The sequence below is a fragment of the Acinonyx jubatus genome, chromosome B2 (assembly GCF_027475565.1).
Source record: "Acinonyx jubatus isolate Ajub_Pintada_27869175 chromosome B2, VMU_Ajub_asm_v1.0, whole genome shotgun sequence".
In the NCBI taxonomy this organism is placed as follows: Eukaryota; Metazoa; Chordata; class Mammalia; order Carnivora; family Felidae; genus Acinonyx; species Acinonyx jubatus.
The window spans coordinates 143,235,529-143,307,617 of record NC_069385.1 but is presented as its reverse complement, the minus strand read 5'-3'; the positions used below and the strand labels follow the sequence as shown (position 1 = coordinate 143,307,617).

Here is a 72,089-nt window from a genome sequence, read left to right as displayed (position 1 = left end):
TCACAAAAGGTATACATTTCACACCACTACATGTGACACCACACGCTGATCAACTACAAGGCAACTACAAAGGGGTGGAAGCCTTTTCAAAGATATTTAAAGAGCATTTCCTTTTCATTTACATGGGGTCTGGGTGGGAATCCTGAGGAATCGCCCGTGAAACAAACAAGAAAATCACAATGTGAAAATAGATCAGCTGTTTTTATGCCCACCAAAAATATTTATTTCTTTATAGTTCTCTTCCCATGAATCAAGTTTTTGGTCATTTGCTCACACAAAGACTACCTCTTTAGTGACATTGCCTAGTACTTTAATTACACGCAGATGCCTTTCTTCTTGATTTCTTTGCATTTCTGAGCATGTCCTGTAAAACAATTCAGTGATACGCTTGCTCTTTAACCTCACGTATAAAAGATCCATAGCATGTTGAATAACACAGAAGTATTTCCCTTTTACAATGAGATTACATGTTGGCAATTTCTTCCATACCCTCCATATCCCCCACATCATCTTTCTAGTGAATTTTAAAGTCAGTCAAGAAAAGGAAAAAACAGTGTTCACAAAAGGGTCCTCTTTAGGATGTGTATAAATTTCCTCTTTTCCTTCACTTTGGGTATATCATTCAGAGAATGACCGTGAGGTGAGGGGCCTCATGGCTAAAATGCAAGTCAGCAGCCCTCGTTTTGATGCAAAGAAAGTTTTACAGAAAAGAGCCCTTATTTTATCTAAAGTTGAGGCAAAGGGGAGTCTCCAAGTTTCTCTGTAGGTACCGTGATTCAATTTCCTGCATGAGTGTGTATGTGTGTGCGCAATGGCCATTTTGACTGTGGTAGGTGGAATACCGCCCTTCTTCCCCCTAACCAAAGGGAACCACTGTTTCCCTGAACCCAAGAATATGTTAGGCCACATTACAGAGTGCTTTTAGGATTTCAAACAGAATTATGATTTCTAATCACCATCCATGAGATGATAGGTTATCCTGTACTTATCCAGGTGGGGTGAAAGCAATCGTAAGAGTAGTGTGGTGATAAACAGTGGAATAGGGAGTCAGAAAGAAAGTCAGAGTAAGACGATGTGAGAAGAACCCAGCCCACCATGGCTGGCTTGGGAAGGGGTCATAAGCCAAGGAATGCGGGCAGGCTCTCAAAGGTGGAAAAAGCCAGAAAACGGATTCTTCCCAGAGCCTCCAGAAAAGAATGCACCCTTGGTGCACCTTGATTTTAACCCTGTGAGACTGATTTCAGACTTCTGACTTCCAAAACTGTAAGCCAAGAAATCCATCACGATTTAAGCTAAGCTAGTAAGGTTGTGGTGATTTCTTACAGCAACAACAGGAGAGTGACACACATTTCCTGTAGTTCCGTTCTGTAATATTGTTGCATAATTGTGTCCTACTCTATTGGAAGGGGGTGTTGGACAGATTGGGGTAGTGGTGTCATGGTGGGAGAGGAGAGAGAGGAAACAAAGTACTAAGTTAGCTTAGAAAAGCTTCATATCATCAAAGAACTGTGTCCTTGAAGATCTTCTACTTCTATGCCCCTTTGCAGTATTAACTATGGCAACAGATTGATATCCTATAAAATATGATCTAACTTTATTTTAATCTAAAAAAATTAGAATCTCATTCCATAGTTCTTATTTGAATAAGTTTTTCCTTTTGCAAAGTAGAAAAATGTACCTCAGTATCCCATTTAACTAAAATAAGATTAAATGCCACCCCAAACGCTTTCTTTGTTACAAATCTATCTCCTGAATGTGTGCATGTGTGCGTCTCATACGAATCTGCATTTATTTGTCATAAGTCATTTTCCTTGTAACTATCTCTCACGTAAATTCCTTTCCGTTTTTGTTTCAACCAATTTATGAAACAGTGGAGATCACTCTGTTTCTATTTTTGAGTTAAATGATTTTGTATAGGATTCTACATATGATTTATTGCTCCTGGCTTAAATATGTAAAGTCTCAACAGAGATGTGTTTAGCCTGGAGATTTTGCATTTTTAGTCACTGGTAATCTGAATTCTAGGACCGGAAAGGAATTCTGAATTCACAAACCTCTCTTTAGGTAGACATCTACATTAATGGTCTAGACAGATATTGCCTTTTTCTCCTTTTGTGTCTTCCAATTCTCCTGGGAAGACATTTTTCATACCAATGTGAAGCTGTGTAGCAATCCCTTACACTGTGCTTTGTTACGTCTAACCTAAATGCCTCTGATCCACTCAAACCCAGTTCTTGCTATGGTCTTAATAGTGATACGTCACACTCTCACTTCTGAATCATCTTGCTTTTTACACATGAAATTTTCTTAAGTAATCACTATCCCCCAACAATACTTTTGTCCTCTCCGGGCTTAATAGAGTCAAAAGTGTTTTCCTAAAAGAGGAGAAAAAATTCAGCAATTAATCACATTCATTCTTCTCTCTTGGGGTCACTCCATTGGTCAATTGTGGAACCCAAGCAAAGTACCATATCCTAATTCAACTGTCATCATTAGGGATTGAATGATATTACGGCATTTTGGTTAATGTTGTCTGTGTCATTGTCGGATATCTTACAGTATTAATACACTAAAAACTCATCTTTAATTCATGGCTTCCATAGCCTGGGTTTTTAATCACAATTAAAATCAAGGTTTATTTCTACCCAGAAATTCTGTAGTTTATTTCTCTTCTTCCATTAAAGGAGAAATACAGGTATAGTCCAAAAACTGTGGGGCTGAGAATAAGGAAACAAACGCTCTGGAAGACCCTTCTCTTAACTGGGTCTCAAGGTACTCTGTAAAATTAGACACAAAAATTAGTGATTATGACACAGAGTTATTGTACTCTCTTCCTCCAGGTCCTACCCCTAGATATGTTAAATTAATTGATGTGCATTTATGGAACTCATGAACAAAAATATCCCACTGCTTACTGTGAAGAGTCACTTGATTTTTTTTGTCACACAGATAATTTCTCTAGTCTGTTAAAACTAGTATAAAAGATGAATCCAAAATGCAATTATCTTCTAAACTATCATCTTCTAAGGATTTGACAAATTTTTCCAATATTTTCTTAGGGGTGGCAGTTGAGGTAGGAAGCCTCTAATTTATAAGGTTAAGGCTCTCCTAACTTACAATTAGATTACATATATATATATATATATGTGTGTGTATATATATATATGCACACACATATATATATGTGTGTATATATATACATATATATGTGTATATATATATATATATATTTTAATTTTTTAAATTTATTTTCAGAGAGACAGAGAGAGAGAGAGAGAGAGAGACACAGTGTGAGTGGGGGAGGGGCAGAGAGGGAAGGAGAAAGAGAGACAATCCCAAGCAGGATCCATGCTGTCAGCACAGAGCCCAATGTGGAGCTCGAACCCATGAACTGTGAGATCATGACCTGAGCCCAAATCAAGAGTCAGATGTTTAACGACTGAGCCACCATGGTGCCCCTTAAATCTTAGTTCTTATATGGGGATATTTATATTCTTCTTTGGGGAAATTCCATAAGTCACTCAATAAAATATGTAACACCCAAGAAAAATCATCTATACTTATGAAAAAATGAAAATTAACTTACGATCAGACAAAGTAAAATGCCAGGCTAGGTACTCCTTTCAATAATTGTGAGGAGCCCTTCAGAATAAGAAAAATGTCTTTATCCATGCTATGTATCTGAAATCATTATAGCTCATATCCTGGAGACACCTCAACAAATTTCTGAAGGAGAATAATTGGAAAATATTACATGACATGAACTTGAGAAACTTAGTGTATTTAGCTGGGCACAGATAGCTATGTCCCATTCAGAATGCTCTATCCTCGTTGTACTATTTTAGTCATTGGAATACTGCTAAGTTTGGGGTTAATGATTGTGTCTTGAAATGATTCAAGTTCTATCCCTTTAATGTTTTTGATTGTAATACTTTCTTCCTTTTACATATAGTTTGCTGTCATTATAGATGGGTATAGAAGGGTAGTTTTCAAACGGGAGTTAATATTGGCCATAGTTACAACACAGAACGTGATTCCCTTCAAGGGAAGTTGCTTCTCTTGGCAACAGTAGTCTTTCAAAGAGAAGGCCCTGAGGCTGAGTAGATGTAATTGAAGAAGAATAAAATGTTTTTTAGCTATTAACATTTACTTCTGGCTTAAATGTTTTTGCACCTCTGCAATTATTTATATCCAACATTGAGATTGTTAGCATTTTATCCTATTAACAATCAGCAGCCCAACTCGCCTAAAGAGGAGGGACAACTTGTTTATTCTTCTCCATATTGGAGAAATCGAAACACAAAGAGAACATATCCACAAGCACAATGCTTTGCTCCCTTTGACCAGTGGTGGCTGTATATCTTTTATTCTCTTCTACTACCTGACATATTAAGAGTTTCTTGGGTTTTTTTTTTTTTTTTTTTTGTTCTCAAAGCGCATTTTCACAGAAAATTGGCCACTACAATATATTAAATTCCCAGGGATGAGGCAACTACTGACAGACTCAGAAGACTTTCTTCCAGGAGATACAGTTGAGTAACTGAACGATGTGATTATCTTTTCTCACTCCCAGTTTGCATGAAAACTATTCCAGGAAAAATGGGTTCGGCTGTAACAGTGCCTGTCAGACCCCTTCCCATGGGAAGTACGAATTCTCAGCGACATTCTGATACGTGGAGAGACATGAGGTGGAGCGCAGTCAGACCTTGAACTTCAAATTAGTGGACAATGGCACTGTGGAGATACCAACTAATTTTCTCCCTATAGGAATACTGGGCAGCCTGACAGGCCAATAGCATCCGTTATTTTTAATTGGAGAGAAAAATGACACGGTTAGAGTGACATACCACATATCCGTGGCCTAACTTTGTGATGGGTAAAAAATTTGCTAGCAAAGTGGACTTTCGTTTTGTATTCAGTTCCTTTTCACACCAACGGGAAGAGTTGAGGGGAGAAATGTCTAAATGTCAGACAGTCAGTGAGGAGACTGCTGTTTCTCAGCAGAGGTAATTAGGTGGACCTTTCTCAACCCGGGACGAGGGAGTGAAGGCTCCTTCCAGGTAACGGTGCCCTTTATTCTGTTTTCAAGAGCCATAGTCCAATGTATGTTCTCAAAAAGGCACTTTCCCCTCTGTGATTAAATATTTATCACAGCAAGAAGCTAGCAGTGGGACCAAGTGCTTCCAATTAGCCACAACAGAGGGTGATAAGTGACTTCAGAACAAGTATCAATATTTTAAAAGGGAGGAGTGGGTCAGAGCAGCAAGGTTGCCAATCTTTATTTCTCCCCACAAGCCCATTACAAAGCTTGCTGTATGTTGGTAAACCTCAGCCCTCCCCAACCTGCTCTAGTAGCAAGGCTTTGGTGGCCAATGTCAACTACAATACAGAGTCTCTAGGCTTCCAGGTGGTCTTATGAGTAAAGAGCTAGAAGCAGCTTTCTAAAATGAAAGGGGTCAATTCTAGGTCTACATTGTTTAGCCTCAACTGTTGCTCACCCAGAAAAAAAAGTTGGCTTTTTTTGGAAATTATTCCAGGCAAACGTAAGCTCCTTGAAGGCAGGTGCTCCACACTCTGAGTTCTATCATGTCCTCGGTGCCTAGATGGGCACGGGGTTTCCGTGTAGCCATGATGGCAAGCTTACACTCAGCCATCCTGGGTCAAAGAAAAGGGAATACCCATTTTCACAAGCACACCATTTCAGTAGTCTCCAAGGAGACAAAAATAATGTAAACATGACAAAATAACCAGATGGTGCCTAGGAAAGAAAAAAAAAAAAGGCACAGCAAAACTTCTAGGAAAAGAACTGGCAATTTGGCGACATTTCAACCGTTTCAGAGTTGGGGAGCAATTACACTTATATGATGTAAAGTGAAAAAAAAGTCGTGTTTTAGGGAAGAAACCCAGATGTTTCACACCCCAATGTCAAAAGTTTTTGAACTTAGTTTTGCCATACAATCGGTTGATACTTACAAGTAGCTCTGTCAACCATGAGTCATGATGACTCATCATCCATCAACATGACAATAATTACTCCCCACCAAGTGATGAAGGAGAGGGTGTAATGTGAGTACAGTTAATACTGTGCCTGAAACAGCCATTCAGTGAATGTTTGCTCCCTGTCCTCTCCCTTAGTCCAGAGCTGTTTGCTTGGGTGGTTAGTTTATTACAACTATGCTTCCATAAAAATAGGTTCACATACATGATCCATTTACCTACCTTCTAACTGCCAAAAATCTGGCAGGTCAGTTTATACTTATGCAAGTATTTTTTTTTCTCAAATTTCCGGAACTTCGTATACGATTCGTATACAATTCCAAATAATGGCTGGCACTAGAATCTTGTCCTACCTTCCACTTTCCCATGTTGTCATTTAGGGTTAATTTTGTTTAGTCTCACAAAACGGAATGGTAAGCTGCGTTCCCACTGTCACACAGAAAAAAATGTGAAGACATTCACAGTCTTGAAGAAGTTCACTTCTGCTTCTTTTTATTTTAGAATACTTCTCACAATGTAGGTGGTGACTTCTGGCTAAGTTGTTATTCCCCCAAATGAAACTTTTCAGTTTGAAAGCATTATATCTATGTGGTAATTTTTTGTTAAGAGACTTGAGTATGAAACATGTCACTATCAACATATATCAAATACAAGTGTTAAATATATGTGCTAGTTAACACAAACCTATGTCAGTCAGTTATTAGTTATCTTTAATTGTTTGCATTGTGTCTGAAGAATGGCCATTCATTCCAGGCGCTGAGGGCAAAGGGTTTGCCCAAAGTACAGACCAGTTTGAATGACTATTCTGTACTTGCTTGCTAATACATGTTACCGCATTGGGTAAAATTTGTTATGAGAGCTCATTTTTTTAAAAATGTACTTTTGGGGGCCTGGGTGGCTCAGTCGGTTAAGCGTCTGACTTTGGCTCAGGTCATGATCTCGCGGTCCGTGAGTTCGAGCCCTGCGTCGGGCTCTGTGCTGACAGCTCAGAGCCTGGAGCCTGTTTCAGATTCTGTGTCTCCCTCTCTCTCTGCCCCTCCCCCATTCATGCTCTGTCTCTCCCTGTCTCAAAAATAAATAAATGTTAAAAAAATAATGTACTTTCTTCCTTCTTTTAACCCTGGATTTACCAACTTCTACAAAAATAAAAACCTGATATGCTGAACGGTCAAATTGACTTAGGTTAATGTGAGACAAAGATCTATTTCCTACTTCTTCTCCTCTGCTTCCTCACCAACATTTTCTCCCCTGAGTATTTTGTGTAAACAGCGACACAGTTATCACGAGGATGAAGCCAAGATCCTATTTGTCCATTTTTAATTGGCACCAGAAAGGTTAACATGGTGGCACCCAGCATCTCTGTAAATGTGCATTTGGCCGCCTTGCTCATCACCCAGTCAGGCCGTGATAAAAGGAAGGGGCAATGTGGCTTCAGTGCCGTATTCAGTACACAACCAAAGAACAGTGGATGCATTGTAGAATCTGAAATGGCTCTTGTTACCAGGCCTGTGTTCATGTGATTCTTGGAACAGCACGTGAGGCTGAAGTTGAGATGCCTTTCCGCAAAGAATGTACCATTTAAATAAATTTAAATAAAAATAGCCTTCTTGGAGTCACAATACATTCCACTTAACTAACAAGTCACTACTGATAAAACATAGACATATATATTTCATAGAGTATGTAAATGGAAACTGAACGGGAAATGTTTATCATCTCGAAATGCTGCAGGTTGGAATAAACCTGTAATATTTCACACATTTCCTGGTTATTTGAAAATGTGAAGGATTTGTCTGAGTTACAAGATGAGCTCTCAGCACTTCACTTAGGAACAAACCACAGTGACTGTCAGAGGATCATTTATATGGCTGCTCTCTTATGCTGTTACTGCACGGGTCTGTCCAGAAGTTCTTTACAGTCATTGTATCTGAAAAAAAATGTCTAAGGCAAGTAACAATGCTTGAATTTAGGACCATGGTATCGAAGTTCTATGAACAAAAGAATAGTTGAAAGACGCTGATAGAATGCAAAATGTGGTCTTTTTTTGTATATCTATGCATTGTCTGAGTGGGTGGCTCTATAATAAGCCATGCAAGACTGGTGTAAGCCTGTTCCCAAAGATCAATGCCATGACTGCGGTCATCCATCATCTCTACCACAGGCAGGATGCAATCAATGATAATCCATCTCTTTCCCATTGGATAATTGATTTTTAAAAAAATTTGTGGGATTGATCTTTTTTCATTTTAAGAAACTGTCATTGCATAATACAGTAGTTTTAAGGATTGAGGGAAAAAGGCTTCAGTTGTTTCAATAAAATTCGAATGTCGCTAGATTTAATCATATTCTTTCATGATTAGCCCTGGGAAAAAATTTTAAAGCTTCTCTATTAGGTATTTTCCTGTGTTCCCAGTTTGGCTATGTTTCCCTCTGCTGGGATCACACATAACCCCTTTTAGCTGCTTGCCAAATTTTCTGTTTGTGTTGATTAACTCACATTAAATTATTTGCTGTTAAAGATGTTCCCAGTCCTGAGGACTTTTGACTTTCACAGAGGTCTTTTAAAAAATAAAAAAAAACTTTTGTTACCCTTCAAGGACTTTACCTTGGAGACAATGATAACTAATAAACATTTTTTTTGAGTGAAGGTTTTTTAAAAGACTCAAGTATTACCCTACCTAACCAGACTTCTAATTTTCTCTTTCAACTTTATATTTCCAAACTTTATGTTTCAACTTATATTTCCAGCAGGTTTCACTTCCATGCATTCAGTCATTTAGGAGGTATTAATTTTGGATCTACAATGTTCAAGACATTCTTCAATCCACTGGGTATACATTAATTAAAGAGAAAAAAAAATACCCAAGTCTCTCTCTCAAAGAACTTACATTGCAATAACAAGGGAAACAAACAAACAAACAAAAAATACATAAATACCTTTTAATCTTGGTAGGTTCTACAGAATATGAAGTAGTCTGATCTCAGAGTGACTGAAGACCTCCCTTGGAAGGGTCATGTTGGGAGGACTCTCGGTAGAGGTGACATTCTCTATAGAAATAAAACATTCTAAAGTTCTATAAAAAGAAAAATAGAAATAGCAACTTGAAAGAGGGTATGCTGGGATGAGAAGCCATGGCTCCAGGCAGGGTGTCAGGAGAGCATGTCTGCAGTGATGATGGGTAGCTGACAGCTGAGTGATGGATAAGGAGCAGGTCACACGGAACTGTGTGAGTACAACATCCCTTCGGAGTGGCTCGCTAGTTCAGAGATGTTAGGATGGGGTGAGTCAGGCATGTTCTGAAAGACGTTAGTGTATGTGTCAGAAAGCAAGCCAGTGTCACCTGTGTGCAGTGAATTCCATCTGGCACCGTACCCCCAACCCACAAATGCCACTGTCACCTACATGAGGAACTGAGCCCTACATTCATGAAGCCATGCTCAGAGAACGTTCCCAGCCAGATATCTCTGTTCCAGCCTTAGTTTAAACTTCTGACAACAAACAATAACTACCATAATATTCATTTGTCAGAGTGTTAATTTTCACCAAGCACTAAACGTGAACTTTCACAAGACAATCTCAAATTCAGAAAGAGTCCTAAGGTCCTTGTAAGAGTAGTAACTATATTGATTGACTTTATCCTTCAAACATGGAAGAGGAGTTTCAAGGTAACCTCTTCAAATATATTAATAGAGAGAGAGATATTTGTAATTTTTCTTTTTCTTACATTGTCTTGATCAGGTTTTGGTATTGGGGTATGCTGATCTCATGAAATGATATGGGAAATATTTTTTGTTTTTATTTTTTCTCCTTCGTTTTGTGCAACTCTTTGGGTATGTTCCATCTTATTTCTTCCTTAACTGTTTGCTGGAATTTACCCATAAAAATGAGTTCGGGATTTTCTTCCTGGGAACCTCTTTGATAATTTCAATTCAATTTCCTTAATAGATACAGGGTTATTAGGACTTTCTATTTCTTACAGTGTCAGTTTCACCAAGTTGCATTTTCCAAGGAATTTCTTAATTTTAATTAAATTGTCATATTTAGTTTAATTTTTTTTAATATTTATTTATTTTTGAGAGAGAGACAGAGAGACAGAGTGCAAGTGGGAGAGGGTCAGAGAGAGAGAGGGAGACAGAATCCTAAGAAGGCTCCAGGCTCTGAGCTGTCAGCACAGAGCCTGACACAAACCTTGAACTCATGATCAGTGAGATCATCACCTGAGTGGAAGTAAGATGCTTAACCAACTGAGCCACCCAGGCACCCTGTCATATTTAGTTTTAAATGGGTGTTCCTAATAGTACCTTATTATTCTGTAACAACTATAAAATCGGAAGCCAGATATTCTCTCTTTTAATCTTGACACTGGTAATTTGTTCTTTCATGCCATTTTTTAAAATAAAAACTATTGTTTGATGTTTATAGCAGCATTATCAATAATAGCCAAATTACGGAAAGAGCCCAAATGTCCACGAGCTCATGAATCAATAAAGAAGATGTGGCATGCATATATATATATATATATATATACACACACATATATATATGTGTGTGTATATATATATATATATATAAAATGGGATATTACTCAGCCATCAAAAAGAATGAAATCTTGCCATTTGCAATGACATGGATGGAGCTGGAGAATATAATGCTGAGCAAAATGTTCAGTCAGAGAAAAATACATGATCTCACTCGTATGTGGAATTGAAGAAACAAAACAAATGATCATGGGGGAAAAAAGAGAGAGGCAAACCAAGAAACTGCCTTTTAACTATAGAGAACACACTTATGGTTACAGAGGGAAGGTGGGTGGGGGGACGGGGGAAACAGGTGACAGTGATTAAGGGATGCACTTGTTATGATGAGCACTGGATGTTGTATGTATTGTATACCAGAAACTAACATTATAGTGTATGTTAACTACCTGGAATTTAAATAAAAACTTAAAGAAACTATTGCTTGGAGTTATCCCTTTTATTACTCTTTTTGGAAAGACTTTTAAAAGACTGCCTGTAGTATTTCGTTCAGTGCCATCTTATCGGTGATAATTTCCTTCAGCTTTTGTGCATCAGAAAATGTATATATAGAATTCAGGATTGAAAAACTCTGGCTTCATTATTTTTTCTCTATTATTTTTCTGTCTTCTATTTCATTGGCTTCTACTCTGTATTATTTCTTTTCATCTACATATTTTGGACTAAATTTGCTTTCCTTTAGGTAGCTTTCCAAGATAAAAATATTATATCATTTTTGTGAACTTTTCTTCTTTTCGAATACAGATATTTAAACCTATAAATTTCTCTGTAAGCATTACTATAATGTCATCCCACTAATTTTGATGTGAAAGCATTTTCTTTACCATCCAGTGTGAAATATTGTATAAGGTCCTGTGTGATTTCTCCATTTACTCATGAGTTATTTAGACTTGTGTTGTCTAATTTCCCAGTATTGGGGTTTTTCCAGATGTCTTATTTCTATTTTTTTTATTGATTTCTATTATTTTAAGTTTATTTATTTTGAGAAAGAGAGACGGCATGCGTGTAAGTGGGGAGGGGCAGAGAGAGAGAGGAGAGAGGGAGAGAGAGAGAATCCCAAGCAGGCCTAGCACTGTCAGCACAGAGCACAGCCTGACACGGTTCTCATGAACCATGAGATCATGACCTTGGCTGAAACCTAGAGTTGGACGCTTAACTGACTGAGCCACCCAGGCACCCCTGATTTCTATTTTAATTCTGTAAAGGTAAGAGAACATGTTTTGTAAGATTGAAATATTTTGAAAATTATTGACAGCTATTTTATGAACCAGCATATTTTTTATCATGTTAAATGTTCCACAAGGAAGCAAATGCATATTTGAGTGTTACTGGGTACAATATTCTATAAATGTAAATTAGGTCAACTTAGTTTATAGTACCATTTGTATAGTATAGTATCATCATTTAAATCTTTATATATTTTTATCTATAAATTACTTTTTCTGTAAATTATTGAAGTAGGGTCTTAAAATCTCCATCTACGATTACAGATTTATTTCACCCTTTACCTCTGCTTTTTCTTTATATATTTAAATTCTATGGTTAGCTGCATACATATTTATGGTTGCTTTGGCTCATTAATAAATTAGTCCTTTTATCATTATGAATTATTCCACTTTACTTCTGATTATATTCTTTCTACTGATGTTTACTTCATCTGAAAGTAATATAACCATTTCAGAGTGTTCATGCTCACTATTTGTATTGTATTTTTTTCTTGTTTCCTTTAATTTTCAATCTATTTTTGAATAGATTTTATATAAACCATCAGTTGTCATTTCTAAACATTAGCAACAGAAATGAGATATAGTTGGGATGCCTGAGTGGCTCAGTGAGTTGAGCGTCTGACTTCGGCTCAGGTCATGATCTCACGGCTTGTGGGTTCAAGCCCCGTGTTGGGCTCTGTGCTGATGGCTTGGAGACTGGAGCCTGCTTCAGATTCTGTCTCCCTATCTCTCTGCTTGTCCCCTGTTCTCTCTCAAAAATAAATAGACATTAAAAAAACTTTTTTTAAAAAGAAATGAGATATAGTTTTATATTTACCATTATATTTGCCACTTCCAATATTCTTTTTCCTTAAACATTTAAGCTTCCAGGTAGTATCACTTTGTTTCAGTGTAACACATTTCTTTTAGTATTTCTTTCAGTGCAATATTGTAGGTGATAAGTTCTTTCAGCTTTAGTGCATTAGAAAATATTAGATATAGAATTCTGGATTGACATCATTCTTTTCTTTCCCTGTCAGTACTTTTAAGATGTTTTTTCATCATCTTCTGGGCTTTGCAGTTATCAAGAAATTAACCATCATTCATATTGCTATTCCTATATATGTTATGTGTCTTTTTACCTATGGCTGCTTTTAACATTTTCTCTTTACCTTTGATTTTCAACAACTTGACTGATTTTTCTCTGTATTTTTCTTCTTGGGTTTGCAGAGATTCTTGGATCTCTAGGCTGATGTTTATATAAAGACACACACACACACACACACACACCATTCTCCTTATTTTTGGAGATTTCAAATACATATATATTATACTGCTGAAGTAGTTCTATACATCACTGAGGTTCCATTCACATTCTGTAATATTTTTCTTCAGGTTGAATAATTTGTTTTTTCACACAAATACCCCTTTCTTTTGACATTTCCAATTTTATATTAAACCTATTTAGTGAATTTTTCATGCCAGATGTATATTTTTCAGTTCTAGAATTCCTGTTTGATTCTTTTTTTAACAGTTTCTAGTTGTATACTGAGCTTTGTCATTTGTTTGCTTCTGTTCACCTTTTTATTTAAATCCTCTAAAAATTTATAATAGCTGTTTTGTAGCGTTTTTCCATTAATTTCAAATTCTGCATCATTTTAGGGTCTGTGTTTATTAAATGTTTTTTGCCTTGATTGGTGGCCATATTTTCCAGCTTCTTTACATTTCAAGTATTTTTTTTTTCTTTTGCATGAGATCTTGTAGACATTAAACTATAAGGAATCTGGAATATGTTGTCTTCATTTCTAGGGGTTGACTTTTTTTTTAAATAAACAGTTAAATTATTAATGGATTTTCTCAACCCAGTCAGGCTGGGTTTTATACCTTCTTTGGCCATGTCTGTCTTTATTGTCTTTAGTCTTATGTTATAGACCTACTCTAAGAAGTACATAGTTATAAAGTTTACCACCCTGGGAGCTTCACTCAATGCCCAGCATGCTCAGTGTGACATTTCTCCTCTGATGAGATGGAACATTCTAAGAAGTCCTAGCACTGTGTGACTTCAGATATTTCATTTCAATTCCAGTCGCACAGCCTCTGATTTCTGTTAGACTTTGCAAACTAATCTAGGCCTCAGTCAAAGACCCAAAGGGTAGTTCCACATAGACATTGCCCTGCTCCCCATAGTTCCATTGGAACAATGGACTTCCACAGTTCTGCCAGCTTAGCTTAAGTAGAGTTAGCTTAGTTAGACTCCTGATTTCTGCCTGGGCTCCATGGCCCTGTGCCATTGTCTAGAAAGTTCCTAAGGGAGAAAGTCCTGTATTAGTCAACAGTCCTTTAGAAGAAAGTCTACAGAGCTGTAGTAGCTACCATAAAGTATAAAATTCTCTGAAAGTACTTTGGGTTTTTCTTCCTTTAGCAGTAGGTTTTAAGGAGTAATATTATTACCAGTTTGGGAATATATATGTATATATATGTGTATATGTGTGTATGTGTGTGGATATATATATATATATATATATACACACACTGTATTTATTTTTAAATTTAATTTTATACAAACTACTAATTTAAAATTAATATGAATCACAAATTCTAAATTTATTTAAATTTTATATAAATTTAATTAGTTTTATATAACTTATTTATAAGTAGTTAGTGTAATAAGGACACTAAGACTGTATCTGTTAGGATATCTCAAATTATCTCAAAAGTATCTCCATTCTCAGCGTCAAATAGAAGTCCTAATGGCTATGTCAATGTCATCAGCTGAACCTACTCTGTTGGCCAGGGATATTAGATTGTTCACAATCTAATTGCTTGGAATAATCAGGATACACCTCTGGGGCTGAGGGTGGAACCCACTTTCCCTAAAGCATATATACTGTATGAATGAGAAATGATACCTGCAGGAGTATTGGAGTACTAGGTGCTAACTTGACAATGATGTCTAATACAAAGTACTGTACTTTGTGTCTATCTTCACATTAAGAAGTGAAGAAATAAGAAGTGTGCTACTGATTTTAGAGATGCGAGAGCAAGCACATTATTGTCACTCTATGTGTTAAAAAATAAGTATAATGATACTTAACAATAAAAAGGTCAAGTGCTAATAAATAGAATGCTTTAGTTGCTATATATAAATGCCCCTTTGCAAACACAATGCATCACAGAAGAGAAAGTAATCGCTAATTAAGATGACATTGTTGTAAGTGTTCTTGAATTTGCGTGAACGTGTTAAACATCTATGCTATTAGAGACAAAATACAATGACATTTATGTTCTCACCATTAGGGGAATCCATTTTTAGTTTTTGCCCTCTTTAAGAAATTACTCTATTCCCAAAATTGTGAAGTCTACCTCCATTTTACTTCCAGAAGTAGAACACAGATTTATCAGGCCAAATAACAAAAGATAGACATACAGTATTGAGGTAAGAAACATGTGGATTTGCAGCATCAAGGAAGGACACATGAAATCATTCCCAAGACACCATGCAAAGCAGGCATCTAACAATTCACAGACCATTCTAGAAGCAAAACAAAACTTCCTGAGAAAAGAAATGATGATGCATAAACTCTGAATATACTCAATATGAAAGATTAAAAACTTTATGTAATAGATTAAGGGTTATGATCTGGAAAATTATAGACCCAAAGGACAAGAACACACGTGAACAGAATAGTCATGTTCTTGGGTCCCGAAAGGATCAAATACTATAGACTATATAGACTGAATGAATGAATTCATTCCCAATGTACTACTCATTAAAATTGAACTGACTTTTTATTTCCTAAGGTGCATTTAATAGGGCAAGATTATTCACAGATATGAGCACATGTAAATTTTCTTACTTTCAAAAATCATCCATAAAGAATTTACTGAACACCTAGGAGCACACCTCCCATGAGTAGATTCAGTGGAGCCAATTCTACATCCTAGAGGAATACCATCACTGTTAATATCTTACAGCTGGCTACTAGATTCATTTCAGTTCACAGCCACCCAGAAGGGAATGGATCTTAACATTGCTTTTAATAAGATAAATTACTGCAAAGCAATTACATTTTTAAGCTTCTGCTTCTACCCTACTCTGAACACTTCCAAAAATCCAAATACCTGTGGAATTCTGAAGATCTGCATGACGCTCTCCAGTATGCAAACGAGCAGTGTCATTTGTGTTGATGGGCTCTAGAGGCCATCTTATTAGTAGCAGAATCTCTTCCTGCTTCAGCTCCCAACCCCCCATCTCCCTCAGCAAGTATCTGTGGTCTTCCTGTGGGAGTATCACAGATGCCTTTGTTTAGAAAACACTAAGTGCCATTTGTTTAAATATTTAGACCTGCTTAAGTCTAAGGGGAGAATTCTCCAAGGACTCTCTAACCCCCTTCATAAATATTTAACATTAATTTTAACTTCATTCTCAAAAATTTTGTTAGAATTCAGCAAAACCCATTCTAATTCTCCAACGGGTGTCCTTTACAGCTGCCTTAACTTCCATAGTTGTGTGGTCTTTTGAAAGATAATCCCTGGGCTTCTGTTTCCTCACTTGAAAACCAAAATAATTTTACTGAACATCTTATAATGCTGTTGTGTAGTTCAAAGAAGTTAATTCACAGAGCATTCAGAATATTACCAGTCATGTAGTAAATGCTCAACAAGCATTGGTAAAGTGGCCATTTTATTTATCATCCAAACAGAAACAACTTGGAGAGTAAAGGATACCATTGGTAACATACAGGAACAACAGGTATAAACTCGAGTCACCCAGAGCAAATGGGGACGCATGGCCATCCTGATTTTTTGCTATAATTAGTGAAGTCTTCATGTCCTACACTGTAGTGGTTTTGATTCAGCACTCCTATCTCAATCTGTTTGGATCTAACACCTTTTGTCTTTCCTAGCATGAACATCCATGAATGGTAGTCCTTCTGACTTGCTTGTCAATAAATATTCACCTACTGCCTGACGAAAGCCAGTATTATTCCTATGGTAGGGGACTTTTGACAGGAGACCGCTGAGGTTGGAAGTAGCTATGGAAGAGACTGGGCACAGACTGGGCCTGATCTATATTAGTGAGCATGGGTAATAGGTGTTTACCCAGGTTATGATGAAGTCTGATTAGAAAGGGACTTAACAATAAAATAGAAAGGTCAGGACTTAGTGGGACAAGGAACATACAGTTTAGGAGTTTTCTATATGGACAGCAAGATATGGCTGTGTTCTAAGAAAGTTACAGCATTCTCCAAGAAGGCAGTGATTTAAACAAAAAGTCTGTTTCTTATTAAAAAGGCAATTTGTTATCTCAAATCTTGAACCAAGAGCCCTGCAAATTATTATTCGTTTGTGCATGTTCTCGTAATCTACTCTCCATGTGCTTTCGGCCAATTGTTTCTGGGTTATCCCTGATGCTTGTTTTCATGTGTCCTATAAACTTACATAACACTTACTGTGTCCTTGGTATTCTTAGTGCAGCCCATTCACATCAGGGAACCGTACTAGAAAACAAAGATGCTAATTTTATAAGTTCAGTGTAGCTATGCCTTCAATATTCAATTTACAGAGAGAATTTTACACACAACTGATTGAATATCCATCTGGTAAGTCTTTAACATTATCTAATTTCTTTCCACTGTGTGTGGAGCTGCTGAGACACCTCGGGGACTATTTGTATAACATTGCTGCTGCAGGCCATGGAAAATTCTGTGCGCTGCTTTCCACACATGTTTGGTTACAGCTGGTTCTGGTTTGTGTGTTTTGGGGTTTTCCAATGCAATTACTGCCTACTTCATATACACCAAATGAATCTGCCTCTTTCTGTTTTAACTGAGGCTTTTAAACCAGAGTTTCAAATGTGAATACACTGATTAAAAAATAAAAATGCCCAGATAGGCTGAAGGAAATTCAGAAAGACCAAGAGAGCTTCAGTGTAATGTGTTGCCAGGCAGGACCTACCAAAACAGCGAATGAATGAATGAATGAATGAATGAAAAAGAAAAGGAGAGAAGAAAGCTATTTCTTTTCTATGTTCTAGGTTCTATTAGACTCCTTTGTGAGTGTGTATACTTCAGTCTCAAGTGTTTCATTGGAGAGAAGAATTAATTCCCTTTCCGTGGAAGGAACTCTCCCACCAGGCACAGGATGTATTCTGCCTGAACCTGACCGATCCATCATGTTCCTACTGGATCGATATGGGCCTCAGTCTTGCCGTCACCGTGGCTTGCGTTCAGTCTCAGTAATTCTCAGATTGCTTACCTACAGATGCAGTGAGGGGGAACCAGTGACCGCATAGAGCCCCCGGCTTCTTATTGCCATACACAATTATTGGAAGAGAGGAGTGCAGGGTACCCCAGGGATGGCACCAGAAGGAATGTGGTTTTTCTCTTCATTATGCTCTCGATAAAATTAGATGGTATTCCATCAACCAACTTTTTCAACGGAGGTTTATATCACCTTGCTGAAAAATATGTGCCAAGTGCATGGCCACTGACAGGGAAAGTCTGCGTCTTCCATGCGTGCAAGCAAGATTTTCCATCCATTAACTCTGTTCTCTATGCTGAAGATCTTGTTGATGGCAAACGAAATAATACCCAAATGTATCGGCTCTTTCAATGCTATTGAAAGACCACCGCAAAACCACCCAAATGTGGGTTTCGGGCACGCGTGCCTGTTTTTGGACACGCGTGCATTTAGCACAAGCAAATGCTAAATAGTTATGCATTGACAATACGCTTCGTATATCAGCGATATTCTCTCTTTTGGTTAATGATATGATGACTATGTAACAGGCGGTTTACTTGCTCACTTTCAGATTTCCAAAGAAATGCACCGATTGAATATAAAAATAGAAAGAAAAAAAATGTTTGAAACGAGAGAAGAGAAAAATCCAAATACCAGGAAGTTTAAAGCATTTCTGCTGGATCCACTTTATTCCAGATAGAGCAAATTTCAGGACTGGGATGTGACTCTTCTCACGGGAAGGACATGCATACCGGAAAGGAAAGGGAGGAAACCTGGCAGAACGCTGCTGGTATTTCTGAGGGTGTGAGATATGGGTGTGGATGCTTGTGTGTGCGTGCGTGTGTGTGTGAGAGTGAGAAAGAGAATGAGAGAGATGTTAGGGGAAGCATGTGGCTTGGGGGACATGGGAAAATCAAGAGATCTGAGTGAGTGCATCTGGGTCCCTTTAGGGACCAGAAAGTGATTCTGGTTCTAGCTCAAGCCTGAAGATTAGGCAGATATTATTTGCATGTTTACACCTAATGTGGTTCTTTATTATAATATTTATTTATTTTTGAGAGAGAGAGAGAGAGAGAGAGAGCACAAGTGGGGGAGGGCAGTGAGAGAGGGAAATACAGAATCCGAAGTAGGCTCCAGGCTCTGGACTGTCAGCACGGAGCCTGTCGCGGGGCTTGAACTCACAAACCGGGAAATCATGACCTGAGCCCAAGTGGGACACTCAATCCACTGAGCCACCCAGGCAACCCCTGATGTGGCTCTTCATCCCAGGCAAACATGGTGATTATTACCAGGGCTGGCTGTGGATGAAGAAAGACATGCCAGGGAGTTAAAAAAAAAAAAAAAAGGCACTGGGCCAGCATAGAGAAATGTTCCAGCACAAGGAAACACTGTCAGAGCACTTACCTTTCACTGGGCTTCCTCCCTTCCCACCCGCTGCTGCACTTGTTGGGTCACTGACCACGCACAGGAAATACTGTGTTAATTCTAAACGTCACACTTCTCACATCATTTGGGACTGATTTAGGAAAAGACTTACACTGGTCTTAAGCAAAACCTAGCTCAAAACTTTCTAAGAAAATAAAATAATTGTTTTTTTAGGTGAATGAGATACCTAATTCCACGCACCTAAAAATTCTGCAATCAACAAATATTAAGATACTTGGTGGAAAGAGCTGGTAATTTTTTAAAAATTAAAGTTACACTTCATTTACATACTTTGGAAAAAAAATAAATTCCATATGGGTTGAGACATTAAATATGGGGGAAAAACCGTGAAGCAGCAGGGAGGGAATGTAGATTCATCTTTAATTTGAGAAGGAAAGGATCCTGTGTAAAGATAAAAGTGAAGGGGCACACCGATGGAAAATATTGGTAGTTATAACTGTGTAACTGTAAATACCGAAGGTCATCTCAATATCTTTCTTCATGCTAGGAAATATATGCAACATATTTGATCGAAAAATAGTTAATTCCCTCGATATGTAAAGAATTTGTCCCAGGTCAAAAACAAGAAATACATAAGAAGAAGCAGAGAGTCTGTAAAACACACAGGTGCATGTATGTGTGCATGCGTGCATGCACACACACACACACACACATACACACTTTCCTAAACTGTAACAAAAGAAACACTAATTTAAAAACTATATACCATCTCTTAAAGTGGCAAAGATGTTTTCTAAAGTTTGGTAGTGTTAGAGGGATAAAGGACATGTTTGATGGGTGCCATTAATATTCTCTTTCTGGCAAGCAATTTGGTCATATTATGGAGGCCATTCCAAATGTGTGTGTTTAGTCAGACATGGGTACCAAGATTTGGGTATCAGGACTTCATCATGTAATTTTTGATATCGAGAAAAAATAAACCAAATGCTAAAACTCAGATCATTTCTTTTAAAAATGGTCAAAAATCAGGCTGCCTGGGTAGCTCCAACCATTAAGCGTCCCATGCTTGGTTTTGCCTCAGGTTATGATCTTACGGTTTCCTGAGTTCAAGCCTGACATCAGGCTCTGCGCTGAGCTTGGAGCCTGCCTGGGATTCTGTCTCTCCCTGTCTCTGCCCCCCACCTGCTCATGCTGTTTCTTTCTCAATAAATAAGCAAATAAAGTTAAAAAAATAAAAATGGTTGAAAATCACACAAGATTATTAGGCAATCGTTAAGATCATTTCTTAAAATAATGTGTGATGGAATGAAGCTCGTTATAAATTCCAAATTAAAAACACAGAACCACACAGCATGTTATTTTGCCCCAATTTATTTTATTTTATTATTAAAAAATTGTTTTAATCTTTATTTATTTGAGAGAGAGAGAGAGAGAGAGAGAGAGAGCAGGGGAGGGGCAGAGAGAGAGGGAGTCACAGAATCCGAAGCAGGCTCCAGGCTCTGAGCTGTCAGCACGGAGCCCGATGTAGGGCTTGAACTCACCAACTGCCAGATCATGACCTGAGCCAAAGTTGGACACTCAACCAGCTGAGCCACCCCGGTGCCCCTCACCCAAATTTGTTTTAAATTGTTTTTAACGTGTATTCATTATTGAGAGACAGAGAGAGAGCATGAGCGTGGGAGGGGCAGAGAGGAGGAGACACAGAATCTGAAGGAGGCTCCAGGCTCTGAGCCATTAGCACAGAGCCCCACGCAGGGCATGAACTCAGATCATGACCTGAGTTGAAGTCGGATGCTTAACTGACTGAGCCACCCAGGCGCCCCTTCACCCCAATTTGTTTTAAAAGTAAAAGCAGGAATGATAAGTTTGCACAAAGCCCAGAAGGAAAGAGAGTGCTGGTGTGTGTTACAGATGGTTCCTCTGATATTAGACATACTTATTGATCTGCTGTTCCTTATTAACATGCAAGCTTTTTTATTTCAGGTGCTCAGAGCCTTTAGAACAAGCTGCCCAATGGGCCAAATATGGCAGCCGTTAGCCCCAGGTGACCCTGAGCACTGGAGCTGTGGCTGGTCAGAGTAACATGTATGTTTTAAAGCCGTCACTTTAAAATATACAACAACTTCAGGCGCTGCGTGGCTACGTCGGTTAAGCCACTGACTCTGGATTTCAGCTCAGGTCATGATCTCACAGTTCATGAGTTCGAGCCTCCTGTCAGACTTTGCGCTGACAGCATGGAGCCTGCTTGGGATTCCCTCTCATTCTCTCTCTGCCCCTCCCCTCTTGAGCTCTCTCTATCTCTCTTTGTCTCTCTCAAAATCAACAAACTTAATTAAAATAAAATTCATATACACCAATTTCAAAGGCAAAGTATAAAACAGATAAAATATTCCTTAAATGAATGTTACTATTCACTATGTTAAAATGATAAGTTTCTTGTTTTTACATGGTAGGTGAAATAAAATATACGACTGACATGAACTCCACCTGTTCCTTACTTCTTCTTCTGATTCGGCTACCAGAAAATTTACAACGACTCCTGTGGCTTGCACTGTCTTTCCAGTGGACCTCGCGTTATAGAATAGGATGATGGTTTCCTCTGACCTTTCACCTCTATCCTGCACCGTGGCCAGCATTTTGGCATTCTTCGTGAAAGCGGTTTCTTATTAGAAATAGCCTGGGAGAGTTTAACAGTGCAAGACAGGGAGTCTGGCTCCCAAACTGACCTGGTCTTACCCACTTTCATCTGGGGCAGGGAACTGAAGTCTGTGTGTTTCCTCTTCTGTACCTTGGAGTCATGCAACTCCCAGGGAAGGTTGGGAAAACAAAAGGAGTAAATGCACCGAAATTGCTTAGGACAGGGCCGTGGCCAGTTCAATATCGTTATCCGTTATTATCAATATTACCGTTATGCCGACAAATTCCCACGCCTTCAGGTAAAACAAACAAAAACTGCCAAATATCACATGGTCTATGCCAAGAGTCAAATTCGGGACGATCAGGGGCCTAGACGGCATTTCTCCTGCTTTAGCCGTGCGGAGAAACGCCCTGGGACTTTGTTAAAATGCAGACTCGGATTCAGAGGGTCGAGGGTGGAGTCGGCTTGAGAGTCTCAATATTTAATAAGCTCCCGTGTGACGCTGGTGCGGCCTCTTCTCCCGCTGCATTCGGAATACCAAGGGCTAAAGCAATATCATCCACCTTGACAGCAGGAATAATTGAGGTGCAAGATCGCAGCACGGGCATCAACATAAGTGCATGAAACAACGGTCCTTTTTGTTTTTTACACTGACTGCTAGCACAGGGATAGATTAGATTCCTTCTCCTTTAATTGAATTCATCTCATTAAGTTAGACAGGGGTCAGGCAACATCCCCTTGACAGAGATTATGATTCTGTAGCACACACAATTTATGACATTTGCTCCGGGTTTCATGACGCACGCAACATAAAGAATAAACAGGCCTTTCAAAATGTAGTCTTCTAAAATAAATAATTATCTTAACACTCTATTTGGAGTGGTTCCTTCTTTACTGAGGTTTTTATATAGACACCAGTGATTCGGTTAAGAAAATCCCCTTTTAATGTTGGTGTGCAAAGAATTTGAATTGCAAATGAGTGCTAAATAATATCAGATGCTTTTCAGGCATCTGCGTGTTTTCTCCTTTAATCTTTTAATACTGAGAGTAGGATTTATGGATTTTCTAAGGCTCCCTCACCCACCCCTTTGCATTCTTTGGACAAACTCAACTTGGTCACAATATATATGTTGCTAGATTTCATCTTGCCAATATTTTGTTTGGCCTGCAATGTACTATTTTGGTTTTGATATCAAGGTTACGAAAGCCTTGTAGAATTGTGTATAAATTTCACCTGCCACTATGTGTCGGGTACAATAAAACTTTATACCAGGAGTATCGAGTTCATGGACAATGACAACCTACGAGTGAACATTTAGATTAATATACGTTTTGTAGTATGTGCAATAAATTATAATCATACAGAGTTTTATTTCCCATGATCCCATTAGTTTTCTATTTCAAAATGCATGCATGATTGATCTATGCTCTTGTGGATGTTAAGTGTCAGCTCTCTTAAACATACCATAGAAACCATCACATATGTGGCAGCTGGGTGGTTCAGTGGGTTAAGCGTCCGACTGCAGCTCAGGTCACGATCCCAGGGTTCATGAGTTCGGGCCCCACGTCGGGCTCTGTGCTGACAATTCAGAGCCTGGCGCCTGCTTCGAATTCTGTGTCTCTGTCTCTCTCTGCCCCTCCCCCACTTGCATTCTGTCTTTCTCTCTCTCAAAAATAAATAAATGTTAAAAAAATTTTAAAGAAATCATCACAGATGCAGAATCTTGTATCTCAAAGGATAAGGAGAGTCAGTTGCCTAAGAGGGAAATATTGCAGAAATCTATGTTCCTGAACCGTCTATAACACACATAACTTGCCATTACTTATTAAACTGGCCATGATCAGGGCGCCTGGGTGGCTCAGTCAGTTGGGCGTCCGACTTCAGCTCAGGTCATGATCTCATGGTCCGTAAGTTTGAGCCCCACATCGGGCTCTGTGCTGACAGCTCAGAGCCTGGAACCTGCTTCTGATTCTGTGTCTCCCCGTCTCTGGCCCTCCCCCACTCATACTCACTCTCTCTCTCTCAAAAATAAACATTAAAAAAATTTAAACTGGCCATCATCTACAGACTTTATGCTAACAATCGTATTGAATCTTCCCAATAACCCTGAAAGTATTTTCATTCTCATTTTACATGAACCTGAACTTCTGAGTGGTAATTTCTAGGATCAAATAATGAATGAATGAAGGAGTCATCATTGGCTCACTCCAGAATGTAGATACATTTTCTGGTGGCATCCTCTCTCTTATAATTTTAGTTTCCAACTCCGTGTATACAGTACCTCAATATTCTCCCAGAAGCCAGAAATCTCTATCGTGTCCCACATTCTGGAGAAAAAAGGCTGTGAACTAGAAGTTTTCATCAGGTCTCCTCATTCTTGATATTCCCTGCCTGGTCTTGCTCTTCACCTTGTAATTAACGTTTCTAGATCGCTGTAAGCCCACAAACAAATCAGTGAATAGACTGTTTACAATCAGGAGGGTCAGTTTGTTCACTCATTGATTCAAGCAGCTGGTGGTTCACTTAGCACCTATCTCCATCTGACCAATTCACCTCGTTTAAATCCTAAAGTTTTCCCTCCTTTATCACACTGAAAATGTTAAGAGCTGAAAAATGCATTTCTCTGAAATGAGTAGCAGCGACATAGAAAATGACAAAGGAAGTAACATTGGAGAGCTAAAATAATTTCAATATGCAAAACTCATTTAGAATATAAGCTTGATCAAAATGAGCAAAGGTGTAGGTTCTACCAAGAAAAATGGCTTTGAACGCCACAAATATTTAACCTGTCTCCTCAGTAATGTTTTCTAATTTCAAACGCCATTGCATTTGTATTCTAGCCAATTTCCATACTATAAATGTCAGTCAACATAGGCTGATTATGCCTAAGAATGATTTAAAAAGAACCTTAACAACAGTAAAAGTCATGTCCGTATTTTCATTATGCATCTGAGCCTTTGGACTGTAAATATTCCCTCTGAGCTAATATTTTAGAATTCAAGGTCATATACAGGGGATTTTTTCCTTGCTAATTAGAAAATAGATTACTTCACTTGAAATTATGTAGGTGGAAATTCTTCCCTGAGGAATTCTTCTCTTTCAGATGTGTTTGATCATGTTGAATATTTTTTTAACTATATTATATTTGCTTTTCTCCTCTCGCCTACCAAATGTGATGCACCAAATGCTTAAGGATTTGACTTATTATTCTGACATTAGTAATAAAGTTATATTAAAAATAATGTACTAGGAGTCTTTCACCTGCATATAATTTTCCTTATTAGATTTGCTTGTGATTTCACTTGTCAAATTTCACAACGTCTAATGTTCCCTCTGTATATTTATAAAAATACTTTATTGCAGATGAGTCTAATCACTATGTAAATTAGGTAATTATTTGGTGAATATTAACATTCTTCCCCATACAAAATAATACATATATTTTGAATCCTCTCTCCTTGCTTTTGGGAGAATATAGCAATTAAAATAGTTATTGAACCCTTATTTGCATGCAAATGAGGCAACTCAAGTAGCATATCAGGATATGCAAAAGTATATTTAATTTTCAATTTCAAATGTATTTCTTATTAGTTAGACTACATCATTTTCAATGCAATTTTCTTCTCGCATGTTACAATCATGTATCATAAAAAGCTTTTCTGGTAACTACTTGCTTGCATGCATGGGCTTTTAATCTTTCTGATTTCTTCTATGGCAAGACAAAATAAATCTCCTTTAAAAGGGAGAAAAAGTCACCATGTTGCTGAATTACATTACTAGATTAATAGATGGCACACAGTTAAGTATTGAATATTGCATTGACTGGACGGCTTCAAAAGGTAAGTTTAAAGTAATTATGAACTAAGTATAAAGTAATTATAAAGAAATATGTTGATGATTCTTCTACCAAACAATCATAAAAAAATTATTGAACATAGAGCTGTGTCTGAAAGAAAATAGTAGGTATGTCCCTGAGTAAATTGCAAGAAAATCAAATAAACTAAGACTTTTCTTATAAAGATAAAACCCCGATGTTACTGATATTTCTATAAATGTGAATGATGTAGAGACAATAAATAAATATTAAATTTCGAACGTTATAACCACATACCAATGAGGTACCTCTTGACATTTTAAGAAAACAGTTATAAAGGAAATAAGAGTGGTACAATATTAGAATGATGAATTGAGGAATATTATTCCCTAAAGTGTATTGAATATAAAGATATTCAAGATGGGCGTAATCTTTAGATCTAGCTTTTTAATTTTTTTAACATTTATTTACTTTTTGAGAGAGAGAGAGAGAGAGAGAGAGCGCACGAACATGTGGGGGAGGGGTAGAGAGAGGGAGACAGAGGATCCAAAGCAGGCTCGAGCTGCGAGCCTAGACCCTGATGCGGGGCTCGAACTCACAAACCTCAAGATCATGAGCTGAAACCAGGAGTCGGCTGCCTAACTGAATGAACCACTCAGGCTTTCCTACATCTAGCTTTTGATAATGAGTTACTACGGCCAAGTTTATGTCATGTCTTGCACTGTCTAAGGCTGATGGCCTGCACACTCACACACACATTCTGTAACGTTAATACCAGACATCAACATCTGACTACTGAAGGTCATTGTCTGGACTTAGCAAATACTTGTTAGATTCTTAGATTGAGACAGAGGGGTACTACTTAATAAAAAATCAAAATATGCTTCAAACATAAATAGGTTTTTGGAAATTAGGTGCATGTTATGATTAACTGTGCTGGAAATGGTATTTCCTATAGGGGAAAAAATATTTCCAAGAATCTTCATAGTAGTATCCTGTTTTGTCTCTCTTCTCTGCCTAAAATTGATACCTTCTCTATCTATCATCTATCTATCTATCTATCTATCCATCCATCCATCATCGATCTATCCATCCATCATCTATCTATCCATCTATCATCTATCCATCATTATCTATCTATCTATCTATCTATCCATCATTATCTATCTACCATCTATCTTTCTATCTATCTGTCTATCATCTATCCATCATCTATCTACTATCTATCTATCTATCTATCTAACATCTATCTCTCTATCTATCATCTATCTATCTATCATCTATCTATCCATCCATCCATCCATCCATCCATCATCTTTCCATCTATCATCTATCTATTCATCCATCATTTATCTATCCATCTATCTATCATCTATCTACCTATCTAACCTCATGCTCCATTCTCGCCCGCCTCAGTGAATGAATGCTCTTCTCCTACTTAACTACTTTGGTCCTCTGTGCAACCTTAATTCTATGCCTTTTCCTGATTTCTGTGGCCAATAAGAAAACCTGGTAGATAGCCCTACTGGTCACATGCAAATGTACCTGTCTTTCCACCTGAGGCTAGGGGAGACAGGGTAGAATATCGGTTATCTGTTTTCTAAGCTCTGTCTGAAATAGATGCTCGATAGCAAATACTACCAAGCTTTATCTATATCTAGCTATATCTATATCTATATCTATATACCTATATCTATATCTATATATCTATATCTATATCTATCTATATCTATATCTATCTATATCTATCTATCTTAATCTAACCTTGTGGTAATCAAAAAGGAAGGTGATCCTGGTATATCAATTAGGTTGATGGATTATTTGGCACCACAAACAGGGGGATTGAATGGCTAGTGACATTTCCAGATAGGAGATAGCCCGGTTTATTTGAAACATGGAAAGTTACTATCTGTAATCCCTTTCATGGGATGGAGCCCCTCTTATTACTTGTTATTATTACAGTGTCTGTCCCTCCAAGCATCACTTCTCAGGGCTGCAATTTTAAAATCTGTTTTTAATTGCCATATGAATGTCTGTGTGTCTCTATCACCTGATTCTTCTCAAGGGCAGAATTGGTGCCTCTTTGCTCACCATACCCTACCGAGGTCTGGCATGCAGTCAATGTTGGATGCATTAATTATTGAATTTCAGCTGAAGTCAATTAGGTTTATGTTTGGTTCAACCACTTAATAGCTGTGTGATCCCAGCCAAGTTATAGAACTACCTACCTCTGCTTCTTGCTTTGCAACATTGTTCCAGGAAGCAATAAAAAAGGCACAACTGAAAACAATACAGAGATGTTAGTTACTTTAATTACATAGTCATGATGCGCAATGTCAAGGTTGTTATGAAAGTAATCAAATACAACTGACTTCTTGGTTGGTCTGTTTATTACATATTTTCTTTCTTTGGCCACAGTGAATGGGAGGCACAATCAATGTTCCCTGGAACTCACACCATGCATGGAGCCCTGGATGAACTAGCAGAGTGTTAGAAGTAATCACGATGCAACCATGCTTATTTCTTCCTTGATGCAATAGATTACACTGTTCTAAAGAAAGACTGAACAGATTGATACTCCTAATGTGCTGGTACAAACAAAAAATTTGATCACCCAGGTGGGAGGTGGCCCAGGGGCCCACTCCAGAAAACAACTGTTGACCTGATTATTACAGCAAGACCCTAGGCAGGCTCTACAGGGGGCTTGCCAAAAATGCCAAGGACAGCAGCCCCAGCCTTGAAGCAGGACTCCGGAGCTGAGAGCCTGGGGAGAGATCAGTGTGTGCTGGAAAATAAGGCTATGAAGCTTGAAGGTAATGGAAAGCAAGACTGTTCTTGGGTCAATTCCCAAAACGTTAGAGATTTTCAGTTATAAGGTATGTGTGGTAAGTGTAGGGACCAGAAAGAAAGGGCTAACCTGGGGCAAACTGAGAGAACAAGCATGAAATAGGAATGCTTTCTGAAACAACACCGATAGCAGACAATTTAAAAATATGGACGAGAATGTGTTGGTCTGGATTGTGTCCCCTCAAAATTCACATGGTGAGACCTTAATCCCCAGGCTGACTATATTTGGAGAGAAGATCTTTAAAGAGTTCATTAGGATTAAATGTAAAAGGATGAGATCCTAATTCAATAGGGCTGGGGCTGGGGTCCTTTCAAGCAGAGGAAGAGCACAGAGGAAAAGCCATGTGAGGTCCCAGCAGGCAGGCAGTCTTCCACAATCCAGGAAGGAAGAGAAGTTTTATCAGAAACCAACCTTGTCAGTGCCTTGATCCTAAACTTACAGCCTCTGGAGCTTCGAGAAAATAAATGTCTGTTGTTGAAGCCACTCAGCCTGTGGTATTTTGTCATGGCAGCTGGAGCCGACTAATATAGGAAACTACAACTTAATTTTTCCAAGTTTAAAGAAGAAGGATCATGTTTCTGGATAGTCCACAGCATAACACTTTCTTGTCTGATAGAGGTAGGTAAATGAGGCGATACATGCCCAACAATAAAACATTAACAGTAAAAATATATTATTTGTTTCTTAAAATACTCAGCAGTCTGTTTCTTAAAACGGACATGTTCCTCTGTTTCCCTGTATGTTTCCCTATATGATTCCCAGCTCGACCCCTTCACAAGAGCTTTAGCAGAACCCCCCAAGTTGCCCCTAACTGGTAGCCCACCGTTCCCAGCTCTAGTGTAGACTGTGACACAGTCTGAGATGTCACGTTCATATCACTTACCTTTCCTGGTCTCAGTTTCCTCGTTTCCAGAGTAGTGGGATTTGGTTAACATCACCAGTGTGTGAGTGAATTTTATTTCAACTTGACAACAACAAAAATCGATGATGAAATATATTTGAGAAAGGTTGCCCCATGCAGTGGGGATTCCCTATAGTAGGAATGCTCAGAGCATGAGTGCTTTTTTCTAAGTTTATTTATTTGTTTATTTTGAGAGAGAGAGAGAGAGAGAGAGAGCGCGCGCAGAAGCAGGGGAGGGGCAGAGAGAAAGGGCGAGAGAGAAAGACAGAGACAGAGACAGAATCCCAAGCAGGCTCTGTACTGTCAGCATGGAGCCTGATGTGGGACTCAGACTCACCAACAGTGAGATCATGACCTGAGCCAAAACCAAGAGGTGGCCACTTAACCCACTGAACTGCCCAGGCACCCCAGAGCCCTTTAATGTTCATGTGATTTACAAACCTTCAAGAAGAGGACTCAGCATGCAGTATTCCTCAGTGTTTTTTGTTTTGTTTTGTTTTGTTTTAACCCCACGACACTGGAAAGAGGTTAGTGCTCACTGGGATCTATCCCGGGGCTCAAATTTGAGATCCATTGACCATGAGGTAGTAAGGTCACACAGAGATCCTCTTAGTGGATGTTTGGCTGCTCATCCTCTAAGAAAGAGGAAGAATAAAGGATCTTTTAGGAGGTTTGCACCCCAGAAGATATGTTTTAAGAAAACTCAAGCATGCTATTCACCCCAGGGAAAGTGCATTTTAAAAAAGACTTGTGGTGTGCTTGAGATGCAACCCTTAACTCCATATACCACTCTTTCCATTCTCAAAAACGCTCTTCTGTTAGCCGTAAGAACCATCCCTATTTCAATCTATCGTTCTAACATTTCTTATTTATAAACATATAATGTGCTCTTTGTTTTGGTTTTATTTTTTAAAGTTTATTTATTTATTTTGAGAGAGAGGGAGAGAGAGAATCCCAAGGAGGCTCTGAGCTATCAGCACAGAGCCCAATGCAGGGTTTGAACTCACAAACCCTTGAGACCATGCCCTGTGCTGAAACCAAGAGTCGGATGCTCAACCGACTGAGCCACCCAGGCGCCTGTTTCGGGGTTTTTTGTTGGTTATTCTTTATCGTGGAATAATATATTCATGTAAACAATGAAATGGATGCCAAAATTATTTGGCAGGAGACGCAAGACACAATAGGCAAGTGACAATTTTTTGTAAAGAGGAATTCATCAGGATTATCTAAGACATAATTGTGACAGACCCACAGTTCCCAAGCACCATGAACCATGTTCCATTGGAGGAATGGTGACTGGCTGGCATCATTATTCCCAGCGTGGAAATAGAACAAACAACAGTCAGGTGCTTACAGGATTAATGCTACGCAGTATAATACAGCTCACTTCATTTTATCTACATTAAATGGTACAGAATTTACTAGGTTTTCTTATACTTTTTTTTCCCTTAGCCTTTGTAGAAACCACTTCAGATGGACTCATTGACCGCTGATCATAAATCAGCCCTTTATTGGTGAAGAGGTGAGGTGGGTTAACAATGGATTTACTTGTAAATTGAGAAGAGATAAATCTTTGCTCCCTCAAGGGTAGCAATGTATTTATAGGTTGGAAGGCAGTACCACTTTTCAAAAAGCACTTTATAGGAAGGTAAAGTCTTCAAGACCTTGGGTGTTTATGATCTCTGAAGCTTGTGTATCTGCAGAATTGTTGTAAAACACACTAATAAAACAGAATCGGATGTTGCTTTATATTTGCCTGTGTAACCACTCGAAGTACTTACACAGGTAGAATAGAGGCTCCATAAAATAAACTCATAAGCTGAAATTTAATTCTTTTGGGAAATCTGCCACTTTTATTTACAGGTCTATAAGCCTAGCATATAAAAATAACGGAGAGAAAATATTGCAAATATATTTCATATCACTCTACAATCAAGGTCCCTGAATGGTCTGTAAGCATTTCCATCCCATAAACCTGTCTGGCAATCATTACTGACTTGAATATGTGGAATTAATCTCCTCATCAGGAATAACCGAAACCTACTTACAGAATAAGAGGAACATGGGACAGGCCTAGTCTTTCACTGCTTTATGATTATATTATGACACACTGAAATGTTCGTCTTGACCGCAAAATGACAGAATAATTATTTTAGAAATTTGCGATATAGAAAGCAAGGGAATTTGGCATGGGGAGTGATGCTAGATTTCAGAGCAACATTCAAATCTCGATTACATTTTAAAAATATAGAGAGGTTCTTCTACCAAGGATCAAGCACTTTGAGCATTTTGAAAGAGCTTAACTAAATCTGTTTTTGGGGTATTCTAACCTATTTCCATTCCATCGGAGTTAGCTTTTTGGATATGCTAAGCTATTCCATAATAATGCATTCAAACAAATAAGAACAACTTTGGTAGAATATCAAGAATTTGAATATTGACCCATCGTTAAATATGTAGCACGTTCTGCGCAGATGCACCGTCCTGGGTCTTCTATCGAGAGGAGGAATTCCCTCAGGTGGAAGATGGACGACACCACCCACACTGCCGGTTCTCTGGAATATCTACTTGACCTCTCAAACTTCAATTATTTAGATCTGACTTCTGGGTCTACACTGCTCAGACCCACCATCCCCTCCCCCCTCCCCAACACACACACCCCATCTCACGCAGGAGAGGAAGCCAATGAACTGTCACATCTTTCTCTCCATCATCTCATCGCCCACCGCTCTCCCCGGGGTCTCTCCCATCCGGCCACCCTGCTGTTCCTCTCTATGCCAAGGACTTTCCCCAGCTGCTCCCTTATCTCTCGAACATCTGAATGGCTAACCCTTCGTTCTTTGCTCACTGTTACTGCCTCAGTGTTGCCCGTGCTGATAATCCTGTTTTAATTACAACATAGCTGCTCATCACGTCTGACCTCCCTTTCATTGCTCCTTGTATCTTTCTGTGGTACTTGTCCCCTTCAAACATTCTATCCTATTTTTATTCATCATTGATGTATTAGGTTTACTGCTCATTACTTACTTCCTCTCACCAGAAAATAAGCCTCCTGAAGGCACAGATTTTTTTTTTTTTTTATGGCAGGAGGGTCTTCACTTACTTGTGCTAAATTTTCAAAACTGTGCTTTGCACATGGTCCATGCTCAACACATTCTTATCAAGAGATGGAGTGAATACTAAAATTATATAAATCTCAAAGCTGTGCTCCAAAAACAGTTGATTTTTGTTTTTACCACTGTCTTGCTATAACCAGGTTGAAACCAAAAATCACGATAACCTTCTCGAAGAAACACCTTGAAACTTCGATTTTTGAAGATGTTCTCAAACACGGTTTCTCAGTAGGGCTCATTAAAATATCATGAAGGACCGGCAATGGACATGGTCTAATAAAGGCAATGAGTTCACCAGAGGTGGGCTCAGGTCAATGTGATGTAATGGTGCCACCGGAAGAAAATAATCCAGGTCTCCTAACTCCTGTTGTTTGTTCATTTTTACTATTCCACTGCACTGGCTAGGTAGTACCCACAAAGTGCTTGTTCCACGCTATGTTTCTGAGAGAATTTTTGTGCAGGTTTGATCCTTAGTTGAGACTGGTTTCTAATCTACCGTCTTCCTTGATCTCAGTGATAACAAATAGCATTATAATCCATCCATCTACTCAAGCCAGAAGTCTAGCTATTCTTGTGTTTTTTCTGTATTCATGCACACTCTTCCCCTTCACCAAAAAAAAAAAAAAATCCCAGAAAAAAACACACACACAAACAAAAACAAAAAACAAAACAAATCAAAACACAGACAAAAAAAAAAAAACTTAAGCAGCAACAGAGTCGTATTAGTATTTACCAAATTTGTCTTGATTGCACACACTTTTTCCACTGTCTTTGCTATTTCCCTAATTCAGAAAATAAGCATCTGTCTCCTGGTTTTCTGGGGGAAAAAATCACATTCTTTTCTTCTTACTTCCTGTTACAATGAAGGGGCTGTTTATTTCTCCAATTCAAGGCAACTTCCTCTGTGTACAGTAGGGAGTCCGCTCTTACTGTCTTCTCAAGGACCTTTCTCTACTGGGCATCCTTCCTCTCTCTGTGTCTTTTCCTCTCAACTGGTCCTCCTTTCCACTGTAAACATACCAATCCTTCCTTTTTTACAAACTGAGGTCAAATGACCACTTTTTGCTAATGCACATCCTCTTCCATTTACTACCGTATCTCTTTTCTTGAAAAAGTCGCTAACACACCGTGTCTTCATTTGATCAATTCCTGCCCTTTTCCCACCTGTCTCCAGTCCGGCTGCCTCTCATCAATTCCCTGAAGCAACTCCTGCAACACTGTCACTCACGATTCACACGTCAAAAATCAAACAGATATTCTCCATTTTTCAACTTACTGGATTTCTCCTCTTTAAAATGTTTTTAAATATAGGAGAGATGAAAATAGGTATAAGAGGCATTTAATAGCTATCTACTTAACACAACACAGAAATTTAAGGAACATGATTCCACCATGGCATTTCAAGTCCCCATTGGTTCTCTCCCTGTCTAGTCCGTTGCATCCCCTCCTCGGATGCATTATCAAAAAAAAAATAAAATAAAATACAACAAAGCAGACAGCCTAACGATATTGTTTTATAAAAGCTTACTTCTGCTGGACAATAAGAAGGAATTTATTTGGTTCTGATGATCACTATTTTCTATTAAGTGATTTTATAATATTCTTAGTTTTAAGGAATTTTCACAATAATCTACTCATCATGCTCTTTTGAATTTAATAATACACAGTGATCTAAAAGCCTCAAAACCTGTATTTTGATTGGCTGTTATTATGTGACTAGTATTTTTTTAATCCATCTACTTGACTTTGTGCCGGAGTCCAGCTCCAGCGGGTCCAGGGGTTCCCGAAGGATGAACGGCGTCGGCGAAAAAGTGAAAATAAAACAAAACGAAAAAAAATAAAAAATAAAAAATTAAAATAAAAAGCTAAAATAAAAATGGACACAGACAACAGCAGTGTGTTGAACTGGCTGATTTATTGCAGTAAATGTGGCATTATATATGCTAGTGATTTCCTCGGAGCATACGTCAACTATGTTTTTCTAACATTACCTAACTTTGAAAATGTTCCTATGTATAAACGACCTTTAAGAAATAACATGGTGATTTTCCCCTAACTTTCCCGCATACCCTTTGATTATAGATTAATTTCTTACATTATTCCATTATGCATCTGCGTTTATCTATAATCTACAAAGCATTTGCTTTGCTGTTCTCGTGAAAGGCCCTCCATTTCTCAACACCTCAAGTGGAACAGTTACAGGGACATGACCTCCTAACCACATGAGGCCAGAACAACAATGTGTCTGCTTCGGTCCGAGGTGCCAGAAAGGGGCCGAAAAAGCCTTAGAAACCCATGCCTCACACATTCTCAGAGAGACAATGCACCTAGGAACCAATGAACCATTCTGTAGCTTAACCGACTAGGTTCAGTCATCATCTGGAATGCCTCCAGGGGGCCAGGTGGGCCTAGGGGTTGAAGTCACCTGTGCCCAGAGATACACTCCTGAGTTGCCGGAGTGGGGCTTTCAAATCCATATGTCTCTCTTTTACAGGCCCTCTTTGCTGGAAAACGTATGAAGCTATCCTTCCTGTAAGAAGAGGAGTCTCCATAGGGAATGGCGAAGGCTAAACGTAAGGCCACGCAATTTCTTGCGGAACCTTATTTTCTTCCCTAATGGTTCTTTTCCCAGGGGGCCTGCCGAGGGCAATTCCCCAACAGACAATATGCCAGGTAGTTTTAAGGCCAAATTACCTAAAAGCGGGAGGACGAGAAGCTTCACTGTTGGCGGGCCGCCCTGCAGTCACCAATCCGTCCACAGCCCGGGCCCTGCCACTCAGGCTGGGATAGCTCGGCTTCCAGCAACTTTGCTTGAGCTGAGCTGAATGAACCCTTCCTCAGACCAGATGACAAATAAGAAGCTTCTGAATAAATGCAGAAGAGGCTACCATCAGAAATACAATTCTTATTCCTCCCATTTTAAAAAGCAATTTTTTTTCCGATGAAACTAACATTCTGGCCTAATTTCATTTCAAAACCATTAACATTCTATTCTGTCTGTTTATTGCCAAACATCTGGGGTGAAAACTGAAATAAAAATTTACTCATTCATATTTTCCCTTGCATCCAGAAAGAAGATTAGCACTTTACAAATAAAATTGCCAAATAAATGCACAACGTTCAACTATAGATTTGGCAGGTTTTGTACATATTGCTGCCATGGAAATAAGTAACAAGACAATGCACAGAGAACATATGTAGTTCACTGCATTGGTCAGGTTTCTAGATTATTCTGTAGTAACAAAGGTTATTTCTGTGGTACTGGAGACCCTGAAAATTCAATAGTTTATAACAGCAGTAGTTCATTCCTTGACCACAATACATATCCATCCGTCATGGGTTAGTTGAGATTCTGCTCCACAAATTCTTTGTTCTGGAGCCATAAGCTCTACCTCTACCAGGTTATGCTGGCCTTATGGGGAAAGAAAAAGAAAAGGAGTAACTTAGACAATTACTCTTAAGGCTTCTGGTAGAAAATGGTATATGTCCGGTTCCTAAGCCAAAGCAAGTAATATGGCTGCATCTGACTTCCAGGTCTTAGGAAGGTATAATTCTCTCACAAAAAGGGAGAGCAAGTAATGGGGAACAATAATAAAATGTGGCACACCTTACACTATGTGGATTATGATTATTGCCTCATACATACCAGGGATTTAGCATCAGTTTCTTCCCTTGAGGATGAGTCAGTGGGTTCAAATCTTCATGTTATTGTTTATTGTTTGTAAGTGATGCTTGCTTACTATGTCTTAGGTCCTGTGATGCATTCCACTTACTCAGTCCTACTAAAATTATATCCCTATTTTGTAGAAAAGGACATTGAGGCTTAGAGATGTAACTGACAATTAAATCCATTGTCTAAGGAACTACTGAAAATGAAGGATAAAGTCTCAGATTGTACCCAGGCAGCCTAACTGTCAAGACTATTTTTGTTGGACCATCTGAATTTTATCAAGTCATACAACCAATAAAATAAAGGAGTTGGGTGAAATAGTTTCAAATCACCTTCAGTTTTAAAAATCTGTATTACTGCCGCACTCATAATATGTATTATTCTTTAAAAATTTTTGAATTTCTATGTTAAATATGTCTCTCACTGATTATAAAAACGCAAAGTAATCTCTGTTGAATCTGCTATGAAGCCCAGACATAAACTTAGTGGCACTGGTAGGAGAGCAAGACTTGGGCGTCTTTCATATACGTCACACTCTGTCACACTTCTGGGCAAACAAGAGGAGCTCAATCAATCTTCGTGGAATAGAATGAGTATATGAATTAAAAATAAATGCATGATGAAAGACGTGTCTCTGTGCATGCCCCACATCTACTTCCTTGACCCAATAGCTATTGGTGACTTAGTCACTACTCAATGACTTCATTATTTTTCTGGTTACAGAAATCTTCATTATGGTGGGCTTCCTAGGCCAAACTAACAGTATTCAACACCAATATATGTCTGCTCAGAGAAAAACTGAATTATCAGATATGGGAGGTTTACAACATGCATAAGAAAGCACTCTTCCTTGTATCCAAGATGCATGTATACCACTAAGTTATATTTAGTATGATGAAACAGATATTTTGAAGAATTGACAGCCATTAAAGGCAATATTACCACAGAAGTTATTTTTTTCACTTTCTAGCAAATAGCTGAGCATTTAGAGGCCAAGAACTATGTTTGCAAAAGATCTTCTGAGGTACTAAAAGTTATGTTCAAATAATTGCAATTATTGGAAAACCAAGAGTCAAGTAAGGGAAATGCATAAAAGAAAGTTGAAAACTTCATGTACAATGCAGATGGGTGTAAAATTTATATAAAAATTGAAGAAAATATATTTAATAGAAAAAACAGAGTATAGACATTAGGAACACACGAATGAAACATGATGAAAATAAAAGATATACTTACAGTAGCATCCAAGGATAACAAATATCTAAGAATCTAACAAGAGTTATGAAACACTTGTATAAATAAAATAATAAAATATACTTAGACATTTAAAAACAAAAATAATTTGAGAAATAAAGAATAGAAAATATGTTTAGTAGGTTGATCCTTCTATAAGTCAGTGAAATGTAAATCAAAACCAAAATGTAATGCCATTTCATTTGCTAAAAATTAAAAAGTGTGACAACACAAAATGCTGGAGATGTGTGTCCATGAGATCTCTTACACTTGCTATTGGAAGTGTAAAGCTTTGCACTCACTTTGGAATGTAACTGACATTATCTCCCACATCTAAAGACGCATGTACTCTACGGGCACTTTAATTTTTAGGCATACGTATAAAAGAACATCTTGCATATGCATAGCAGGAAATATATATAAACATTTCAGAAAAGTAATTCTCAAAATAGAAATAAATACCTGTCGTAGACTCTGGGTCTAGAGTTCTCTCTTGTCTAGCAAAAAAAAGGGATGCAGGATTGAAAGAGAGATGGCTAATGTCTGGGAAAAGGCAAGACCCCTGAATAAGGGTCCTTGCCCTGTTTTTATTAGGATCACAAGGCTTACAAACATGCCGATGGATGTGCACAAAGGGACAATGAATCTGTGAACATTAACTTGTGGATGTAAGGGAAAGGGGGTCTTGAAGATATACAGTGTTTGGGGTTTGGGTTAATACAAAACAAAATCCGGGTGCCGGCAGTCGGGAGGAGGGTTGTTTACAGTGGACATGAGGCAGCACCTCTGTTTTACCTTAGCTAGTTTAGGGGATGGGACAGATGGGGAAATTAACAAGGCACCTTTTCTTTTGTTAACCATCTCCACTCTGGGCTGCTTTGCCTGCAGCGCAGCGGTCCATAGTCCAATTCACCAATTTACCTAACTTGTCCCTATCCTCCTGTGAAAGCAGCTTTTCTGCCATAGTACTAAATTGGGGGTCTTCCTCCCTGAATTTCTAATATTGTTTATTTCATATACCTGTGTATTGGGGGCCTTTGCACCATTCCTATTTTAGGCGTTTGCCCCTCCCTCTCAATTCTGGGGACTCTGCACCCCCTCTCTATTTTGGGGTGCCTTTGCACCTCCCTATTTCTGGCACCTTTGTGCCTACCTATTCTCAGGGTGCCTTTGCACCACCCTATTCTTGGGGTGCCAATCTGGTTTACCCAAACTCAGGTGTGAGCATTTTATGCCTTTGTAATTCTTTATGCCTTGTTAACCCATTGGTGTAAGCCTGGGTAATCCCTAAGATTATCCCCCACAAACACCAAATGCCAATCAAAAGAAATGTATATGAGTCAGCTAAAAATATTAAAACAATAGAGTATTATGCCATAGTCAAAACACATAAAATTCAATGACATAAATTAATTTTAGCAATATGAAATTAAGTGAAAAATAAGAGTGTGAAAATATTTACAATAGGATACTTCTTATAAAGTTAAAAAATCAACTTCTAGGGATGCCTGGGTAGCTCAGTCCTTTAAGCAACTGACTCTTGATTTGGACTAAATTCATAATCTCACAGTTCATGATGTCGAGCCCCTGCTTGAGATTCTCTCTCTTCCTTCCTTCTCTTCTTCCTTCCTTCTTCTCTTCTCTTTCTGTCCCTCCCCTGCTCACACTTGCTCTCTTTCTCAAAATAAATTAAAAAAAACTTCTAACATGGTTATATATACTCTTTAGGCATATGTGAGGACATTATTTAAAAGAGAAAACATAAAAGGAAAGCAAGAAATTTTAAGTCAAGATGGAGAAACAAACAATAGATTCACCTTCTGTCCAAAAATAACAGCAACAATAACAAATACAAATAAGACATCACAGTGTTATAATGACATTAAAATGTTGAGTATCAGAGACAGAAAACAAAGTGAGCACTACAATTGTCCTTAAAGCCCTCTCAGTTTCTAAGTCGTGGTGTACAAAGGAAAAACTCAGAGCCTAGGCATTTCCCTGAGTTGAACAGGTGGATGTGGGAGTATACTGAAGCCAAGAAGTCTCAATGTCATAGAGCAGAACACAGTAGAGAAGAGAGATGCCCAGAGAGAGAATCCCAGGGATCTCCTTTGAGTATTCCATCAAGAACTGATCATAACATGCATGTGAGAAAACTACCCAAGCTCAGAAAAAGACTTACCTGAAAGAATTAGAGGAAAAAGTGCCAAACCTGCCAGAATGGAAAATCTTATAACTCAGGGGACATTAGTTCTAACACCCTGAAGCCTCTTGCCTCACTAATGGAGAAAAATAAACGTTAGGAAATGGAGCTCTGTGAACAGTTAGCAACACTTAAAAACAAAACCCAAAAAGATCAAACTATTTACAAATAACTTAAGCATGTCTCTAAACAAACTCAATAATATTTGTAAAATGTGAATCTATACTGCACTCAATAATGTAAAATCCAAAATGTCTGATGTCTAATTAAAGACACGTAAAGATGTAGGAAAACACACACACAAAAAACCAAAAAACAAAAATCCCCAACCAACTGAAATTGACCCAGAAATGACACTGATTAATAGACCAGGACACTAAAGCAAATATTATGACCAAATTTCACATGTTTTTTGAGCATGTGACATATAAAATTCATTAAAAGGTAAATGGCTGTTTAAAGGAAAAATAATGAACTCTACTGTCAGATTTATGACATACAGAGTATTAAATTATGTGAAAACAATAGCCCAAAGATTAGAAAGGGAGAAATGGAAGTATATTATTGTAAAGTTCTTAAAGTATTTTAAAAATATTATATTATCACTTGAAGTTAGACAATAGGTTAGGTTACTGTAAGGTATGCCCTAAAATGACATAAGAAAAATTATAATTAATAAGATTTTTAAAAAGCAACTTAATGAGAATCATAAAATATACACAGTTAATTCAAAAGGAGGCAGACAAGAGAAAAAAGAACAAAGGACACATGGGAAATGAAAAAAAATGTAGATGGTAGATTTTAACCCAAATATATGAATAATAACCTTAAAAATAAGTGGACCTAGGACTTTTGCTCCCTGGAAAATGGATTAGGGTACTTATTCTTGGTCCTCTCACTAAGTACAACTAAAAACTCTGGACGTTGTATTTAGAACAAATATAAGAGGACTCTAGAAAGTGGGAAGTAAGAAAACCAGATGGGGTCCTCAAGATATGAAGACTGACATCATCTGAGTTTCCTGTTTTTATATATTTTTTAAATTTATTTATTTTATTTTGGCCTTCTATGTGCCAGACATGGAACCGAAGGAGCTGGCAATCTTAAAATGTCATTGCATGCAGAAATGTAAACCCCTCAGAAGCTCACAGTCTCTCATCAAAGCACCAGAAAATGGGCAGCTGATTAAGACAGAAAACTTTGAGACGATAACTGCTCTATTCCAATCAAACACGACGGAAAAATATGGCCCCTTCCCTACCCACACCAGCGAAGTTGAGTGGGGCATCTAGACTTCCATCCGCGTTGGCTGTGATGGGGCAGCACTCCAACACTAGTGTTAGAGTAGTGTTAGAGAAGTGCCAGTGAGGAGCTGGGACTTGCCCCCTCCTTCAGATGACAGTAGAGAACACATGGAAGCTTGAACTCTTACCACTACCTGTAAGTATGAAGTATTTCATCTTTCCTGCTGGCTTTCTGTCAGGGGAGGCCTAAGAGAGTGTCAGGATTTGCCCAACACCCAGCAGTAACAAGGCTAATTCTTATGTGGTATCAGTAGAGACCATGTGAGAGTGGGAGTAATAACCAGGTACTGCTATTCCTCCCAGCTAAAGTAGCATCAAGGGAGTCTAGTGGGAAGCTGTGACTCCCATTCTCACTCAATGATAAGGAGGAACTTCCATTCCTCAGATGTCAATAGAGGCTGAGTTGAGAACCTGGAATCCTATCCGCAAATGGCAGAAACAAGGTGATAACCTCCGATCCCCTGCTGGACCAGTGTTAGAGGAAACCAGCTACAATAGCAGGTTTAAATCACATTCAGAGCATCATTAAATTACACGTAAATATCTAGGTTTTGATTAAAAATCACTTGTCATACTAAGAACCTGCAAGATCTCGAGTGGATTGAAAAGAAACAATAGACGTCAGCATTGAAATAAGAGATTGTTGGAATTATCTGATATTTTGAAGCAGCCACTCTAATGTACTTCAACTCCTAAAACAAATGGAAATAAAAGTCTTGGCACAGAAATTAGGATATAAAGAAGAACCAAATGGAAATTTTAGAACAGAAAAATGTGAAAATCAAAATGAAAAACTCAGTAGATCACTAGCAGAATAGAGAGGAGAGAAGAAGGAATCTGTAAACTGAAAAATACAACAATAGAGATTACCCATCTAAACAACGGTGAGAATTTTTTTATGACCAAAAACCAAATAAACAAAAAACAGAGCCTCAAGGACTTGTGAGAATATTACAACAACAAAAAAATGTAACATTTGTGTCATCAGAGTCCCAAAAGGACAAGAGAAAGATGGGTGGTGTCTGGGGTAGGGAGGTGGGGATTAAAAAATACTACAGGTAATAATGGTTGAAAATGTCTCAAATGTAGCAAAATACATAAACTTAGAAATTCAAGAAGCTTAAGGAATCCCAAAAGAAAATCTAAAGAATTGCACATCAAAGCACATCATAATCAAACATCTGAAAACTAAAGACAAAAAAAATATTGAAAGTGGAAAGCTTTACCAATGAGGGAAAAAAATTAGAATTCAGGAAGATTATTCATCAGAAAACAATGGAGTCCAGAAGAAAGTGACACAATGGTTTTGAATGCTAAAAGAAAAATCTGTCAACCAACATCCCTTTATCTGATGCAAATATTCTTTAAGAATAAGGCAGAAAGTAAAATATTCTCAGGTGAATAAAAATAAGTGAATTCGTCAACAGCATCTGAACCCTAAAAATAGTGACTAAATGAAGTTTTCTAAACAGAAAGTAATGATTGAAAAGGAATTTTGTAACAACAGGAAAGAAGAAGCGGCAACAAGAAGAGTAAAACTATGTATAAATGCAATATGTTCTCATTCTCAAGTAATCCAAAAATTATGGTTTACAACTTAAGCACATATAGCACTGTCTGATATAATCCTAACCATATGTAGTGAAAATATTTAAGAAAATCGTAAAGGGACATGAAGGAAAGCAAGGTTACTACCTTCACTCAAACTGGTAACGTCATTGTACAAGTAGATTAGGATAGGTTACGTATATGTAACTTAACACCCATAGCCCACCACTAAAAATAGGTAAGTGGACATATATATCGAAAAACACTATAAATAAATCAAAGTAGAACTCTAAACAATGTTCAAGTAACTGATAATAAGGCAGAAAAAAGAAACAGAGAAACAAAAAAGTAGAGAAAATAAAGAGAAAAGTAAAAATAAAATGGCAGACTTAAGCCCTGACATATCAATAATTACATTACATGTAAATGACCCAGATACATCAATAAATAGACCAACATTGGCAGGATGGAATAAAAAACATGAGCCAACTATATGCGATTTGCAAAAGGCTCACCTAAAATATAATGACATAGGTGGTTTGAAAGTAAAAGAATGGAAAAAGATATGTAGGCAGACACTAGTCAAAGGAAAGCAGGAGTATTCATATTAATATAAGGTAAAGTTCAGAGCACAGAAGTTCACTAGAGACAAAGTGAGACATTATACTATGATAAATAAACAAACCACTAAAAAGCATACAGAAATGTTTAATGTGCATGCAGCCACAGTTGCAGAATATGTAAAGCAAAAACTGACCGATAGAAATAAAATAATAGCCAAGTTCATAAATACAGTCAGATTTTTCAGCACTTTTCCCTCTTATGCATCCAGACAGAAATTCTGCAAAGATATAGAAGAAATCAATAATGCCATCATCTAACTTTATCTAATCAAAATTTACAGACATTTCTCCAAACAACTGCAGAATACAGTTTATTTTCAAGTGTTCATAGAAGATGTACTAAGCTAGATCGTCTACTGTATTTCTATACATAAATCAATTGTATTTCTATAGCACTAAGAATAACCACATGGACACCAAAATTAATAATACAGTACCATATATAATCACTCAACAATGCCATATTTAGTTGCACATCTAATAAAATATGTGCAGGACCTGCATGCTAAAAATTACAAACATTTCTGAAAGAGTTTGAAGATGTAGAGAGATGTACTACATTCATGGATTAAAGGTCTGAACATAGTAAAGATGTTAATCGCTCTCAAGTCAATATACAGATTTAACATAATTTCTGTCAAATATCAACATGATATTTTATACATATAAACAATGTTATTCTAAAATTTATATGAAAAGGCAAAGGAATTAAAATGGTTAAAATAATTTTGAAACAGAAGAACCAGTGGGAGGAACCAGTCTATTCAATTTTATGACTTGTTATGTACACATACTTGTAAAGATAGCATAATATTGGCAGAAGGATCTCTACATAGATAAATAGAACTGAATAGAAAACCCACGAAATTCACACAAATATGTCCAACTGATTTTTGACAAAGAGACAAAAGTAATTCATTGGAGGATATATTGTCTTTTTAATAAATGGTGCTAGAGCAGTTGTACATTCACAGGCAAAAAATGACACCTTACAAAGATTAGCTCAAAATGGATATAGAAGTAAATGTAATATGTAAAACTACAAAACTTTTCAAAAAAATACAGGAGATAATCTTCAGGATCTTGGGTTAGGCAAGGAATTCTTAGACATGACATACAAAGCACGATCCATAAAAGAGAAAAAAAAAAGATCAACTGGAACTCATCACAATTGAAAATTTTTTTTCTCTGCAAAGAAGACCATGAAGAAGATCAAAATGAAGGGAACAGAGTGAGAAGAAGTATTTTCAAATTATGTGTATGTTGACACCGCTAGCTACAATATATAAAGATCTCCTAAAACTCAATTGTAAAATAAGACAATCCAAATAGACTCTTGGCAAAAGAAACTAATAGTGATTTCACCATCAAATCAAATCAAATTGAAAAGATTTGAAAAGACATAACTAAAAAAAAAGACATACAGGTGACAAATAAACGCACGATAAAATGTTCAACATCATTACTTATTCAGGAAACGCAAATTAAAACCACAGTGAGCTCTACCTACACAAATATCACACTAGCTAAAATAAAACATAGTCACAACATCAACTGCTAACAGAGGTGCATAGAAACTGGATCACTCATACATTGCTGTCTGGAAGCCACTCTTTATTAGTAACTGGAAATAAACCAGATGTCCTCGATGAGTGAATAGTTACACAAACTGTACTACAACTCTGCTATGGAATGTCATGAAACAGTAATAATGAATGGACTATTGATTGAGACAATGGCATAGATGAATTTCCAAATAATTGGGTTGCAAAAAAAAGCCAGTCCCAAAAGATAACATGCAGTTGAATTTATACAACAATCTTGAAATAATGGAATTAGAGAAAAGAACAGATAGGTAAGTGGTTGACAGTGGTTAAGGAAGAGGTGGAAGGAAAGTGGTTGGGGCTGTAAAAGGTATGAAGGAACTTCTTTGTGCTGATGGAAATGTTCTGTATATTAAGTATACTGGTGTCATATCTTGGTTGTGATATTAAGTCATAATTTTGCAAGGTGATTCTGCTGGAGGAAATTTAGTAAAGGGCATGAGTATTTCCCTATATTATTTCTTATAAGTGAATGTAACTCTACAATACCTCAAAATAAAAGGTTTAATTAAAAACCATTGTATTCAAATTAAATAAAAAGCAAATGGTATGATTATCCCAGTTAGAAGGAAGATATTGTCAGATTAGATAATTTAGTGACCCCAACACATGATGTGTATAAGAAGCACAGTTTAAATTAAAGACAAATGGGCTCAGGTCATGATCTCGTGGTCTGTGAGTTTGAAACCCACGTCGGGCTCTGTACTGACAGCTCAGAGCCTGGAGCCTGCTTCTGACTCTCTGTCTCCTTCTCTCTCTGCCCCTCCCCTGCTCATGCTCTGTCTCTCTCTGTCTCAAAAATAAATAAACATTGAAAAAAATTTTTTAAATTTTTTAAAAAAGGAAGACATAAAAATTCTAAGTGCTTATAAAACTAATAATAAACCTTCAAAATATATAAAGCAAAAGCTGATGGAAATGCAAGAAGAAATAGACACATTTGAAAATATGATCAGAAATTTCAATAGATTATAGATTATTATAGAATATTCTACCTAACTACAAAAAGTGCACATTATTTTCAAATGAACACTGAATATTTATCTTAAATATTGAATTATTGAATTTTGAATATTGAATATTGAATATTATCTTAAAGATAATATTCTGGGTCACAAAACAAATCTCAAAATATCTAACATGATTCAAGTCATACAAAGTATTTTCTCCAAAGACAATGGAATTGTATCAGAAATAAATAACAAAAAGATACTGAAACATTCCCTAAATAACTGGAAACTGAAGAATATGGCTCTACATAAGTCATGGGCCGAAGAAGATATGAAAAGCTAAAAGTACTTTGAACTGAATGAAAATGAAAACACAACATATCAAGACATGTTGAATACCACTAAGGCAATATTAAAGGGAAATTTTATAGCACAAAATGCCTATGTTAGAAAAAAAAAGGTGTCAAGACAATTACCTAAGTTTCCAGCTTCCATAAATAGAAAAATAGAAGCAAATTGAACCTAAACAGAACTGATAGCAACAAATCAATAAAACCAATAAAAGAGAAATAGAAAAAAAAAAGAGAAAACAAAAGCTATTGTAGAAGATAAATAAAAATGGTAAATTTCTAGCCAGATTTATCAGGGAAAAAAGATAAAAATTACTAATATCAGGAATGAGAAAACTGATATGGCTATAGATTCTACAAATATTAAAGTAAGGGAATATTCTGAATAACTTAATGGAAATAAACATGACCGTTTGGAGGAAATGGACACATATCTTGAAAGACACAAACAACCAAAGCACATTCAAGATGAATCAGATAATCTGAACAGCCCTGGATCTATTAGATAAATTGCATATATGGCTAAACCTTCCCGCAGAAAATTCCAAGCCCAAATCGATCCAACATTGTGTTTTACCAAGTATTTAAAGAAGAAATAATATAGCAAAATGAGAGATGTCATGAGAAAGCTATAGTATCCATTCTTCACAAAATTTTTGCAAATGGAATTAGATACAAAGAGAGAGGATAATACAGTGACATCAAGTGGGGTTTATCTCAGAAATATGGGGTTGATCTAACATGTGGACAATAAGTCAATATAATTCACTGTATTAACAGACTCAAAAAATCCATCTGGTCTTTGCAATAGATGCAAGAAAAAAACAAAAACAAAACAACAACCCATGTTACAAAATTTAATATCCACACTGGATAAAAACTCTCAGAAAACTAGAAATATAAGGGAGCGTTTCCAACCTGATAAAAGGTATCTATGAAAACCCTGCAGCTAACATCATCTATAACAGAGAAATACTAAATGCTTTCTCCCTAAGATCAAGAATAGTAATAACAATAAATTGGAAGTTGAATAAAAAACACCATTTAAAATAACAACAAAAATATTAAATACTTTGGAAGAAGTCTGGAAACAAAGTGCGAAAGTTACAAAACATTGTTAAGAAAGTTTAAAAGCTAACCCTCAAAAAATTAAAAGCTAACCCTCAAAAAATTAAAAGTGACCCAGTAATTCCACTACTGAGTATTTACGCAAAAGAAACAAAAACACTAATTTGAAAAGATAGACGCACACATTGCAGCATTATTTACAATAGCCATGACGTAGAAGCAATCTAAGTGTCCATTGTTAGACAAATGGATAAGGAAAATGTGAGATATACAGATAGATAGATATAGATGTAGATGTAGCTGTACACATACACGATGGAATATTACTTGCCTATAAAATAGAATGAAATCTTACCATTTGTGGCAACATAGATGGATCTAGAGGTTATTAAGTAAAATAAACCAGATAGAGAAAGACCAATGCTGTATGATTTCACTCATAGGTGAAATCTAAAAATCAAAACAAGACAACACAAAATAAACACAGAAACAGACTCATAAATACAGAGAGCAAACTAGGGGTTGCCAAAGGGGAGGTGTGGAGCAAGGTGATGGCGCAACAGGTGAAGGGAATTAAGATGCACGGCTTCCAGTTATAAATTCAATGCGCTATGGCGATGAAAAGTACAGCATAAGGAATAAAGTTAGTAATATTGTAATAACACTGTATGGTAACAGATGGCAAGTACACTTATTATGGTGAACAACTGGGCAACACATAGGAATTGTTGAGTCAGTACGTTATGCACCTGAAACTACTATAATATTGTACGTCGACCACACTTCAATAGCATTTTTCTTAAAAAGAAAGTTTAAAACTCTTACAAAAAGAGGTAAATAAATGGAGCACTGTGTTCGTGGGCAGGAGAATTCAAGAGTGTTGAGTTGTAAATTCTTCTGAATAGATCTCTATAGGTTAGGGCAGGCTGATTATATGTTTCAGGTGGAAATGCAAAGATGTTAATGGAATCAAACGACTTTCTGATTTCAAGTCTGACTACAAAACTAGACCAATCACGAAGGCGTAGTTTTGTCACTGGGATAGACAAATAAACCAATAGAATAGGATGGAGAGTTCCAGAAATGAATCCAAATGTATACGGTGAGTTGATTTTTGACAAAATTTCAAATTTAATTCAGGGGAGAAAGAATAAGCTTTTCTAAATGGTGCCAGAACTGGATACCCAATTTAATAATGAATCTTGGTCTGTACTTCACATCATAGAAAAGGTATATCAAAATGGATCACAGATCAAACACATTGGTGCACCAACATCAGTACACCGTTTATTTGAAAGTTGCTAAGAGAGTAGATCCTAAAAGCTCTCAATACAAGAAAAAAGTATAACTATGGGAAGTGATGGATGTGAAATAATCTTATTGTGTTACATTGTGTATAACAATATATACATATGTGAAATCATTATGTTGTACACCGTAAACTTATACAATGTTTTATGCCAATTACATCTCAGTAAAGCTGGAAAAACACATTGGCAGTTTATTTTGTATCAATTATATCTCAATAAAGCTGCTCCAAAAGTGAAAGCAAGAAAAAGACAAATATATATTTGGGATGATATTTATTTACCCCTGTAGAGAGAGTGTGAGAGTTACGCATTGTGAGAGGTCACTGGTTAGCTGTATTTTACTTTTAAGGTATTAGCTTCTAAAAATATAAACAAACAGATAATAATCAAACAATTTTGGCCACTGGTTTGGGAAGTGGTTTATGGGTACTTTTTATGTTATTAGAAATAATAAAATAATTAGATATCATCAGAGCAGAACGGGAGTGTATTTTAAAGCAATGGTTGTAATGTTTAATCTGATTCTCTACCTCTGTCTTCCAAATCAGTCATAAGAAGAAGAAGAAGAATATTTTCCAAAGTCTATTCAAATGTTAAACCAGCACAGTAAATTAGGGCAACAGACTAAATTATCTTGGAGCAAGAGACTTTATATTTAATTCTACTTCAAGTTTTGACCTCGAGAGAAATCATGCGCTCCAGTTTCCTCAAGGATATGGTTGTAAGTATTTTGGCAGTTACACGTCAGGATATTTTTGTGTTTAATAACGGTCAACCTTAGTACAAGGAGAATGCCACGTGAAAAATCGATTTTTACAGTGGATTGCAGGATGCTGTATCTCACCTGTGACCTATGCCATTTCTTTGTGCATTCGGACACAAAACTTAACAATCTAGTCCACACAGAGTGGCCGTTAACGCCCTGACTTTTGGGAAAGGTGGAAAGATGTTAGCCTCATATTGCCTTATTTTTTCTTGTGGTGAAGGGTGGAGTGATGTGAGAATATGTGATGTTTTTCCGAGGTTTCTGGCAACTGTCACACCTCTAACCATGATCTCAACTGGAGGACCCGAGCCAATGATTTCCCCATTGGTTTTTTTCTCCCCCCTCAAATATATGGGCTTGTAGCAGAGCTTAAATCATGGCTTGGTAATGTATTGAAAGCCGTGACTTGAATAGCTCTGAAATGCTCTGGTTTTGCTAAAAGGGTAATGAAATAAATGAATAGCTACAGATTCTTCAAAACAGATGTCGGTGGAGGGCTTTCCTCATTGCACAACTCCAGGCAAAAAATGTACGTAGCTTACTATCAGACAGATGACCCTGAGTTTACAACCATTCAGCTTTCAATGGTTTGAGAAAAAAGCATATGTATCCGATTTCTGTGCAATCTTTTAGGTTCATTCCTAACTTTTCTCCAGGAGGAAAATTATTTGCTAGTTATTCAAGAGAACATTACATAAGCTTTCCGATTTTATGCATCTTTATACTTGACATTTGTAGTAGAATGATTTGGTAAAATGATTTCTTCACACATTTTGAACACGCACAAATAAGTTACTATTCATAATCTTGAAAATACTCAAAATCCTGCAAAAGAAATTATACAAATAAATTTCCATTTGTACCAGTTACTGTGGTGACCTTTTCCTATAGTTTTCCAAATAACAAGTGACTTAACCTATGTTTTCCAACAACAAAGACAAAATAAAAAACTCCAGTTGAGCAAAGAGCTATGCGACAGGGCCCAAATGTCCTTCCATACACTCCAACCCTGCCTGCTCCTGCCTCAGACCATGTGTATCCAGGTGGCCCTCCTGGTGGTGGAGTGCCTTGATCTCAACCAAAGTCACAATGGAAGAATTTTAATTCTTTTGTCATTTAATTCTTTTGCTGTAATTGACATTCGTCTTTGTATCTAATGCTTCATCATGTTTTTAATTATTTCCTTGGGTTAAGCAAAGAAATGCTTGCTAGTAGAGGTAGAATTGCTGTATTTAAGGACTTTATAATTTTTTTATGATATCACCTTTATTTTGACTAATTTCCCATCATAAAGTTATAATTTATACCTTATTGATGCTCAGTGAGAAATCTCTAACTCTGACCAGCATTGGGCTTTGTCATTTTTGCCACATTTAGTTGATTTATATAAAATAAAACCCAGAGAATTAAGTTGTTGGGCAGCTTGGCCAAGTGTCTTTCCACTACAGCTTTCATAAAATCCTCTCCAACTGACTAGCTTTTGAATATAAAGTTCAGTATTTATATATCAAAGTGTAATAGAAATAGTCACCAGGAGTGAATATTAACATTTAGCAGACATTCTTAACCTAGCCTCGAAAATTCAGCACCTTCTCTCTTTGTCAACTTGATTTCTCTTACTCTTTAACTTGGTAAATTCTATGTTCCTTAAGAAACAATTTTCAGTATGGACTGGTACCACGTAAGTGAATATACATTATTTATAGGAAGTCTAATAACTAACATGTGCTCCCCTACTAATCTGATAGCAATATAAAGTGCCCCACAGTGACAAAAATTCATTAGGATATTGCAAAGAAACTAGTGTTAAAATTCAGCAAGTCTAATAAAAATTCATATTGGATTAAACAATAAAAATGAAAATTATATTCAGGAAGAAACTAAACTTTGCTCTTTAAGCTTCTCAGCAGGATTGATAAATTACAATTACATGAATAGGGAAGAAGCCACATAAAAGAATGACGGTAGTTAGATACCCTTTCTACTAGAATTCTTGCTTTAAAAACATTCAACGACAAACTTGTGCACATGTACACAAGAGCACACACACACACACTTCCCTTCAACTCCAAATATTGTTTCCATTACTGCATAAATTTTGTTACCTTTTGTGGGATAGAACACATCTCTACTTTTCCTTAGTCCCATCCTGAGTGTCGGGTAGCTTATATACTCGATAAGCATTTTAGAGCAAGATGGCTTACATATATTTGTCCATAAACATTTATTTTTCTATGTATTTAATCATATCTTAGTTTTGAAATTAATTCATTTTGCCCCATTTCTCCCCTTTTAAAAAGTTTATTTATTTATTTTGAAGGAAAGAGAGAGGGGGAGAGAGAATGAGCCGGGGTGGGGGGGTGGGATGCAGAAAGAGAGGAGCAATCCCAAGTGGGATCTGTCTGACGCTGGGCTTGATCCCATAAACCCTGAGATGACCTGAGCCAAAATCAAGAGTTGGACGCTTAACCCACTGAGCCACCCAGCCCCCAATCCCGTTTATCCTTTTTATTTTCCTGTGGCGATGTGTTCAGCCTCTAGTTTAGTAATCTGTTCTGAAAATTCTATTACCGATGAGATTGCTAAGTAAGGTGCTATGAATCATGGGCTCAGAAGCATCAGTACTATCTGAAAATGTGGCTCAAATTGTATTCTTAATGGCAGCCTAATTTTAATGTAAGGAAGATTTATCATACCTTCTATGCAGTATTGACCAATTTAGGTGAATGGGGAGAAGGAGTTTAATTCAGAAATACCCTTAAACATTAAATTCTCCTACTTCGTTGCTCATATTCCTAAAGAGTTCTTCATTATTAGAATTATAGCAAGGGTATACACTGCACCTTCTTGGGTTCCTTAAATATTTGCATGTGGCTACAGCATGGCTACTGCCTCAGAATGACTTTCTTTCTCAGGCTCCATTTATTGACAGACATTTGGGAAAAAGATAACTAAGCATCATGTAAGCATTTAGGTAACCAGCCCAAAAAAGTTTAAATAATCTTGGGTAGTTGGAGCTTCTTGTGTTTCAAGAAACACTGATCACTCTTCCACTTCTGCTATAACCAAGTAATTTCTAAAGGACATAATCCTACTGCAGATAAGAGCTATAAACTCTCAATACATTTAAATTTTTGTTTTAATTAAGAGGAAGGAAAGAAGGAGGGTAGAGGAGTAGGAGGACCCTAGACTCATCTCATCCCATTTGATAGGTAACTCTCAAATCATTCTAAATACTCCAGAAATCAACCTGAAGACTAACAAAACAAGCTCCACAACTAAAGGAACAGAAGAGGCCACATGGAGGAAGTTAGGAAGTTTAGAGGAATGGTTTGGAGGAGAAAAGGATCTCAAATTGCAGATGCTGTGGAGGGGAGGGAGCCGTGGTCACAGAGAAAAGTGACAGATAGAGAAGCACACGAGGAAAAGCACAAGAACATCTTCCCAAAGCCATGGGCTGGGAAAATGAGAGGGGCTGATTTTAGTGAGTTCTTGCAACCAGCAGGTCTTAAAGACTGGAGTTTTAAAGGTCTGAGGGCTTGGCTGGGATAGAGCCTGGAGAGCATTGCCCTACTCTAGGCGAGAAGGCAGGCAAACGGCCCGGGGGCAGATGGCTTGCAACAACAGACATGAGGAGCCCCTGAGGCACACAGTGGGGGAGATTATTTGCTCCCCTTGGAATGCATGCCTTCAAGGTAGCATTCAGGGAGACACCTCTCCAGGGACAAAGAAGCTGGCTGGTGCCAATCCCCTCCCCCGCCCCTCAGCTTCAGTGAGTGGGAAGCAGCACAATGTCTACACTGCCTGCCTAATCTGCTCACACCAAGCCCCACCACTTGCTCTCTGGCAGGACTGCACTTCTCTGTCAAGCTTGCCTCAATCCCAGGCCAACAGGCCCCTCCCATAGAAGACCAGCACAAACCCATGGCCACCAGAGAGTTCTGCAGGGCTTCAGTTCCTTTGGAAATAGTATCAGCTCTCATTTAACAAGCAGACCAGAGCACACCTAGTTAAAACTCACCACATTCTGGCCAACTACCAAACACCGCCCAATGCAAGCAAGGAGAGGCTCTGCAGATAACTGACCTAAAAGATACAGCAGACAAAACACAACAGCAGACCACATGCAGGACATACCGGATACACCTCCTGAACCACCGTGCCTTGGATACTATATGATCTCTTCTCCATAGAGCCATTACTCTCAGGAGCGGGAAACATAAGAGGCTTTTCCAACACACAGAAGAAGGCAGAGACTTAGACAAAATGCAAGGACAGAGGAATTCATCCCAAATGCAAGAACGAGATAAGGTCACAGCCAGAGATCTAAGTGAAACAGACATAAGTAGCATGCCTGATGGAGAATTTAAAGCAAAGATCATAAGGATATTCACTGGGCTTGAGAAAAGAATGGAGGACTTCAAAAAGGCCCTTATAACAGAAATAAGAGTTAAAAAAGAATCAGTCAGGAATGAAAAATGCAATAACAGATTAGAAGCAGGCTGGTTGCCATGAACACAAGGCTAGAAGAAGCGGAGGGACAAATAAAGGATAAAGAAGACAAAATAATGGAAAATAATGATGCTGAACAAAAGAGAGCAAGTAGAATTATGGCACATGAGAACAGACTTAGGGAACTCAGTGACTCCATCAAACATAATAACATTCATATTATAGGAGTTATGGAAGAAGAAGAAAGATAAAAAGGGCTAGAACATGTATTTGAGGAAATAATAGCTGAAAACTCCCCTAATCTAGGCAAGGAAATAGACATCCAAATTCAGGAGGCACAAAGAACTCCCATCAAAACTAACAAAAGCAGGAGAACACCAAGAAGCCCTGCAATCTGTAATTAAATTTGCAAAATACAGTGATAAAGAAAAAAAAAATCTTAAAATCAGCAAGACCAAAGTCCATAAGTTACAAGGGAAGACCTATAAGGGTAGCTGCCGATTTCTCAACAGAAACTTGGCAGGACAGAAGGGAGTGGCATGATATATTCAATGAGCTGACTGGGAAGCCAATTCTGCAGCCAAGAACACTCTATTCAGCAAGGCTATCATTCAGAATGGAAGGAGAGATAAAGAGTTTCCCAGACAAACAAAAACTAAAGGAGTTCATGACTACTAAACCAGCCCTGCAAGAAATATTAAGGAGAATACTTTGAGTGGAAAACTCTCCAGAAACAATCACTACACAAGTAATAAAGTGGCAGTCAATGCATATCTATCAATAATTACTCTTAATGTAAATGAACTAAACACTTCAATAAAAAGACATAGGGTGTCAGAAAGGATAAAAAAAAGCAAGACCCATTTAAATGCTACCTATAAGAGACTCATTTTAGACCTCAAGGCACCTGCAGATTGAGAGTGAGGGGATGGAGAAGGACTTATCATGCCAATGGATGTCAAAAGAAAGCTGGGGTAGGAATACTTATATCGTACAAACTAGACTTTAAACAAAAGGCTGTAACAAGAGATGAAGAAGGGCACAATATCATAATAGAGGGGACAATCCAACAAGAAGATCTAACTATTATAATATATAAAACAATTAATAGCAAAAACAAAGGAACTCATTGATAATAATAATACAACAATAGTATGGGGACTTTAACACCCCATTTACATCAATGTACAGATCATATAATCAGAAAATCAACAAGGAAACAATGGTTTTGAATGACACATGGGGCCAGATGGACTTAACATATTCAGAACATTTCATCTTAAAGCAGCAGAATACACATTCTTTTCAAGTGCACATGGGACATTCTCCAGAACAGACAACATACTGGGTCACAAATCAGCCCTCAACAAGTACAAAAAAGATCAAGATCATAGCATACACATTTTCTGACCACAATTCTATGATTCTCGATGTCAACTATAAGAAAAAAAATTGAAAGACCACAAATAAATGAAGGTTAAACAACATGCTACTAAACAATTAATGAGTCAACCAGGAAATCGAAAAAGAAATTTAAAAATACATGGAAACAAATGACAAGAAAACAAGAAAAAATGGTCCAAACCATTTCTGATGCAGGAAAAGGAATTGTAAGAGGAAAATATATAGCAATGTAGGCCTTACTCAAGAAACAAAAAAAATCTCAAATATACAACCAAACCTTACACCTAAAGGAACTAGAAAAAGAACAACAAATGAAGCCTAAAGCCAGCAGAAAGAGAGAAATAAATAAGATTAGAGAAGAAATAAAACAAAACTATCTACACATTTAATGCAATTGCTATGAAAACACCACCAGCATTTTTCACAACGCTAGAACAAATAATCCTAAAATGTGTATGGAACCACAAATGACCCTGAATAGCCAAAGAAACCTTAAAGATGAAAAAGCAAAGTTGGAAGCATCTGCAATTCCGGACTTCAAGTTATATTACAAAGCTGTAGTGATCAAGACAGTATGGTACTGGCACAAAAAGAGACACATACATCAATGGAACAGAATAGAAAACCCAGCAATGAACCCAAAACTACATGGTCATTTAATCTTTGACAAAACAGGAAAAAATATCTAATGGAAAAAAAACCAGTCTTTTCAACACAAAGTGTTGGGAAAACTGGACAGCAACATACAAAAGAATGAAATTGAACAAGTTTCTTACACCATTCACAAAAATAAATTCAAAATGGATGAAAGACCTAAATGTGAGACAGGAAGCCATTAAAATCCCGGAGGAGAACACAGGCACTAACCTCTTTGACATCGGCCATAGTGACTTCTTACTAGATATGCTTCTGAGACAAGAGAAACAAAAGCAAAAATAAACTATTGAGACTTTATCAAAATAAAAAGCTTCTACACAGTAAAGGAAACAATTAAAACAGCAGAAGGCAACCTAGAGAATGGGAGAAGATATTTGCAAATGACATATCTCATACAGGGTTAGTATCCAAAATGTATGAAAACTTCTCAAACTCAACACCCAAAAAAACAAATATTTCAGTTAAAAATGAGCAGAACACACAAATAGACATTTTTCGAAAGAAGATATATATATGGCCAACAGACACATTAAAAGATGCTCAACATCACTCATCAGGGAAGTACAGATCAAAATTACAAGGAGATATTACCTCACACCTGTCATAATGGCTAAAATCAACAACACAAAAACAGCATATATTCTCAAGGATGCAGAGAAAGGGCACCCCTCTTACACTGTTGATGGGAAGGCAAACTGGTGCAGAGTGGCTGGTGCAGCCACTCTGAAAAATAGTATGGAGGTTCCTCAGAAAGTTAAAAATAGTACTACCCTAGTATCCAGCAATTGTACTACTAGGCATTTATCAGACGAATACAAAATACTAGTTTGAAGTGATACTTGCACCCTGATGTTTGTAGAAGCGTTATCAACAATAGTCAAATTATGGAAAGAGCTCAAATGTCCATCAACTCATGAATGGATAAAGAAGATGTGATGTGTATGCATACGTGTGTGTGTGTGTGTGTATGTGTGTGTGTGTAATAGAATATTCCTCAGACATCAAAAAGAATGAAATCTTGCCATTTGCAATGATGTGGATGGAGCTAGAACGTATAATGCTAAGTGCAACATGTCAGTTACAGAAAACCAAAGACCACATGATCTCGTTCATATGTGCAATTAAAGAAACAAAACAAACAATCATAAGGGGAAAAAAGAGAGAGGCAAACCAAGAGATTCTTAACTGTAGAGAACAAATCAATGGTTACCAGAGGGGAGGTGGTTGGGGGGATGGGTGAAATAGGTGAAGGGGATTAAGGAGAGCACTTGTAATGAGCACTGGGGGTTATGTGTAAGTGCTGAATCACTGTATTGTACACCTAAAGCTAATATTACACTGCATGTTACCTAACTGGAATTTAAATAAAAACTTAAAAGAAAAAATAAAATAACATTTTTGTTTAAAAAAATATTCAGCTATAATTAACATATATTTGTTTCAGGCGTAAAACATAATGATTCGATATTTGTGTATACTGTGAAACGATCACCACAGTAAGTCTAGTTAACATCTGATACTGTGTAGATAATTTTTTCTTCCTTGTGATGAGAACTTTTAAGACCTATTCTCTTATTAACTTTACGATACAATACAGTGTTCGTAACTACAGTCTCCATGCTGTATATTACATCCTCATGACTTTATTTCTTTTTATTCTCTTCACACCAATTTTTAAAAATAAATAATGACACTAAAAATATACAACATATACTTTCAGGAGTGAAAATATAGAAGAAAAAGGATACTTTGGATGATTTTGTATTTCTAAGGCAGTCAGTCAAAGTTATCTGCACACATGGCAACTAATTTTTTATAGAAAACCTAAGGTTGTTGGGCCTTGAAGAATTAGGGAACAAAATTTGAGGCACTTAACATCTGCTTAAAAGTGAGGGGCATCCAATGAAAGTAAGAAGTAGAAAAAAAATGCCGAAATTTTTTGTATCAATTCTGCCCAAATTTGTTTTCTCTTCTGAACCATACATGCTCTTGATAGTCATCAGCAAAGGATAAATAGACTAACCTACACTGAGATTTAGGATGCAGAATTTGGAGTTTCATTTCTACAAGTTAATTCCCTGTTAAAACAAACAAAAATAACAGCAAAATTTTAAATGTTTTAAAATGAATAAAACAGAGTCCTCGGCTTCCACAGTAATAATGCTCAAAATACAATCCAAAATCACTATACATATGAAGACCCATTCTGAATGGAAAAGACAATCCCGAGACAATCCATATGTTACAAGTAGCAGACAATTGCTATTCTTAATAGCAATTATAACAATATTCAAGCACATAAGGGAAAGTATGCTCACAAAGAATAGATAGGAAGCAGAAAGGAACAGAAATTAGGAAAAGAAATAAATGAGTGTGATACACAATATCTGAAATTTAAAAAATTCCTACATAATATGAGTGAAAGTCAGTAAACTTGAACAGAGAGAAAAAAAACAGAAAAAAAGGAGAAAAAAGAAGAGAGCTCAAGACTGTGGAACTACGTCAAAAAATCCAACAAACATGTAATTGGAGTCTCAGAAAAGGACAAGAGACAATCAAGAAGACAATTTATTTGAAGAAATAATGTTCAACCTCTTTCCGATTTAATGAAATATGTAAATTTAAGATTCATGAAATTTTACAAACATCAAGTAGGATAAATATGAAGAAAACCAAGCCAAGGTCACATTATAGTTGAAACACCAAATGCTGAAGAAAGAGAAATCTCAAAAGCATACAAAGAAAAGCACCACATTACCAACAGAAAAACAGTTGGAATTAACATGGATTTCTCATCAGAAAATCTATAGATGAGAAAACGGTAAACAATATCTTGAAAGTAATTAACAAAAAAACTAAATACTATATTCAGAAAAGTTGTCCTTTAAGAATAAATGTCGGGCACCTGGGTGGCTCAGTCAGTTAAGTGGCCAACTCTTGATTTCAGTGCAGGTCATGGTCTCACGGTCATGGGATTGAACCCTGGATTGGGCTCTGCACTGAGTGTGGAACCTTTTTGGTATTCTCTCCCCCCTTCTCTCTGTCCCTCCCTCCCCTCCTCTCAAAATAAATAAACTTAAAAAAAAAAAAAAGAACACTGCACCTAACAACAGGAGAAAATTTTTTAAAATTTTTAATGTTTTTATTTATTTTTGAGATAGAGAGAGACAGAGCATGAGCAGGGGAGGGGCAGAGAGAGAGGGAGACACAGAATCTGAAGCAGGCTCCAGGCTCTTAGCTGTCAGCACAGAGCCCGACATGGGGCTCGAACCCATGGACTGTGAGATCATGACCTGAGCTGAAGTCGGATGCTTAACCGACTGAGCCACCCAGGCGCCCCAGAGAAAACATATTCTTTCCATGAGCATATGTTATGTCCACCAAGACAGACATTACGTAGGGCTATAAAGCAAGCCCCAACACATTTAAAATTTAAATTATGCAGCGTATGTTCTCTGCTCACAAGGGGGTGTAATTATAAATTTAAAAAAAGATATCTATGAGAATCACAAATATTTTCAAACTAAACAATATATTTTAAAATAATCCAAGGGTTCCTAGGTGGCTCAGTCAGTTGAGTGTCCGACTTCAGCTCAGGTCATGATCTCACAGTCCATGAGTTCGAGCCCCACATCTGGCTCTGTGCTGACAGCCCAGAGCCTGTAGTCTGCTTCAGATTCTGTGTCTGCCTCTCCCTCTGCCCCTCCCATGCTCTCACTCTCTCTCTCTATCAAAAATGAATAAATGTAAAAAAAAAAAACAAACAACTTTTAAATAATCTAAGGGTCAAAGAAGAAATCACAAATGAAATAAACAACATTTCATGCTGAATATTAATAATGATGCAGGATATGAAAATTTGTTAGGTACAGATTAATAAGTGCTGAGGGAAATTATAGCCTTAAATACTTCTATTAGAGATAAAATAATGATCATTCTATAACAGAGATAAAGGAGAAATCCAACAGAATGAGATAAAATTTAAATCCCCCAAGGCTAAAACAGTTTATCTGATGTTTTTGTTAAAAGCATAGTTTTATAAATTTGGACTTTTTAGTCTTTCAATCTCTCTTTTCTTTCAGTCCAAGAAAGTCTTCCTATTTAGTTAACTGTATAAATTTGGATTGAATTGACCTCCTTCTTCCATATCTTTCTTCTTTACACCTCATCTCCTGATCTCGGGTCCTTCACTGATGGTTCCTGAGTAAGGGAGGCTGAATTAATCTTCAGTCAGATTCAGTGATCTCGTTTTTGTATGTCAACGGGTACTGTCGATGTATCAGTCCCATAGATCTTTCTGAAGATTAAAATGCAACCACTCTGAAGGACCAAGGTGTGCTATTCCTAAAGACATCCTTTCCATACCCAAACCTCACCCTTAGCAACAAACGTGAATATGAGTATCTGATTCACAGGCGTCCTTCAAATAAAGCTAAAACAGAACCTCCAAACTTTAAGTGTGATTTCCCCAAATGAACCTTGTAAACTCATTTGAATGCCTGGATTCAGAATAAGAAAGAGAACCTCTATGGTTCTTGTATATAATGTTTATGTCTGATTTGAGGGAATAAGCCTTGACCTAACAAAGGAAACATGATTTCCAAGTCACAGACACTAGACAAACCCATGGAGATAACAAATGCAAGACTTGTGTTTTTCACACTGTAAGTTTTAGAGAAAGTTTATAATTAGTTGACTTTATTTAGCAATTCAAATTTTAGACAATGATGAGAGAGTTGGGACCCAGAACATATAAAATCTTGATTTTAATTTCTATCTTTTCCTCCATATGAACACAAATCGTGAAACATCTAAAGTGGCACTCTCTATCCATAAGAGATTTAGTGTGCACAATGAAGCAAATGTGGTATTGGTGGTCAATAACTCTATTAGTTTCCATTATCTTATTTGGTAAGGAATTTTAGTGCATGGCATATATATAACCTAATTTAGTGGTCATTGTGTAATGGACACATTTACTTTCTAAAAATGCCCATTGCTGCTTTATAGTTTGTGGAAAAACATACAGAAACTTATTATGCATGTGCTGAATTTTGTTGCATGTAAATTATCATATTGAGGACATAACATATTATTATTCTGTGACCTATTATGGGAGGCCTTTTAGGAGATTACTAGACTGTGTGTTTCAGGGACAGGGACAGAACAATTTAGAGAATTATTTTGGGGGGTTAATATTATTCATCACTATTTTATTTTTTAAATCTCTTTTTTTAATGTTTACTTATTTACTTTGAGAGAGAGAAAGGAGAAGAGGGGCAGAGAGAGAGAGAGAGAATCCCAAGCAGCTTCTGTGTTGTCAGCACTGAGCCCAACGTGGGGCTCGAACTCAGAAAGGTGAAATCATGACCTGAGTCAAAATCAAGAGTCAGACACTCAACCAACGGAGCGACCCAGGCGCCCCCATTCATCACTATTTTATAAAGTTATGCCAATCCCATGTCTCTCATACTGCCAATTTTTAGTTAGTTTGGGAATCCTGAGAAATGTTTTTTAAGGATTGTTTACAAGTAATTAGCATTTGATTGAAGAAATCTAGGAAGACCAGATTACAGGTGGCAAAAAATAAGATAGGGTCTGAAAGTCATGGACATGATTCAAATAAGGGTGTAAAATAGATCCAGGTTTTCTTCACTGGGAATAATTTCCCATGGTCACATAGAGATACAACTTTATCAGCCTGGCTGATTTTCCCCATTTTTTCCCCCCTCTGGAGGTCAATGTCTCCATAACTGCGGAAACCATTTCAAGGAAAGGGCACACCAATGAGGCAAAATCTCATGAAGAATAAATCAGGCAATCAGAAATTGCCTTTAGAACTGGCTGGAATGTTTATTTCTGGAATGGTTATTTGCTCAAGAAATACAGGTCGATAATTTTGTAAATTTCATCACTAGATACTATTTTCATAAAAAAGCATTCATGTATTATTCACTTATTTATATTTAATACATTAGCATGCAAAAAAATATAATGAGGCTAATTGAGAGAAAGAAGGGTGGGTCATAGTTAACACTTGCTTTAATATGAGGCTTACTTTATATTTGTTCTTTAAGATTTTTTTTTAATGTCCATTTATTTTTGAGAGAAAGCAAGTGGAGGAGGGGCAGAGAGAGGGGGACAGAGGATCCGAAGCAGGCTCTGTGCGGACAGCGGTGAGCCAGATGCGGAGTTGCGGGGCTCAAACTCATGAACCATGAGATTATGACTTGAGCCGAAGTTGGATAATCAAACAATTGAGCCACCGAGGTGCCCGACTTTCTATTTGTTCTAATGCTTTTACATGTGTTAATCATCGTGTGCACACACACACACACACACACACACACACACAGAATTTGTAATATTATAAAGGTAGATAATATTAGCCTCCTAATTTTACAAATGAAACAGCCACAAAGAGATTGGGCAAGTCACTTAAAAAAAATCGCTCTGTGGCTCAGTTTCTTCATTTGTAAAATTAGAAGGTTACCATTACCTACCTTTATAATATTATAAATTTTCTGTGAAGAATAGTAGAAATTTGCTCTTAGGAGTTTATGTTGTAAAGTATATAGGAGTTAACCTCTATACTTAACCATTATACATATTGAGGAAATGTCCTTCATGAGTTAAGTATTGACATTCTGTGAAGGGTCTGACAGTAACGTTCAACTACTGGCCTGAATAAACCAGACCTCACCTTGTTCTATTCAGAAAATCTCTGTTACTAGGTCGTAAGTCCTAAGATGAGTCACCCCATCTCCACATTGATTTTTACCACCAGAAAGAAATGAGTTATTTGAGTAAATGACCATTAAATATTTGAGTACCTAAAATTCTATGATTCTAAAAGCAATTATCAAAGTATCATTTATCTAGATTTTCTTTTGATTGCTTGTTAACTATTTTACATTTCTGGTTCGGCATTCACAGACAGGAAGATTGAACCATGATAATAATGTAAAGAGTTTTCTTCTTGCAGTGAACTCGCAAAAAATTTTGTGGGAAAGGAAGCTGAACACAGTAATAAAAAATATGGTAATAATGCCCTCCATTGATTTATTCAATTAATCCTATAATTGTAAATAAAGAAGTCCCACTATATAGTTCCACTCTATAAAGTAAAGCGATGATAACGTAAATGGAAACATTCACAAAAAGCATTTGTGACGGTGACATTGAACAGTGTGTATTATTTTATTTATGACCAGTGTGAATTTTTTAGTAATTATTTCACATTGGCTCCTTATTGTGAACAGAAGAAAACCTACCAGAAGCAAATGAAGACAAATCACAGAAGCACATATATTTAAATGCCAAAGACTATTACCAAGCTATTTTCCCAAAGCAAAAATCTATAACATTTTCACAATGTATGCAGTTGTAAGTTGTCTTTCTTTTAACTTGAAATGGCGGATTATTTTGACCTCTGTGTTTTATTAAATCCAATTGGCTTTGATGGTTCAGACGGCAGGATTTCACTTAGGAATATTTGACCATATACTATTTTATGTTCCTGAATATATCTATATATGCTGAATCATGGTAAATCATAATAATTTGACAATCTGCAAAAAAAAAATGTTTTATGAGAAACCCCTCCAGAATCTTGCGAACCGTAGCAAACCTTCTTTCCTTCTTTACACATCGTTGTTCATACACTTTTGAAGACACTCTTCTTGGTAGACAGCATTCACGAGCACGTGACAAAGGAAGCTATAGGCACATGTTTTGGAAATTGCCTGCTAAGGGGGGAAAAAGATCCCTGATGAATAAAAGGACTTTTGCAGACCTTCCAAAAGCCCAGGTAGGGCAATTTCAGTTAAAGCCATTGGAACTCTCTCCATACCAAACATTGCTTTCCAGGGTTGTCCTGATACTGTCTGTTCTGTCCTAGAGTGGGATTCACCTGCTAGGTCCTCTGTTGTGTTATCAGCATCCAACCATTTCCCTCCTATTTCCTCTCTGGGCAGTTTGCTGGCCCAGCTCAATTAAAGGACAAATCCATTGCAGTCTGCAGCCCACGAATTATAATGAAGTCAGCTGTCAAACCCCATCTCACAGCTGCCCCTCTGTGGGTAATCTGATGGCTACTCGTCAGTTGTTTCGCCCAGTCAAACACAGACAAAGGGCCTCTGATGGTTGCTTTATTCTAATCAATCTACACGGAGGCAGATGTTAAAATCCCAACAGGAAAAGGTGTAATTTGATTTAGCATTCAGAACTGCCTTCTTCTATTGATACATCAGATCTCTCCGAACTCGATATCCGTTTGCAACCAAGGGGCAAATGACTTTGTGTTTATTTATTTTCCTCATTCTGTCATTAAAAATAATGCTTCAGAATGACATTCCGGGGTACAGAACATTGCCCAATAGGACATAACAGAACCCAATACATTAATTGGCCTCCCAACGTTGAAGAGATCTGGGTGAGTTAGACTTTTAAGATTTCTCTAACTTTCTAAATATTCTAATGTGAGCCAGAAGAACCAGCGAGCTTTTCACTCACCCTTATATCTTCATATTCTCTGCCAGCCAGAGTAGATATTAAAAGGGAGAAAAAGGGGCGCCTGGGTGGCTCAGTCGGTTGAGTGTCCGACTTCGGCTCAGGTCGTGATCTCGCAGCTTGCGAGTTCGAGCCCCGCGTCGGGCTCTGTGCTGACAGCTCGGAGCCTGGAGCCTGTTTCGGATTCTGGGTCTCCCTCTCTCTCTGTCCCAACCCACTCGCATTCTGTCTCTGTCTCTCTCAAAAATAAATAAACATTAAAAATTTAAAAAAAAAGGGAGAAAAAACTGGATATTTTTCCTAGAGTAATTAGGCAGAAGGAGAAAAGCAAGATTGGATTGAGAGAAATAAAGAAAGCTGATACCAAGCATGGTCTCTTTTACATCTTCCAACCACAAAGACCGTAGAGAAGTTACCTGTTTTCCTCATGCCTTTCTCTTTTCTAAAGGAAAAGAGAACTTCACACATAAACTTAACTGACTTAAATCAACGCATACACTGTTCAGTGCACTCCACACTTTAAAAAACATGTGACTTTGATTACACGATTACTAACCCTGCCCCTCTGATGACACCAGCTCTGTGTCCTGACTTCTTAAATAAGACACACACACACGTAGGAAAATCTTGCTTCAATGAAATGATTTGTCATCTTATTACCAAGTGTCTGCAGTTCCCATTGGTAATGCCTTTCTAAAGGTGGCAAATTCTTCTTAATGCTATTCAAATATTGAGCACATGGAAGTAATCATTTCTTAAGGACATGATCATAAAGTAGACTGGGGGGAGCCGGCCCATTCATCTTAACATCTGCTTAAGAGGGGGAATAGAAATATTTGAGGCTCTTTTAATGCTGAGAATTAGTCTTTCTCCGACCCAAGTCCTGCTATTCATTTAGGAAATCACCGTCACTTCAGGCATTTTGTTTAGATTAATTTTGACTCAAGTTGTCCAAATGTAAACTTTATGGTTTATTCGGTTTTAAAGTCAACATAATATTAAAACTCTGATGTGCAAATTGAGTATAGACTCTTCCTGCATGTAAAATTGCTGACTGACCTTTTTTTCACTGGTTTGGCACTAACTTTGCGGTGGTTTTTATAATTATTTGAAACATCGATGTCTAAGAAGAGAACAATATTCTAGAATGAAGGTCTACCCCAAGCATTTCAACTGGTGATATTGGAAGAAATTCAGAGAGAATATAAAACTATAAGAAGGGGGCGCCTGGGTGGCTCAGTCGGTTGAGCGTCCGACTTCGGCCCAGGTCATGATCTCACGTCCGTGAGTTCGAGCCCTGCGTCAGGCTCTGTGCTGACAGCTCGGAGCCTGGAGCCTGTTTCGGATTCTGTGTCTCCCTCTCTCTCTGACCCTCCCGCATTCATGCTCTGTCTCTCTCTGTCTCAAAAATAAATAAGCATTAAAATAATTTTTTAAAAAAACCATAAGAAAAAAAGGCCAAATCTTTGGTGGCAAAATACTCACAGCCAGTGCTAGAAAAAAATGAGCTATTACAGAATCCAGTGCTTTTGAGAATTTGGAATTCAACACTGCAATGGTCTTTCCCTATTAAAATAGTTTCAGTGAATGCTTTGCTATCTTTGAAGATCAAGACGGTGTGTGTGTGTGTGTATGTGTGTGTGTGTGTGTGTGTGTGTGTATGTGTGTGTGTGTGTGTGCAGAGTGCCTTAAGAATGACAAGGTTTTGATGTAAAATAAGAAAAGGAAAATAGGAGCCCTCTGTCATTCCTGGGAAAATCAATATCTGCCTATCTTTTGTCTGGCCCCTGAGCACAGCCATGAAGTTGATTTTTCGAAAAGAAGAGTAGACTGTCATACAGATGAGAATGAAAGCTTGTAACTGTCTTTGGGTTTGGGTATTCAAATGCTGGTGGCAGGAAGTGGGGGTGTCTAGCCCGGCAATTTCTGTGTGTTATCCTAACTGTGGAGCAAAAAAGGAGATCTTCAGATTTTGATATAACTTCCAATATATGTATTACATTTAGATGATAGATTTATATATATATATATATATATATATATATATATATATATATATGCTTCTTTTTGGAAGAATTGCTTATTTAAAAATATCTAGGCAGCTCAAATGTCTTCTATGTGAGTGATTTTCAAAGTTTGTTTGGGATGCCTGTGAACCCTTGAGAGCCTTCTAGGGCATCTGTGAGGGCAGAACTATTTTCATAACAATACTAAAGTGCTCTTTGCTTTTGTCACTCTACTCTCCCGTAAGTATAAAGTGTAGTTTTCTAGACAGCTAATGGAATGCACGCTGCATATTGTTTTAAAAATTCCTTAGTTTTAATTTCTAACATACTAAGTATCAATGAATATAACCCAATGAACAAAAGCTCTTTGAGAGCCTCAATAATTCTGAAGAGTATCTCCACATACTGAATTGTGTTTCCACTAAATTCGTATGTTGGAGACGAAGCCCCAAAGTGATTCTATTTGGTGGGAAGGCTTTTAAGAGGCAATTAAGGTTAAAGGAGATCATAAGAGTGAGGTCCTAATTTGATAGGATTGGTGGCCTTGGTGGCCTTATAAGAAGAGATCTCTCTCTCTCCTCTTTCTTCTCTCTTCTCTCTCTCTCTCTCTCTCCACACACACACACACACACACCGAGCAAAGAAAGGCCATGTGAGGACATCTGGAGAAGGTAGCATCTCCAAGCCAAAAAGAAAACCCTCACAAGAACCTGAGTGCCCTGATCACAAACTTCCTGTTTCCAGAAGTGTGAGAACAAACAAAGAAACGATCATTCGGTTGTTTGAACCACCCAGTCTCGGGTATTTTGCCACGACTGAGCAAACTAAGACAAGTATAAAAAAGGTCCGGAAACCAAAACTCCAGACAATGGCCAATCTACTTAATAAAGCAGTGATACTGGAGCCCCCTATAGGCTCAAAGAAAAACACAAAAATCCATGGTTCCTTTGGACTGCAATTATGTCTTTGAACAAAATGAGTAACACATCGTGCTTAGTGTCGAGTGTTTTAAAATGCTGCAGTCTTTGCCACAATAACGTATTACGAGAGAAATATCTAACAGTTCCCACTTAACTCTAACATTCTTAAATCTGTATTGAAAGCTCTGTGCTTTCGGTCCCCAAACCACTCATTCGACAGTATCTCCTGCTACCAGTCGGTGTTCAGTCTCTCCTTTAGGAAGCAAATCTCAAATTCTTCCGAGTACACCTTGCTCATCCTGGTCTCTGTCCCCGAGCTTGTGCAATATGCCCGCCATATACGTCCTATTGTATCTTTCGACTTAAAGACATTTTTTCCACTACCATCCCATTACGTGGGCTGTGGTAAGCTTTCTTCTGAGGAATTCAGGAGCCCCGGCTCTCTGAACAGGTGAGACATCATCTTCCACTTCTCCATAAGTACCATTTTGGGGAAGAGGGAACCGGAAAAGATGAATCTTTTTTTCTACAATGTACCATGTTTTATACCTAGCTTTCAACGTATTACTCTCAGCAATCCAGAACATGTTCTGTCAAAAAGTGCAGAGGCATAATTGGGAAACATTTCAAACCATATGCTTTCATTTTCTATGTGTCCTCAGTTTTCTCCCCAGTAAAGCCTGCGCCTTCCCTGTGCTGGCAGTGATGATGCCAGAACTACGCAAAAAATCAGATTTTCACATTTTCAGCAAAGGGATGGAATTGAAACCCCGAATTCAGCCCGGTCGAAAGATGTTTCAAATTGTTTTGCCTCCTCCATGTTATTACATTGTGAGGACAAGTTGTTGTGCAGTCGTTACATAAGCCAGGTACTTTCGTGTTTTGTTTCCCGGTGCGTCATGGGGCTTCCTTGAGGATTCGGTGAAGATCTGGCCTGTCCTGCCACAACGGTACATTTGTTATTGGGGAACACACTTACTCATTAAAAGAAAATAAGGAGTTGAAAAACGCAAGTTTAGAACACCTCACCTCACTTTATTCTTCCCAGATTTTAATTCCTGGCCTATTATGTGTTGCAGACATCGTAGGGACAGATAGGTTTAAGATTAAAATTAGAAGGAATTTTTTACTTTGTCTTGGTTACCCAGGCTGAAGAGAGAGGGGCTGCGAAGAAGTCTGGCTTACCTGGATGTTAGGGTCTTTTCCTAGAGGGCATGACGTCACACACACATAAAAATTAAAGGTGAGTTTGTGGCTATTTAAATGGTATCATGCAGGGGCGCCTGGGTGGTGCAGTCGGTTAAGCGTCAGACTTCAGCCAGGTCACGATCTCGCGGTCCGTGAGTTCGAGCCCCGCATCAGGCTCTGGGCTGGTGGCTCAGAGCCTGGAGCCTGTTTCTGATTCTGTGTCTCCCTCTCTCTCTGCCCCTCCCCCGTTCATGCTCTGTCTCTCTCTGTCCCCAAAAAAATAAATAAACGTTGAAAAAAAATAAATGGTATCATGCAAATGGATCAACTAAATATATTCATCTCAACTTAATTTATTCAGAAATAAAGTAATTCTGGAAGAATAGGATGGGACATTTTCAATTCAGAATAGCCTACGGAAGATTGTATAAAATAATAAGTAGCATTTATGGCATGCCTTCTAATGTAAGCACGGTCAAGAATTTTTCATCGTTTCCTTCATTTAATCCCAACCATAATTTTACGCGAAGATAAAAAGCGAAGCCCGAGGACTGGGTTCAAATCTCAGCTCTTTGACTTATTGCGTCCGTAATGTTGGACAAGTTTTTTAACTTTCTTGGTGCCTCAGTGTTATTATCTATGAAATGGGATGTGAATAATAATAACCCTGACTTGTGTGGCTAAGAGTATTAAACAAATGAATGCATCTAAAGGGCTTAAAGCACCACCTGACTCACAGTAACCTTGATATGAACATTAGCTGTTATTTCCTCATTTTACTAAGACTTGAAAAAATGAACTTATCAATGTCTGCAACCAGTAAATAAATAAGTTCTCGAGATCTGTACATGGTACGGTGATAGCAGACAATAAACTTGTATTATAGACATTAAACTTGGTAAGAGACTAGATCCTAATTTTTCCTGCCACTGGAAGAAATGATAACTCTGAGATGTGATTGTCAGCTGATGCTACAATAGCGATCACATCACAACATAAAAATGTCAAATCAATGTTGTACACCCAAAGCTTATACAACGTTGTATGTGAATCATATCTTAATAAAAATGATTTTTTAAACTCTTATATGCAAGAGTTGCAATTTAAATCCAGACAGTCTAATTGCACAAGTCATGATCATAATCTGTAATCAAAATAGCACCCCCCAGAAGTGAAGCAGGGAGAAGGAACTGTTTAGGACAGCACTAGGAAGGAGTCATCGGAAAGATGAAGTCAAAATCAAAACCCAGCCATTGTGTGGGACACTTCACTCTCTCCTCACGAGCACTCAGTTAGTCAGAGCAAATGCTATCCTGCTCACCTCACAGATGATGAGACTGAACTTAGAAAACATTTAGGGCCTGGTGGTTGTCAAGTGTTAATGGGTAAGCCTAGACGAAAACTCCAGAAGACTCAGGACTATACATATCGGGAGGTGAAGAATGGGCACTGATCTTGATCCTGTATAGGATGCATTATGCTGTCTTTAAAATTCTTTGCTTGATTGTTAGTTCTGAAAACCCAACTAGGGGCACCTGAGTGGCTCAGTTGGTTGAGCGTCCGACTTCAGCTCAGGTCATGATCTCACAGGTCATGAGTTCAAGCCCTGTGTTGGGCTCTGTGCTGACAGCTGGGAGCCCGGAGCCTGCTTGGGATTCTGTGCTCCTCCCCCGCTCATGCTCTGTCTCTCAAAAAAAAAAATTAAAAAATTAAAAAAAAAAGAAAACCTAACTAAAGATTTTCTACTGAAGCAATGATCACACTGGGATCTTTTTAGAGCAGAGGTCAATAAACTTTTCCTGTAAAGGACCAGGGAGCAAATCTTTCAGCCTTCCCAAGCCAAGAAAGACAGTCTCTGATACAACTACTCAACTCTAACTTTACAGCACAAATAGGCACAGACAATGACTAGGTAAATGAATAGGTAGGGCTGTGTTCCAATAAAACTTTATTTGTAAAAACAGGCAGCAGCTAGAATTTGGCCTTCAGGCTATAGTAGGCTGACCTCTATTCTAGATGCCGAGTGATATTAGTTTCTTACCAAATGCAGCACATAAGTTTTCATTTAGTACTCGTGAATGGATACATTTACAGTTTAACAAAACGGAATGAAAGTGGCCTTATTGTTGGCTCAATGAATATTTACTGAACACCTACAATATGTCAGGCACTTTTCTGGGTGGTGAGAAAAAATAGTTGAAGTATGGCAAAGTCCCTTGTCTGGTGGAATCCAGAATATAAATGCCTCTTCCTATTAGAAGATCCCTAAGTAAAACACACACAACATAATTATAAAGTGCAGTAAATGAGCGATCTGAAGGAAATAAACACAATGACGTGATACAGAGTAACTAGGAGTGGGGGAGATTTTCAGATGGGATATTTAAAGTATCGTAGTTACCTCAAAGGAAGTCTGTGTGAATGGAGAGCAGGAAAAGTATACAGTGTGGTAGCAGACACGGGGAGAAAGGCAGATTTTGACATGCCTTGTCAGAACTCTGTGTTTTATCCTAAGGATATGGGAAGCCAGCAAAGGGATTTAAGTTAGAAAATGGCATGCTCTGAATTTTGTTATTAAAAAGCTCATGTGGTTGCTGTATGAATAATAAGCTAGGGGGGAGGTCATCGGTGGATGTGGGTGACCAATTGTGGGATTTGCAGAAGCTTACTGGAGGTGGGAAGACTTGGACTAGAGTGGTAACAACGGTACAGAAAGAGTAGACAAACGGAGACTCTGGGACTTATGGAGACAAATTTCATTCTTCCTAAAGGCATTCGTGGAAACTATTCTGGCTTGAGAAACTCAGTAGTAAATGGTGTTGTTTACCAAAATGAGGTAGAGGGGTGCCTTGGTGGCTCAGTCAGTTAAGCATCCCACTCTGTTAAGCATCCCAACTCTTGGTTTGGGTTCAGGTCATGCTCTCACAGTTCGTGGGTTTGAGTCCCACACCCAGCTCTGTGCTGGCAGCATGGAGCCTGCTTGAAATACTCTCTCTTTCTCTCTCTGCCCCTCCCCACTCATGCTTTCTCTGTCTCTCTCAAAATAAATGAATAAACTTAAAAAAATTTAATAAATAAGTAAGTAAATAAATAAAAAGAGGCAGAAAATATTCAGGAAGGTTGTAGACACAAGAGTTCAGTTTGGTAACCGGTAAGGAAGTCTGTGATGTTTACCGGACAAGAACCTACAGTTTTCATGAAAGTAGTTGAGGAATTATGTCTGGAACTCAGAGAAGTGGTCAGAGATGGAAATACAGATTGAGGAGTAGGAAGCCTCTTCACGTGGTATTTAAGGCCATGAGGCAAGAAAAAATATAGAGACAACAGGGGATCTATGCCAGAGCCCTGGAGACAACACAACTAGGAAATTTGGGGGGGGGGGGCTCCAGATCAAGGTGGTGATGCAAGAGGGTCCCAGGCTCACCTTCTCCCACGGGCACACCAAGTGTGTGCCACAAATGGAAGAGTTTCCCCTGGAAAAAATAAAAAATAAGGAGAGAGAGACTGTAAATGCTGGCTGAGCAACACCGCACATCAGTTGAGCGAGCGGAAAACCACACACGGAAGCAGGTGGCAAAGGCTGGGACGCCCTCTCCACGTGAACTCCGCTCCCTGCACAGCCCGCCGCCTGCAATCCGGA

General features: G+C 37.7%; 1 long non-coding RNA gene across 1 annotated transcript; it reads left to right on the top strand.

Annotated features, from left to right (window-relative positions):
* Nucleotides 1-34,479: 34,479 nt before the first annotated feature.
* Nucleotides 34,480-50,727, top strand: LOC113593889 (uncharacterized). Its single transcript, XR_003414255.2, has 3 exons — nucleotides 34,480-35,255; nucleotides 48,179-48,337; nucleotides 49,094-50,727. It is a non-coding gene; the product is annotated as an uncharacterized LOC113593889 (long non-coding RNA).
* The last annotated feature ends 21,362 nt before the right edge of the window (nucleotides 50,728-72,089 follow it).